The 72,089-nt window shown below is 40.9% G+C and overlaps 1 pseudogene; it reads right to left on the bottom strand.

The window, feature by feature from the left end:
• Positions 1 to 25,818: 25,818 nt before the first annotated feature.
• Positions 25,819 to 26,833, bottom strand: LOC120935298 (annotated as a pseudogene).
• Between the last annotated feature and the right edge of the window lie 45,256 nt (positions 26,834 to 72,089).

A 72,089-nucleotide genomic window follows, 5' to 3' on the forward strand; every position in this document is an offset into this window, starting at 1 on the left:
ACTCCACCTCTGACACTGACTGACTGACTGACTGACTGACTGACTGACTCAATTGGTGTATCAGATTTTTTCTGGCAGTGGATTTGGACCAAACTCTTTACATCAGATTTGAGTGTAAGATTTAGAAAGCACACTGGATGCAGGCAAGCCCAGCTGCTCAATCGCATACTGGGCAAGTTCTGGCAACTGGTCTATTCTCATGACCCAGTAAGCCAGTGGATCATTGACTGGAAAGCTCTCATCACTGTTTTCGCCCCTAGATAATCGTCCACCATGTGATGCAGTCGCTGCCATTGGGATGTGGAAGCTGACAGCCCTGGGCAGCGAGGACAAAATAAATTCAGAAATGCATCACTTAGGCAGCCGCCTTCTCCTCCGCTCCTCTCTTGACCAACAAAAGCCTCAAAACAATGTTTTCCATGACACTGTAACCTACCAGAGTCAGGAAAAGCGTTCAATAAACTCATCTTTAAAGTTGCCTCAAGAGATTTCATCTCCTGAACTCTCTGTGGGGACACAATGAGTTCTGAGACTTTCCCCTTATAAAGGAGGGTTGCCAACCAATAGTGATCCTTTCACTTTACGCTACATATTCTTGGGTCCTTTCACAGGCTTTGAAACATGAGGGAGCTCATGCACCGCAAATTTGCAGAGGTATGAGAAGCAGACTTCTCGGGTCACTGAGGATTAGAGTATCTGGAACTGCCTCCTCCCAGCCATGTACTACTCCCAAGGGATCAGGGGATGGAAAACCACCTCTTAAGCCCTGTATACACGATAGGTTTGTCTGATGAAAACAGAACGATGGACCATTTTCATCGGACAAACCGATCGTGTGTGGGCCCCATCGGTTTGTTTTCCATCGGTGGAAAAAAATAGAACATGTTTTAAAATCAAGAATCAAGTCGACGCATGCTCAGAAGCATTGAACTTCACTTTTTCTCAACACGTGGTAGTGTTTTACGTCACCGCGTTGGACACGGCCGGATTTTTGACTGATAGTGTGTAGGCAAGACTGATGAAAGTCAGCTTCATCGGATATCCGACGAAAAAATCCATCGAATTAGATTCCATCAGATATCCGATCGTGTGTACAGGGCTTAACTGTTTGACAGATGTCTTCCTCTGCTTCAGTGCCTCCGAAACTGCCAGAATCTTCCTCCTCCTCTACCTCCTCTTGTGTGTTCTGTGGCATAGGAACAATGGTGTCTGCATAAAGTGGGCCTTGAGAGGAAAGGAAGTCATTCTCTTTGTCCCGCTACTCTGCCTCGAGCGCCCTGTCCGTTATGCCATGCAGAGTCTGCTCCAGTAGGAACACAACAGGGATTATGTCACTGATGCATGCATTGTCACAGCTCACCATCCTTATGGCCCCCCAAATGGTGACAGTAAAGTGCATGCATCCTTTTTGAGCAGCTATTGGCATGGGAAAAAAAGCAGAGCCTGAGCTTGTCATTGTGGTATACTCACACAGGTACTCCTTGACAGCCCTTTGCTGCATATGCAGCCACTGCAACATTGCCAAAGTCGAGTTCCACCAGGTTGGCATATCACAAATCAGGCGGTTTATGGGCAGGTGGAAAACCTGATGAATTTCAGCTAACAGAGCACTGGCTGTGTATTGCTAAACTTCCACAAACTTGGATATGCAAAAACAGCTCTTGCTTGTGACACATAAGTTGAAGATAGACACTGTAAACTACATTGATACTAGTGCAAACAAAAGGTTAATACAATTAAATAATGTGAAACAAAGAAAGGAATTGTATAATTGAACAGTCCTTGGGACATATGTGAACATATGACCAAAAATAATCCAAATGTGACAAAGTCCCAAAATTCTTTCAAATACTACAATGAAAAGAAAATCTTCCTATATGGATCATAAGATGACAATTAAGTGTGGCTGTACACTTACCAGATGTTGTAGATCCCCCTGCCTTATGATGAGAGGGATCATATAGGGCTTGTGGGGTCTCCCCAACCTCCTCAGGTCTTTTAAGAAAATCCTCAGGTATCCCCCTCCTCAAGCTAGAATGTAACTTCAAGCCGGAATGTCATCAGTGACATAGTAAGGAAAAACAGAGGATGGAGTCTTCATAGTGTAAAACCATATAGGTCGTTTTATTAAAAGCTTTAAAGGGCTGCAGCATACAACAGGTAAAAACAGTTTATGACCCTCCAATGCGAACAACCGCAAACACAGTGGGGGTTGTGGAAAGCCGTATGACCCACACCAGAGTCAGCGTGCATTCCACAAAGACGTAAATGGCTGTGTATGATCGCCTAAAATGGATTAAGACTCTTCTGGCCTGCATTCGTAGATCTTCCAACCCTGGGCACCTATTTAGGAAATGACCACCAAATTAAGGACATGTGCCAGGCATGGCACATGTGTCAACTTTCCATGTCTATGGGCGAACAGGAGGTTTGTTCCATTATCACACACCATCTCTGGGCCTGTCCCTGCAGAGCTGCGAGAATCTCTGCTCCTAGACACACCAGATGAAGCACTGCATGGCACCTTTTTGCCTGACTCATTGAAAAGCCCTTTGAACGTTTGGGGGTACTTGAGGTTCACTGGACAATTCAGCAGAGGAGGACATAAAGGAGGAGAAGGAGGTATAGCTGACAAATCTTGCATCATCACCAGATGTATGGAGATATGGGGGCACAACAAGATGCAGCACTGAGCCCTGTCCTGCATCCTTCTGAGTTGCAAGCAGTTACCCAGTGTGCTGTGAACAAAATATATCGTCCCTGCCCATGCTTGCTGGACCATGTGTCAGCAGTAACGTGGACTTTGTGGCTGATTGCCTTGCCCAACAATGCCACAACATTGCCTTTCACATGATCGTAGAAAGCTGGAATGGCCTTACATGAAAAGAAATAGCGACTGGGAATCTGCCATTGTGTTTCAGCACATTCTTCAAATTCACGGAAGGGGGCAGAATCCACCAGGCGGAAAAGCAAAAGTTGTAGAGCCAGCAGCTTTGACAAGCTTTCATTTAGATGCTGGGCATGTACTGTCAAACAATTTTTCTGCAACTGTTTGGTGCATATCATTGCAATTTTTGACAGCAAGGCCAATTCTTGCTTTCATCAAGAGTACCTCTATAGGGTTACGGTGTGAAGGCACCACTGGCACCCAAAATAAAGAAAGCTTGCAGCGAAATTGTAATTTTTTGGGGCTTTTTAAATGCAATTATTGCTTCAGCAGCTTCTATACACAGTACAGATGTGCCACTTTACAGGTGGACTAAGGGCACCCACGCGGGCACTATATTTAAATTAATTTCTAATTTTTATAGTTTCACTTCAAGCATCAATAAATCTCTGCTAATTTTTACAAATTTTATTTTCATTGATACATGTCCCCCAGTACCCGGACCCCCCATAACCATTGTAGGCCCATCTAGTTGGATATAAGTCTTCAAAATGTGCACTTTTGCTTTTTTTACATTCGGGTCCCATAGACTTCAATGGGGTTCATAATTCGGTTATGAACTTTTTCGATGATCGAAAGTTCTGGTGTGAACCGAACAGGGGGTCGTTTGGTGCATGGTGGGAAGGTGTGAGCATGTGCCTGCACTTACGCATAATGAATATGATACTTGAACCTATCTAGCACATTGTACATTGAAGTTCTGTGTGAACAGTGCAAGTAGAATATCCGAATAATGCTGTTTTTGCTCCTTCTGTTCTAATAAGGTGTGCAATTGAAATGCATAGGTCAAAGCTTAGGAATAAAAATACAATGAAAACTACAAGAACAAAAAAAAAAAAAGTTCAAGCTCACTAACCAAAGACATGTGGATTGCAGCATGTAAAAAGCCCTGGGTATGTACAGAGATGTATCATTAAAACCTGTCCAGAGGCAGAGGGGGTATAGCTGCATGTGTGCGCTGTGTGCACTGAGATACCTTTATCACTAGGGATCAGTGGTGGCTGGTGCTCAAAATTCTTGGGGGGGGCGCAAACAAATGAAAAAAAAAAGACAATTGCAGCCTCACTGTGCCCATCAAAGGCAGCCACTGTGCCCATCAAATGCAGCCACTGTGCCATGCCATCAATTGTCGCCACTGTGCCATCAATTGTCGCAACTGTGCCATGCCAAACGCAGCCACTGTGCCATCAAACGCAGCCACTGTGCCATGCCATCAAACGCAGCCACTATGCCATCAACTGTCGCCACTGTGCCATCAATTGTCACCACTGTGCCATACCAAACGCAGCCACTGTGCCATCAAACACAGCCACTGTGCCATGCCATCAATTGTTACCACTGTGCCCACATCAATTGTCGCCACTGTGCCCACATCTATTGTCGCCACTGTACCCACATCAATTGTGCCCACTGTGCCCACATCAATTGTAGCCACTGTGCCCACATCAATTGTCTCCACTGTGCCCACATCAATTGTCCCCACTGTGCCCACATCAATTGTCCCCACTGTGCCCACATCAATTGTCCCCACTGTACCCACATCAATTGTAGCCACTGTTCCCGCATCAATTGTCGCCACTGTGCCCTGTAAAATGCTGCCAGTCAGATTGCCCCCCCCGCCTGGCACTTACCTTTCTGGGGTTAGCCAACCTCCTTCCACGGTCCCTCGATGTCTTCTACCGCCCTCGATGACGCTTCAGCAAATCAGGTTACCGATAACCAGAATCGGTGAACCTGATTGGCTGAGACGACCGTCAGTCTTATCCAAGGGACGCAGCCCCCGTATGTTCCGAGGATAAGACATCCGGGAGCCGAGGGGCTGTACTCGGAAAGCCTATCAGAGCCAGTGGCTCTGATAAGCACTTCCGCACAGCCAACCAGCTGCCGTTATTATTCAGTTAGCCGGCGCCCTATGTCCGGCCATCTGAATAGACCAGCGGCAGCTGGCCACAATAACATACATCCATGCAATGCATGAATGTATGTTATTTGCGCGGCGCTGCAGAACGACATTTTAAAAGCCTTAAAGGAGTTCTCTGACCTAAAACTTTTAGGCCCCGCTGTGCCCGGGCTGTAAAAAAATAGAAAATAAACTTTCACTTACCTGCCTACGATCCCCCGTTGTTCCGATATCGCCGTCCCGTTCTCCGGTCCCGGTCTCTTCCGCTTCCTGTGTGTCGGTGACTCATAGTGCGCTCAGCCTATCAGTGGCCGCGACGGGACATTGCTGCGGCCGCTGATAGGCTGAGCGCACTATGAGTCACCGACACACAGGAAGCGGAAGAGACCGGGACCGGAGAACGGGACGGCGATATCGGAACAACGGGGGATCGTAGGCAGGTAAGTGAAAGTTTATTTTCTATTTTTTTACAGCCCGGGCACAGCGGGGGTTAAAAGTTTTAGGTCAGAGAACTCCTTTAAAGGGCCCGTTTTTCTTTTTTTATTTTTTTTTTATTTTTTTATGACTACAGGAGGGGGGGGGGGGGGGGCGGCGCCTGGGACGGGCCGCCACTGCTAGGGATGGGTGCTTGCAAAGAAGAAAAAGATCAACTTTTTTATCTTAATTTATTGTGTGAATGTTTGGTTTTAGAGGGGGAGATATATTTAGGATAGTTGTGTTCATTTAATTTAAAGATCATCATTGGCCTATTGTTGTTTGAATTTTTTTGTTTCACTTTTTGAAAATTTCTGTTAAGAAACATAGAATGAAGAGATTACGTTTGTGCCACAAGAACATATCCATGACAGCTGAAAGACGCTTCTGTAGTCCTCAGGAGCCATTTAACCGATTTTTGACCGTATAAGTTACATATACGGCAGCAAAGTGGCACTTCTGCGGAGAATCACATACCTAGTATGTGTCTCTGCACTTCCAGGTAGAAGCTGGATTATACCCAGCGGAAGCTGATCTTTTGGTACTGATGGAGAACCGCTGTCTGCCTATATAAACAAGGCAGATTGATGTTCTATCAATAGGGAAGGCATGGATCCTGTGTTCCTGTAAAGCATACATTCCTCAAGTAAAAGCAACTCCCACAGTACACAAAATAACTAGTCAGGCACACATTTAACCCTTTGATCACCCCGATGCTAACTCCTTCCCAGCCAGTGTCATTAGTACAGTGATAGTGCAAATTTTTTAGCACTGATTACTGTCACTGGAAACAAAAAGTGTCAAAAGTGTCAGTAAGTGCCCGACTGGCCACTGTAATATCCCAGTCCCACTAAAGTTGCTGATCACCACCATTACTAGTAAAAATAAATAAATACATATATACAATAGTTTGTAGATGCTATAAACCAATCAATATATGCTTATTGGGATTTTGTTTACCAAAAATATGTAGCAGAATACATATTAGCCTAAAATGATGAAGAAATTCGATTTTTTTTTCAATATTTTTATTGGATGTTTTTTTTTTTTTTCTAAATGGTCGGTCTTTTTTTGTTTGTAGTGCAAAAAAATAATGTTCAAAAACCACCAAAAGAAAGCTCTATTTGTTTGAAAAAAGGACATAAGTTGTACTTGGGTACAGCATCGCACGACCACGCAATTGTCAGTTAAAGTAACACAGTGCCGTATCGTAAAAAAATCTCCTGGTCATGAACAGGGTAAATCTTCCGGAGGGCAAGGGGTTAAAGATCATTGTATCAAACTACCTAAAAGCTATTAGAAACTACTCCACCCCTTGACTCCAATGCATTTTGTCAAAACAGCGAAATGCCATTGAAATCTCCCAGTTTTCTCCCAAAATTTGGGGAAATAAAAACTCAAAAGATCTATTTCCTGCATCCCTGTTTAGAAAAAACATGTACTACAGCTTTTGCTTTTTTTACCCCACAATATAAGATGTGCATATAAAATCACTAACAGTAGTAACATATACCAAAAAACATCAGTGAAAAATCAAATTTCCAGATTTGAAAAAACATGTGTTAGTATGTTCACTGTTTGTACATTGGAACCTGTGCAAGCGTATCCACTTGCATCACCATCACATAGTAATTACTGTATGGATACAATTTGCTTTTTGAATCACTGATCTGGAACAAATATGCAGACAAGGACTTCTGGCTAATAATGATACACATAGAGTTTTAAGAAGGAACTCAGCAATAGCAATTCTTTTTTTTTCTCTGCTGAGAGGTTTACTTTAAAGCATAACTCCAGAAAATCTAAGAATTCTCTCTTGTAGTGGCTCTTTGCTCATTTATTGTAGGAGAGAGTAAAAACACTTTTACTGACCCGATCCCCCGCTCCTGTGGTTGACAGTGCTCCCTTATGCCATGGTGGTGGACTGTACCTTGCCGATATCATTTCCAATGATGTCAGGACCTTAGACCACTGGAGCATGAGGGAGACGATCTCTGGAGAATTTTCTAGCAACACAGGGGATTATGTAAATAAGTCTTCTTCCCCCTAGACCAAAACGATCATTTAAATTGGAATTCCAATCTTTCTCAAATTAGTACTAAAAGTGCTCACTCCCCCCTCCTAATACCTATTGTGACTAACCTGGTTTAAAAACGATCTGTCTACTTATCTATTTTCAGGCCACTCTGGTGCATTCATATGATCCAATGGGTCAGCTAGCGCCAGCTGCAGGGAGAGAAAAGAACACTCATTAAAGGCTAATTAGCCTGGGATTGGTGATGTGACCTATAGGCTTACTGTGGTCCATCCGTTGTGGGCACTTCCTCTTCTCCCCTGCAGTGACAGCTGTCTGACACAGGGGAGACGGATCACGTGAGTAGACTGCAGCAGGTCGAAAATAGTTAAGTATACAGATCTTTCTTACACACATTAGTCAGAATAGGTGTTAGGAGGTGAAAGGGAGCACGTTTAAGACTAGATAGGGAGGGCCCAGAATTCCACTTTAACACTTGAAGTGCAGGTGCAGCCCTACTGCAAGGGAGACTTTTGAAGTTTCCTGGAGTTGGGCTTTAAGCTGTTCTAATAGTGCAGGCTTACCTTTCAGGGATAGGAGTGTAATTTTAATTAGCTGTATTCCCTCCCTGATAGAGGCCCTCACAGAGGTTGGCCTATCTCCTGCCTGACTTCAAGTCTGACGTCTGGTGATCACTTTGCATTTCTGGATGAGGGAAAAACTCTCAGTTGTCCACACCTTTAGTACCTTTGTTACTTGACAGAAAGAAATAGGTAGGCCTTACAGCCTCGTAAACAGCCTGGCACTTTTGCTCTGACATTGATAAAATACCAGGAAATTATAAAAAATGAAGTACGTACTGTATATTCATAGGGGGTACAGTTCCACTATTAAAACAATTTAAGAGTGGAGATTACACCCTTATATTCTTTTCAAGCTGTCCTTGGTTTTTGAAGATATACTGTCCTTGCTGATAAAGATGTCTATCTCCAAACACTATACAGGCTTATACTGGACCATTATTCTGATGCCTAGTGACACATCTCCTATATGGCTTCACCATCATTGATGTCATCTCCCTTCCTATGTCAATGCCATTGAAACAGTGTGCCACCATAATTTTTTGTGGGCATTTATTCATAATGCACCCAGTGCCTCCCACCCTTTTGATTGACAGTAGGGGTTCTATGAAATCCTAAGAGCTGCTTAATTGGTTGAGAGGAGCGCAGCAAACATTTAGAAACATTCTGCACAGGTTAAAAAAAAATGTTATGCTTATATATAGCTTTGGCACTGGTCTACACTCCAAACCCACAAGTTTGTGGACCCCTAAACATTAGAACTATATGAGGTTGTTGGGCATACTATTTCAAAACCATGGGCATCTATATGGAATTGTTACACATACACATGCTCACACACATCTTTTGCATATAACAACCTCCTTTCATCTAGGAAGACTTTGCACAAGATCTTGGAGTGTGTCTGTAAGAATTTGTGCCCATTCAGCCAAAAGAGCACTTGTGAGGTCAGGTACTGATGTTGGATGCGAAGACCTGGCTCGCACTTGCAGTTCCAATTCATTCCAAAAATCTTCAGTAGGGTTGAGGTCAGAGCTATGTGCAGACCATATGAGTTCCTATAAATCAAACTCAACAAACCAAATATTTTTAGGCCTGATTTTGTGCTCCCGAACTCAATAAGGGGGTTTCACATAATTTAGGCAATATGGTGTAGGTGTTATGGGCAATTTTTCCTTTCAGATTCTTTTCCATACAAGGACCAAAATCTGAACAAAAATCTGAAAGGATTCACCGTGAATTACAGAGGTATTACATATAATAAGTGACAATAATCAAGAAAGAGCCTCCGCGCTACTATAGACTCCTAAACAGTAATAACCCAAAACAGATACGGTGCTGCAAAACCTAATAGTGTTTACAATACACAAATCAGAAATCATACATAAAAGGGGGTTCTGCGCGAACCAACACAGTGGTAAAAAAGTAGATACTTTAAATATAAATATATAAATATGGTGAATGTGAATAAGAAATACAAATAAAAAGTAAAAGGTGGAATAGTGAGTAATCACACTATGCAAAATAAGATATGTGTAAGTGTAACCGCAAAAAAATAATAATAATAAAATATATTAATTAAGTGGTTAAGTGGTTGAGCAAAAAGTCCAAAAAATTGAGGTGATAAAAAATATATAAATACAATAAAATATGGAAAATGGGGTGAAAAAGTGAGTAAAAAGTGTCCCAATGATGGTGTGCCAAGCTGTCAAATGGTGGTCGCAGTGTAGCTGAGTATCCACTAGGCAGGTTGTTGACAGATGTATAGTTCACTCCCTCACTAGGCTCCCAGAACTCTTACCTCAAACCATAAATAAATATGCATCCAATAGATACTGAATCACCATAGAGATCTTCTCTCCTATTAATATCAGCTGGGACGTCTCCTCGGCCACTTCCTAATACAGCTCCAATAGAGGGAGGGAGAAGAAAGGAACACAAGGGCTCCAATAGTGTAATATTGTAAGACTCAGGGGAAATTTATTAGAGAAATAACCTGTGCTTACATCAAAACTTAAAAACAAGTGCAGTGAATAAACATACGAACATAATGTATTTGTGCATTTTATCTTGTACATTTTTACATATGTTATATACATACCGATATATGGATTTGTATATACATATTTTTTATATTCTTAGATATATTATATACTTAATCTTGGATTTATGCGAGGAGCACTGGCCTGGAATAGATCTGCCCATTGCCTTTACATATTAGGGTGATGCCCTATACCGTCCCATAGTTAGTTACTTATCGCTTAATGGTTTTATTACAATGTTCTTTATTCAGTAGTTTGCCCTGCCGGGCTCTGTCATTTGACTGATGCTTTCATGTAACTGTGTTTGGATACATTAGTGTACATGCAGCCAATATGAATGACATCTGACGCCACTTTGCTGACAATATTAGCTTGGCTCATAACTTACAGCGGGCTACAATAAAATGGCGGTTCCGCTACTTCCGGTTTTGGATATATATAAACATTAGCCGTACTACCAATCAGGTTCCCCAGATGAAGACACGTGATCCCGTGTCGTAACGCGTAGGGATTGGTCAGAGCGTACACCTGGAGTGACGTAAGCCGGCGCTGAAGACGCCGCTCGTATGTTTATTCACTGCACTTGTTTTTAAGTTTTGATGTAAGCACAGGTTATTTCTCTAATAAATTTCCCCTGAGTCTTACAATATTACACTATTGGAGCCCTTGTGTTCCTTTCTTCTCCCTCTATTGGAGCTGTATTAGGAAGTGGCCGAGGAGACGTCCCAGCTGATATTAATAGGAGAGAAGATCTCTATGGTGATTCAGTATCTATTGGATGCATATTTATTTATGGTTTGAGGTAAGAGTTCTGGGAGCCTAGTGAGGGAGTGAACTATACATCTGTCAACAACCTGCCTAGTGGATACTCAGCTACACTGCGACCACCATTTGACAGCTTGGCACACCATCATTGGGACACTTTTTACTCACTTTTTCACCCCATTTTCCATATTTTATTGTATTTATATATTTTTTATCACCTCAATTTTTTGGACTTTTTGCTCAACCACTTAACCACTTAATTAATATATTTTATTATTATTATTTTTTTGCGGTTACACTTACACATATCTTATTTTGCATAGTGTGATTACTCACTATTCCACCTTTTACTTTTTATTTGTATTTCTTATTCACATTCACCATATTTATATATTTATATTTAAAGTATCTACTTTTTTACCACTGTGTTGGTTCACGCAGAACCCCCTTTTATGTATGATTTCTGATTTGTGTATTGTAAACACTATTAGGTTTTGCAGCACCGTATCTGTTTTGGGTTATTACTGTTTAGGAGTCTATAGTAGCGCGGAGGCTCTTTCTTGATTATTGTCACTATTTATTTACATATTCACCTGTGCTGCCACTATGGATGTCTTTTCATTTGTTGAGAATAGAAAAGTGAACCTTGATGATGTGTTTAACCCTCAGAATAGAACACGCAATATGGACCTTGAAAGCTTAGTTAGGAAGCTAGGTCACCATATGGAGAAAAAGGTCAGTCTTTGGTGGGATATTAACACCTTTGACAGATACATAAGAGAAAATATTGTCCCCCGGCGACTCCGATGGGAACTCCCCCCAAATGATGGTCTGATTGACAAAGAGTCTATGGACGAATGGTTTGAATTTTTTAATAGTAAAAGTGTGGAAGGCTTGAAGTTTCTGTTGAAACGTAAGCAACGGAAAGTACGGAGTCTAGATAAACAAATTGAGGAGCTGAAATCCAAAATAGAACCACAGAAAGAGGATTTCAAAAAACTAGCTACACAATTGAATAAAGACCTTATGGCTAAGGATCAAGAAGTGCAACAACGGAAGATGAAAAAATACCAACGTGATGTCGGTGATTATAAGTCAGACCTTGTGTTCAAGTGGCAACAGAAGGTCGAACAAATACAGCCTAACTCGACATACTCAACACCAGAGAGAGAAGTGAGGATACTTGATCCAACACTTATAGCTAGTCGTACTGAATCCAGAACAGAAGAGAGGGATGTTCAACCTGAGGTTAATAGACCGTACTATGAACCCCCCCATTATGGTAGACCCTATTATGATCAGCCATATAATGGGAATCAGGGACAACGTACACCAAAGAAAACAGGGAAGAAACCCTTCAAAAAACCATTTAAGAAACCCCAGAATAATGGGCAAAACAATCAAACCAATCAAAGAGATTATAGAGCACCACCACAACACTATGACTATCATGGAGGATATGATAGAACTCCCATACATACCCATAATAGATTTGAACCTATTAGGAACCATCAAGAGTCGTATTATGACCAACGACCTTACCAGAGCCAATATGACTATAATGCACAAAGGGCTTTTTTAGACAGGGAGAGGAGGGACTACTCTCCTCGAAGACAAGACCCATACTACTCTCCAAGAAGACCTCAAGAAAACAGGCTAAGTCCCGAACAAAGAGAGGCAATAGAGCGGGAAAGAGATTCCAAGCGCAAAAGAGAATAGTTGGAGAAAATGTTGTGAACCTTAGTGGGAAATCCATTACTGCAGAAGAACTGGCAGTTTTGGATAAAGGTTTGAAGCATGCCCCCACAAAAAACCTTAATAAATTCGAAACCTACATTGGAATACAGAAGTATGTGAGAAAACTCACTATCAAAAAAGCTATTCTGAATAATTCCTTCATTCCTCGGAATGCTCCACCCAGTGAGGAGAATGCACCCTTACATAGTACTTTGAGAAACAACTCAGTCTATAACCCACAGCTAACCAAGAACCAACATATTGAAGTCTTCAAACGGCTAGTTTTACAAGACCTGGAGTCTCTGAAACTGAAAAAGAGGAACGACCCGATACATATAAAGAAGGGTATTAAATTGCTAACACAAAGGAAAGATATTGTCATCCGTCCCGCGGATAAGGGAGGAGCAGTTGTGATACAATCAAAAGAACAGTATCATAATGAATTAAATAGACAGCTGCAGGATGGAAACACCTATGTTAAACTACTTGGTAACCCGACCGCGAAATATAAAAAAGAGTTGGGACTGCTTGTACATCTGGGAAGTAAGAAAGGAATCCTTAATAAAAAAGAATCAAAATACCTAATACCAGAAGCATGCAGAATACCAGTAATATACACTATCCCAAAGATCCATAAATCAAAAGACAATCCCCCAGGGAGGCCCATAGTTAATGGGATAGACTCCCTGTCCTCAAGGATGGGACAATATATTGATTATTTTATACAGCCTGTGGTTCAAACCACACCAGCCTACCTTAAAGATACCAAACACATTCTGCAACTCTTAGACACAGTGCCGGTATGCGAAGGGAGAACACTACTTGCAACGGCAGATGTATCTTCATTGTATACTATTGTGCAACATCACGATGCCTGCCTGGCCACAAAATGGCTTCTACGCAAATATAGCAACCTTATCTGTAAACAGAGGAAATTTCTCATCAAATGTCTCGATTTCTGCCTCAAATGTAATTATTTCTGGTACGATCAGACATATTTTAAACAGGCTATCGGTATAGCCATGGGGGCAAAATTTGCACCCAGTGTGGCAAATGCCTTTATGGCACTATGGGAGGAAACCGCCATTTATGAAAATACCCCCACGGAATTATCACTCTATAAGAGATATATAGATGATATTATCATTCTGTGGACTGGCACTCGAGAAAGCCTGGAAAACTTCCTAGAATCACTCAACAGGAACGATAAGAACATTACCCTGGTATGGAAGATTGATGAGAAATCTATTGACTTTTTAGATCTAACTATTAGTGTAGAAAAGGACAAGATAATAACCAAAACACACTTCAAAAATGTAGATACGAATAGTTATCTCTCGATGGACAGTTGCCATTTTAAACCATGGCTTTTTAATATCCCTAGGGGACAACTTGTAAGAATGAGGAGAAACTGTTCCAGAGAGAGTGACTATAGAGTGCAAGCAGAGATTATTGGTTCAAGGTTCAGAGAAAAAGGCTATGAGGAATCTTGGATAAAAAATCAAATAGACACTGTGGGAAGAATGGATAGAAAAATGATGCTAGAGGATAAAGAAAAATCCACCTATCAACAAGCAGCGCCGGGTCTAATTTTGAACTACAACTCTCAACATAAAGATGTCGCCAAGTTGATAAGGAGACACTGGCACATCTTGAAAAATGATAAAGACCTGAAACAAATCCTCCCTGACAAACCAAGAATTTTGTATAAGAGAGCACCTACCCTGAGAAATCTAGTTGTGAAAACAGTAGTCGAACCCCCACCGAAACCTGGATATACCTTCTTTTCTGGGAAAGGTTTTTATCCATGTAAGGGGTGCTATGCATGCCGCAAGTCACACAGATTTCAAAAGAAAAAAACAGAATTTGTAGCAACAAATACGGGCGAGACTCATGTCATTAAAGACTTTATTGGGTGCCATACCGAGGGTGTTGTATATGTGCTACAATGTAGCTGCAACCTCCAATATGTGGGAAGGACAAAGAGGGCTCTGAAAGTCAGAATTAAAGAGCACGTCGAAAATATAATAAAAGGTTTCCCGAAGCACAATGTCTCAAGGCACTTCGATCAGATACACAATAGAGACCCGACCCAATTGCAATTTTGGGGGATCGAAAAATACAATCCATCTTGGAGGGGTAGCCATAAGATCAGAATGATTAGTCAAAGTGAATCCAAATGGATTCACTGTTTGCGTACACTAGTACCAGGAGGAATGAATGTTGAATTCGACCTCAACTGCTTCCTCAGCAATTTCTGATCCTGACATCTTATAGTCATTTTAATTACCTTGGTCATATTATAAATTAGGTTTGTCTATTTTCATTTATATTTTTATTAATAATGGGATTGTATTTATTTACACTTTTATGCTATGTAAGCTATTGTTGTAATAACGTTAAACCAGGTGTTCGTTCACCATATACATTTTGGGTCTACCACCCTCTTATCTCTATATTTCAACATTTTATTTTTATATTTTAAATGTATTTGTGCATTTTATCTTGTACATTTTTACATATGTTATATACATACCGATATATGGATTTGTATATACATATTTTTTATATTCTTAGATATATTATATACTTAATCTTGGATTTATGCGAGGAGCACTGGCCTGGAATAGATCTGCCCATTGCCTTTACATATTAGGGTGATGCCCTATACCGTCCCATAGTTAGTTACTTATCGCTTAATGGTTTTATTACAATGTTCTTTATTCAGTAGTTTGCCCTGCCGGGCTCTGTCATTTGACTGATGCTTTCATGTAACTGTGTTTGGATACATTAGTGTACATGCAGCCAATATGAATGACATCTGACGCCACTTTGCTGACAATATTAGCTTGGCTCATAACTTACAGCGGGCTACAATAAAATGGCGGTTCCGCTACTTCCGGTTTTGGATATATATAAACATTAGCCGTACTACCAATCAGGTTCCCCAGATGAAGAAACGTGATCCCGTGTCGTAACGCGTAGGGATTGGTCAGAGCGTACACCTGGAGTGACGTAAGCCGGCGCTGAAGACGCCGCTCGTATGTTTATTCACTGCACTTGTTTTTAAGTTTTGATGTAAGCACAGGTTATTTCTCTAATAAATTTCCCCTGAGTCTTACAATATTACACTATTGGAGCCCTTGTGTTCCTTTCTTCTCCCTCCCTCTATTGGAGCTGTATTAGGAAGTGGCCGAGGAGACGTCCCAGCTGATATTAATAGGAGAGAAGATCTCTATGGTGATTCAGTATCTATTGGATGCATATTTATTTATGGTTTGAGGTAAGAGTTCTGGGAGCCTAGTGAGGGAGTGAACTATACATCTGTCAACAACCTGCCTAGTGGATACTCAGCTACACTGCGACCACCATTTGACAGCTTGGCACACCATCATTGGGACACTTTTTACTCACTTTTTCACCCCATTTTCCATATTTTATTGTATTTATATATTTTTTATCACCTCAATTTTTTGGACTTTTTGCTCAACCACTTAACCACTTAATTAATATATTTTATTATTATTATTTTTTTGCGGTTACACTTACACATATCTTATTTTGCATAGTGTGATTACTCACTATTCCACCTTTTACTTTTTATTTGTATTTCTTATTCACATTCACCATATTTATATATTTATATTTAAAGTATCTACTTTTTTACCACTGTGTTGGTTTGCGCAGAACCCCCTTTTATGTATGATTACATATAATAATATAAACTCACAAGAATAAATGAAACAAATGCATATTACCTCATTGCTCAAAATGTTTTAGTTTTTCATTATTTATTATTTTCCTAAGTAATACATAGTTACATAGTTACATAGTTACATAGTTACATAGTTAGTCAGGTTGAAAAAAGACACAAGTCCATCCAGTTCAACCACAAAAAAACAAAAAAACAAAATAAAAAACACAGTACAATCCTATACACCCAACTCCAGAGGAAGGCAAAAAACCCCAGCAGAGCATGATCCAATTTGCTACAGCAGGGGAAAAAATTCCTTCCTGATCCCCCGAGAGGCAATCGGATTTACCCTGGATCAACTTTACCTACAAATCTTAGTACTCAGTTATATTCTGTACATTTAGGAAAGAATCCAGGCCTTTCTTAAAGCAATCTACTGAGCTGGCCAGAACCACCTCTGGAGGGAGTCTGTTCCACATTTTCACAGCTCTTACTGTGAAAAAACCTTTCCGTATTTGGAGGTGAAATCTCTTTTCCTCTAGACGTAAAGAGTGCCCCCTTGTCCTCAGTGTTGACCGTAAAGTGAATAACTCAACACCAAGTTCACTGTATGGACCTCTTATATATTTGTACATGTTGATCATATCCCCCCTTATTCTCCTCTTCTCAAGAGTGAATAAATTCAGTTCCTCTAATCTTTCCTCATAGCTGAGCTCTTCCATGCCTCTTATCAGTTTGGTTGCCCTTCTCTGCACTTTCTCCAGTTCTCCGATATCCTTTTTGAGAACTGGTGCCCAAAACTGAACTGCATGTTCCAGATGAGGTCTTACTAATGATTTGTACAGGGGCAAAATTATATCTCTGTCTCTGGAGTCCATACCTCTCTTAATACAAGAAAGGACTTTGCTCGCTTTGGAAATCGCAGCTTGGCATTGCATGCCATTATTGAGCTTATGATCAACTAAAACCCCCAGATCCTTCTCCACTACAGATCCCCCCAGTTGTACTCCCCCTAGTATGTATGATGCATACATATTCTTAGCCCTCAAGTGCATAACTTTACATTTATCTACATTAAACCTCATCTGCCACTTAGTCGCCCAATTAGACAGAGCATTGAGGTTGGCTTGTAAATTGGAGACATCCTGCAAGGACGTTATTCCACTGCATAGCTTGGTGTCATCTGCAAAGACAGAAATGTTACTTTTGATCTCAGTGAAGACAAGTTTTTATTTTTTATTATTTGCTGCTTGGCATGATATTGCCGGTTGATATTATTTAAGCTTTAATAATATGCCCCCCTTCGAAGCACATTTTATGCACTAATTGTTCTGTGCTATTTGGTATTCGTTTGAAGAACGTGACCAAATATGTTCACGAAGATTTTCCTTATAAGGTTTAGCAACTATTTGTTTTTACTGATGGCATTTTTGAAGTTGTTGGTTACTTGTGCTCTTTTTTGTCTTTGTGTTGTGAAGCTGAATGACTGAAACAAGACACATCTAGAGAATTGGCTGAAGATCAACCGGAACATTTTGTTTTGCTTTTAAAAAATGTTAGATTAGAAGAAATCTTCTTTCCTCTTTTTTTTCGAACTGTATGCTTTTCATGTGGGATGTGTTGTACTTATGTTTTGCTTTTGGATACCAGGAGCGGAATGCTTCTTTGTCCTTTTGGCATGCAGACTGATACTAGACTGTGGACAGTACAAATTTAAAGAACTGGATGGACAAGAGAGGAATTCTAGACTGAATGTGTCTCCTAAATTCATTTTTAGTGAAGTATCTTTTTGGATCGGTTAAAAACAGAAGTTACAAATGATAAAAATGGGTGCTGTTTTTTGTTTTGAGGATGAGGAACAACTGGAAACAGCGTACAGCCAAAGGTCGGGTCGAGAGTAATAGAATCCTGGCACTAAACACCCGTTTATCTTCTGTAATGAAGCTCTGCCAAACCATATATATACAACGTAGTGAGGAGGAGAAAGTGTCTGATGCCTCTCCAGAGTATTCATGAGGGCTTCTGTTTAGGAGATAGTTTCTTAGGTAACATAATAACATATTAGCAGTATTTCTCATTTAACACAAGATTTGGCTGACTTATAGTGTGAAACCTCACACATGACATTTGAAAGAATTAGAATAACAACCCAAACTCCCAAGTGAATTTTAAAGCTTTTTTCCTTCTTAAAGGCCTATACCATGTTATGTTTAGGCAGGCTAAATCTGGTAAAGTAACACAATCCAATATATATGCAGATAAGTAAAACACATATAACTATGTAATGTGATTTGGTGAAATGGCCTTTCCCAAATAAACATGTAACCAGGTTCTTTGCTACAGTATGCTGGAAGGACATTATCCTTAGTTGTTTCACTTTATATTCAAGTCACCTAGTGGAGCAATTTCCTTTTTTTAGCCACAAGGGAAAGAACAGTGTGAGTGTAAAAATTTGGTCTATGAGCTTCAAGCCCCAATAAACTCTGGGAGCGGGAGAAGTTTTAAGAGGGGTATATATCGAAAAGCCTGGAAAGGAGCTGGTGTGGCTGCTCCGGGGCAAGCTGCGGGGAAGAACATTAAAAGGCCCAGGTGCTTAAGACAACTAATGAGCCCACTGACAGAACTGTGTGCCCTGCATGTCACAACAACACTACACCACTACTCTGCAAGCGAATAGCGGTGAGCCCACACTCTCTGCGCATCCTCCTGATATGGCTCCATGGCTCGGATGGTGGCCACAGAGGGACTGGCATAATAGCACAGCATACCGATCTGGGACCTCCATACGTCAAGTCACTACTGGGGTTCCAGTGCTTGTGCACTCTGGGCCACTCTGGCCACACTGGGTGCCAGGCTCATGTGAGGAGGTCAGTGTTCATTGCCACATTAGGGAGGTCCCTCCATTGCTACAAATTGCTACTACAATCCATGGAGTTGGTGAGCAGCTATCTGTAAAAAGGGAAAGACATACTGTAAGCAGAAGTAACTTTTATCCACTACTCCTCCAACACAGTTTGATACTTTCAGTTCTTTTAGCAGACCGGGTCTCACTGGTTTGTTGCTCTTAACAATAGCTCTTCAGTTTGCCCAGTCTGTTGCACTGCACACTGAACCACAATCTATAATTATGCATCTTACGGCATGCAGTTCTAATAAACATCTTCTATTGTACCAACATTACCAAAAGGCCCCAACATCAGCTGGCAGAAGAATTACTTTGAAGAACTGTAAATTGGTTCCTTTACTTATTCAGTTATTGAGTTGCTGGTTGTATTCAAATATTTAAAGTTTAGTGGTGGCCTAGACCTGGCTTTTCTGCCACCAGTGTTCACCAGCAGCATAATCTCTAATATTGTTAGTACTAACCTAAGGCTGCCTGTTGTCACACTATTAAGTGGGGAGGCTATCGTTTTTGTTGACCCAGGCAAAGTCTGACATGTCATGCCTGCATTTCTATTGTGGAATCAGGTTTACTTTAATTGGGTACTTCACACTGCTGTTGAGCTGAAAATTGTTATTTCTTTTTGTTGACTTTTCTAACCTGTTTCGTGTTTTAATGCTTGACCACTCAGTGCCAAAAAGTTGTAAGTTGCTACCTCTTTCTGTGGGTGTAACCTGGAGTGTCAGAGGGTCTGAGGCATTTAGCAAGGTGGAGGCAGGACACAATACAACCAGCGGCTCCTGAGATTAGAGAGAAAGAGAGACAAAGACAGAGACAGAGAGCATATTTTGGATAGCTTCTCCATAGAAATCCACACAATCTTTCTGTGCATGCTCAGAAGGTGGAGCTTCCTGATCAGGAGAAAATGTACAGTGGCAGTGACCTTGTGGCTTCCAGTGGGTTGCACCATGGGGATCTTTGGAGTTGGAGGCATCAGTTAAAGGATAACTGTAGAAAAGTATTTTTATCCTTTACAGTGTCTTTGAACTACTCACTGAACTATAAACAAAAAGCTTCTGTAAAATAAGAGACTTTTTACTTGCCTGTCCTTGTGATTATTTGTGGGATCTTCACTCTACTGCAGAGCAAGGTTGCCTAAAGAATCTTCACATCCAACATATTTTGGGTGTGCCAGATGCCTACATCCTCCACTGTGCTCTGTGCTTCCTCCCGCCAGTCCCTGTATCTTAACTCTAAATTAGGATTAGATACATGTTTACTGAGAACCAACCTTGGCTACACTGATATCAACTAGAGCCAAATATACATGGGCACAGAATCAAAATTTTAATGACGCAACCACAAGACCAACTAAATCAGAGATTCAGAGGTTTATATGAACCAAATTCTAGGTGGCAAATTTATAAACCAGCGAATGCGACTTTGACCAAACATTTATTGGTGGTAAATCAATCATTGTCATTTAAAACCACACATGCAAAAGATCTGAATGTTTGGTGAATGTCAGATTTACTGCTGCATAAATATACCCCCTAAGTGTAAGGGCTCAGAGTATAGGAACATTTGTTTTATTAAAAAATAGTACACAGGCAATGCAGGGGCAGGAATAATGAATACAAATTCTGCCCCTCTGACTCACTACGTGGGCCATGTTGTTATGTAAAAATGGTTATGTTACTCTAACCCTACATCACTGCCTTACTTCCAGAAGGCTCTTGAGAACAGGAGTTATAAACATCTACCTAGATACAATTGTATGCAAAAGTTTAGGAACCCCTGACAATTTCCATGATTGTCATTTATAAATGATTGTGTGTTTGGATCAGCAATTTAATTTTGATCTATCAAATAACTGAAGGCATAGTAATATTTCAGTAGTGAAATGAGGTTCCATCATGCTGTGGGGCTGCATGGCCAGTGCCGGTACTGGGAATCTGGTTAAAGTTGAGGGTCGCATGGATTCCACTCAAAATCAGCAGATTCTTGAGAATAATGTTGAGGAATCAGTCACAAAGTTGAAGTTACGCCGGGGCTGGATATTTCAACAAGACAACGACCCAAAACACTGCTCAAAATCTACTCGGGCATTTATGCAGAGGAACAAGTACAATGTTCTGGAATGGCCATCCCAATCCCCAGACCTGAATATCATTAAACATCTAAGGGGTGATTTAAAGCGGGCTGTTCATGCTCGGCAACCATCAAACCTAACTGAACTGGAGATGTTTTGTAAGGAGGAATGGTCCAAAATACATTCATCCAGAATCCAGACATTCATTACAGGCTATAGGAAGCGTCTAGAGGCTGTTATTTCTGCTAAAGGAGACTCTACTAAATATTGATGTGATTTTTCTGTTAGAGTGCCCAAATTTATGCACCTGTCTAATTTAGTTTTTGATGCATATTGCACATTTTCTGTTAATCCAATAAACCTAATTTCACTACTGAAATATTACTCTGTGCTTCAGTTATTTAATAGATCAAAATGAAATTGCTGATCCAAACACCCAAATATTTATAAATGACAATCATGGAAATTGTCAGGGGTTCCTAAACTTTTGCATACAACTGTATATGTTAAAGCACAATGCCTAACTTTTACCTATTTCTAGATATCACACTGCTCTTGGGAAATGTAAATGGTGACATTCCCTGTATATGCTGCATTCTTTTTTACATTTTAATACATAGCTATATTTAATTTAAACAGGACCTTTCAGTAACTTTATTAGTGTGCATGAACTTATTTCTAATATGTTATAATATACAGAATTAGTATCATTAAAAAAAACTTTACCTTTTATTACTTTTAGTATTAAAAAACAATCCTTGATCTCCAGTCATGTGACTTGACCTAGGCTGACATTGTCATTAGTCTGCTGCAGGAAGCATACCCTCAGTCTCCTCTTCCTGCAATGTTATAACTTTGTATAAAGTCAAAAAGTAAGAGAATAAAGCAGGGCACAGATACCAGGATTTACATTTTAATCCAGTACCCTAGTGCCTGAACTCTTGAGGAAAAGAAAGCAGATAAAGGCATTGATTGGGGGAGGAGCAGGGGATACTGTGACATCAGTGAGAGGTAATACATTCCTGTAAGAATCTTGTGACTCCCCTCTGCAACCACAGTTAGGCCCCGTACACACGATAGAATCCATCCGCTGAAAAATCCCAGCAAATGGGTTTCAGCGGATAGATCCTATGGTGTGTACACTCCAGCGGATCTGTTTCCGCGGATATTTCTCCCCTGGGATGGATTCCAGCAGATCGAATATTTGCTGACATGCCAAACAAATCCATCTGCTGGAATCCATCCCAACGGATGGATCCGCTGGTCTGTATAGACTCACCGGATCCATCCGTCCGAAGGGATCCCCCGCATGCGTCGTAATGATTCGACGCATGCGTGGAATTCCTTATATGACAGCGTCGCGCACGTCGCCGCGTCATAATCGCGGCGACGGCGCGACACGTCATCGCCAGAGGATTTCGGCGCGGATTTCAATGCGATGGTGAGTACACTCCATCGCATTAAAATCTGCTGAAATCCTTGAGAGGATTTATCCGCGGAAACGGTCCGCTGGACCGTATACGCCGATAAATCCTCCCGTGTGTATGGGGCCTAAGTGTAGTTCTTTCTATTATTCATTGCAAAGAACCTTTCAGCTTTTTCCTGAAAGGAAAAACAACATAACATGTATGCAATGAATATAGCAATGCCCAGTATATAAATACATGGCATAATATCTGCAAAGTAAATTGTATTGAAATTCCATTTATGAGTGCATTGGGAAAATAACTCAGGTTTGTGGTAGGCATGTTAAACTAAATATCTCATTAATTTTTTTAATTGTTGAGAGAGGTTTTAGATTAATACAGAGGTCATTGTAAAGAATTTTGCAATTCTATAAAGAAAAGCATACTCAGAGTTGGAATGTTTCACAATTCAATTAATTATAGAGAGGGAAATGTGACTTTTATTATAAAAATAAACAGTGCAGAAATATACATTTGTTTTATATATAATAAAGCATTCCCTTATAATGATGTTATTTATTAAGACAATATAACATCACAATCTTTAAATTGTAATCTTTTTTTTTTTTTTTTTTTTAATAGCAGAATTTAAATAGCTGAAGCACACAACAATTTTTATTGCAATAAATCACTACTATACTAAATCATATATATACAGTAAGTATACAAATAGCATAAGATTTTCAGACCTATATTAAACTACAAGGTATGGCGACCCCTAATAATACTTAAAAAATAACTCCACTTTCAAGGGAAAAAATATAGTATATATTTCAAGCCTTATTTCTGTATTATGATGGGCGCCAAGAAGCAGGTCTTTATTAAGGCCGGCTTCTGTGTGCTCTTCTTCCTTCCTGGTGGCACCCCTCCTAACCTGCCTGGGGCCAATTGCTTGACATTTCCACATAAAGCACTGCTGATTTTTTTCTGGCATAGCAGCCAGGGTTGCCACCTTTTCTTCAAGCCAATTTTTATTATTTTGTAATATACACTAGGATTGTAAAAGACCTGGGACACCTCTGGGTGCCCCACATAGCGCACCACAGGGAACAGTGGGTGTGGCCAAATTTCATTAACAGTTGGAGGAGCTTAAAAGAGCATGGTTATATAAAACAAAAGCATTCTTGTAAAATATACTAAGTTTTTTTTTAAACAAATGTCAGTGTAAAAATATGAACTTGGCCTACCTTATAAATTGTCATTAGAGCAGTGGATGGTGTCAATAGAGCAGTGGACAGTGTCAGTAGAGCAGTGGGCGGTGTCAGTAGAGCAGTGGGCGATGTCAGTAGGACAGAATTTGGTGTCAGTAGGGCAGTGGACTGTGTAAGCCTTCATACACACGATAGGTTAACCAGAGGACAACTGTCTGATGGACTGTTTTCATCAGTCAAAACCGATCGTGTGTGGGCCCCATAGGTTATTTAACCATTGGTTAAAAAAAATGCAAACTTGCTTTAAATTTAACCAATGGATTCCTAACCCATAGGTCAAAACTGATTGTTAGTAGGCACAACCATCGGTTAAAAATCCACACATGCTCAGAATCAAGTCGACGCATGCTTGGAAGCATTGAACTTCGTTTTTTTCAGCACGTCGTTGTGTTTTACATCACCCCGTTCTGACACGATCGTTTTTTTAACCAATGGTGTGTAGGCGCGACGGACCATCAGTCAGCTTCATCGGTTAACCGATGACAACGGTCCTCCAGACCGTTCTCATCGGATGGACTGATCGTGTGTGAGGCTTTAGTAAGGTAGAGGTTGGTATCAGTAGGGCAGTGGACAGTGTCAGTAGGGGAGAGGTTAGTGTCAGTAGGGCAATCACATGGGGGGGAATGAAAGGACAGGGGGGACCCAGTCGGCACAAATAGAGCAATGGAGGGGCGGAGAGGGCGGAAATTTACTAGAACCGATCACCATTGGCTGTATTTTACTCCTGCAGCCACTGAATCTGGCTTTCAGCAACTGCAGGAGGAAAATACAGCCGACTGGTTCTAGAAAATTCCACCCCTCCATCCCTTAAGTCCAGGTTTGACTTCAAGGCAGCAAGGTAGCAGGCTGAATCTCCGGGGCTCGGATCCTGGCTTCCCCTGCGATCAGCGACAGTGTGGACCCACAAAGCAGCAAGTGGTGTGTGAGCTCAGTCCAGCCAGATCCATCCAAATCCCAGCTAGTGTCAGCACTGCAGACATCAGACCCTCTTAATTTGGTGCCCCCCTCAATTTGGCGGCTGGGGCATGTGTCTCATCTGCCCTCCCCCTTCGTTTTGGCTGTGTCAACACTAACTTCTCACTGAGAGTGCAACAGGTGAATGAAATGAACACAGTGTCCCCTCTACTTCGTTTCTCCATTATCTGCTCCCTCCAGCTTCGGGCTTTCTTATGCCTCCTGATGGGCTGGGAAGGCTTCCCAGGGTCTGCTGAGATCAAACTTTCGGAATTCCTGTACCAGCTGAAGAGGATCTGCTACCATGTCTTTACCAGATCCAGAGAGGGAAATCATTTTGGAAAGGATGACATTCAAAGCCATAATCTGTGAGGATTCTCGTCAGATCGGGATCATTGGCAAAAAACATGCCAAACATGTCTGTCCCAAACCTCTCCTTCATTCCAGTTGTATGCTTTGTGTACTGACACAATGGACTCCACAGGAGTAAGTGCATCTGCGTATGTCTTAACACAGATCCTGGAGTTAAAGGGGTTGTAAACCCTCTTGGAGACGCGTTCTACCTCTCTGCCCGTTGTCTCGGCTCTTGATTGGATAGATTGATAGCAGCACAGCCATTGGCTCCCGCTGCTGTCAATCAAATCCAAAGACACGGTTGCTTAGGGGCGGGGACGAGTCCGTCATTCTTTGTCTATAGACGCAATAGATGGACTCAAGAGGAGCTTATAGCGGGAGACCCCAGAAGAAAAGGATCGGGGCCACTCTTTGAAAAACTAACTGCACAGTGGAAGTAAGTATGACATGTTTGTTATTTTAAAAAACAAAACAAAAGCAGCAAGTGGTGTGTGAGCAAGTGGTGTGTGAGCTCAGTCCAGCCAGATCCATCCAAATCCCAGCTAGTGTCAGCACTGCAGACATCAGACCCTCTTAATTTGGTGCCCCCCTCAATTTGGCGGCTGGGGCATGTGTCTCATCTGCCCTCCCCCTTCGTTTTGGCTGTGTCAACACTAACTTCTCACTGAGAGTGCAACAGGTGAATGAAATGAACACAGTGTCCCCTCTACTTCGTTTCTCCATTATCTGCTCCCTCCAGCTTCGGGCTTTCTTATGCCTCCTGATGGGCTGGGAAGGCTTCCCAGGGTCTGCTGAGATCAAACTTTCGGAATTCCTGTACCAGCTGAAGAGGATCTGCTACCATGTCTTTACCAGATCCAGAGAGGGAAATCATTTTGGAAAGGATGACATTCAAAGCCATAATCTGTGAGGATTCTCGTCAGATCGGGATCATTGGCAAAAAACATGCCAAACATGTCTGTCCCAAACCTCTCCTTCATTCCAGTTGTATGCTTTGTGTACTGACACAATGGACTCCACAGGAGTAAGTGCATCTGCGTATGTCTTAACACAGATCCTGGAGTTAAAGGGGTTGTAAACCCTCTTGGAGACGCGTTCTACCTCTCTGCCCGTTGTCTCGGCTCTTGATTGGATAGATTGATAGCAGCACAGCCATTGGCTCCCGCTGCTGTCAATCAAATCCAAAGACACGGTTGCTTAGGGGCGGGGACGAGTCCGTCATTCTTTGTCTATAGACGCAATAGATGGACTCAAGAGGAGCTTATAGCGGGAGACCCCAGAAGAAAAGGATCGGGGCCACTCTTTGAAAAACTAACTGCACAGTGGAAGTAAGTATGACATGTTTGTTATTTTAAAAAACAAAACAAAAAAAACAAAGGTTTACAACCCCTTTAAAGCACAACTAAACCAATTCTCTCTTTTTGAGACAACCACAGCCGTAAAATCAGCCAAGTTTTTGAACTGAGCATTTGTGTGGTCATGAAGAAACATTAAGACTGGTATAGTCTTATAGTTCACCTGTACTTGCTGAACATACTTTGGCAGAATTTCAGCCACATATTCCCCAAACGCTAAAAGCTGATTCTGTAACAATATATTTTGACGGGCCAAATCATTGGCTTTGTCTCTAAAGTTGTGGCATCACAGCGTATTTGGGGTAGAACATGGAGGGCAGAAGCTTCCCAGAGCAGGCCCTGTACCGCCCACACTCCAGCCATCATGATCAACACAGACCCTCCCATTCAGGAATCAGTCTTGAAAGGACAAGGTAGACCAAACAGCTGTTTCTTCAGAACAAAAAAAGTGAGAATCTGCAACAAAGTTTGTTAACGGGGTTGTAAAGGTTTGTTTTTTATTTTCTACATAGGTTTCTTTAAGCTAGTGTATTGTTGGTTCACTTACCTTTTCCTTAGATTTCCCTTCTAAAAGTTTTTTTCTTTGTCTGAATTTCTCACTTCCTGTTTCTCCTCACTAAGCTTGCCACCATCATCCATAGGGGTTAGTCAGTCCGAACAGCTTACTGAGGAGGAGCAGGAAGTGAGAAATTCAGACAAAGAAAACAAAGAAAAAAAACATTTAGAAGGGAAAATGAAGGAAGATAAAGAAAAAATAATACTAGTGTGGTGGTCCTCTTCTGATGCCGAGACTGTTGACGTGATCAGTATGCTATAAGTAAATGGTGCTGTGGTGACACGTCTTAGGGGGCATGGGAATTATGGCCTGCATCCATAGTATCTTCTCTGTCTTTTCAGGGTTGAATGTCAATTAGGGATGAGCTTTGAGTTCGAGTTGAACACTGGCGTTTCCCCTTACGTCAGAGGAAGACGGGGTCACGTGATGGGTGGCCCCACCCTCAGCTATATAAGAGCTGACAGGCTGGCACTGTGTCATTCCCGGGGTGTCTCCAGTATAGTCAGCATTGTGTGCGTGTTCCTCGCTGGACATCATTGCTGGAGCGTGGAGATCACCCATCGCTGGATACCGAGAATGGATTCAATCGCTGGAGTGGAGATCGAGACTGGAATTTTTTTTTCTTTTTAATAAAGGACTTATAAAGCTGTGTCTGTGTGTTTTTTTAAAATCGGACTATTTTTTTCGTGAAATAATAGGGGTACAATGTACCCCTTATCAATTCACATAGGGGGGGCTTCCAGATTCCGATAAGCCCCCTGCCCGCAGACATCCACAACCACCGGGCAAGGGTTGTGGGGATGAGGCCCTTGTCCCCATTAACATGGGGACAAGGTGCTTTCGGGGACCCCCAAAGCATCCTCCCCATGTTGAGGGTATGTGGCCTGGTAAGGTTCAGGAGGGGGGGTGCTGTCTCATCCCCCCTCTTTTCCATGCGGCCTGTCAGGTTGCGTACTTGGATAAAGGGTCTGATATGGATTTTTGGGGGGACCCCACGCCTTTTTTTTTATTTTGGCACCGAGTTCCCCTTTAAATCCATACCAAACCTGAAGGGTCTGGTATGGATTTTTTGGGGGAACACCACGTCATTTTTTTTTATTACGCAGGGTTCCCCTTAACCACTTCAGCCCCGGACCATATTGCTGGCCAATGACCCGGCCACTTTTTGCGATTTGGAGACAATTCTTTCACCGCTCCAGGTGAGCCTCGTAGATCATCAAGGGTTGTTGAACAACCAGGGTGCTGGCAATGCTAATTGTAGCACATGAACGAAAAAACTCTGGATAGCCGCACTCCAAGATAACTTAAAATTAAGTTGGTCTTTTTATTTTCAAATGCACATGCAGTCACCGCAAACAACAGGTACAGAAATGGCCGACACGTTTCGCGCTGCAATTCAGCGCTTAGTCATGGCTAACACAGGTTCACACTAAAATAACATATATACCAAAACCACCATCATGTGAAAAAACGTCCGCCAATGGCGGTGCTCGATCAATCAAATAATTAAACAATTAATTACATACACATTCAATCTAAATCATATAGAGGAGGTGATGAGGCCTCCCTCAGAATTAGCAAATTAAAATGAAAACATGTATAAAACACGTTTTTGCGATTTGGCACTGCGTCGCTTCAACTGACAATTGCGCAGTCGTGCGACGTGGCTCCCAAACAAAATTGGCATCCTTTTTTCCCCACAAATAGAGCTTTCTTTTGGTGGTATTTGATCACCTCTGCAGCTTTTAGTTTTTGCGCTATAATCAAAAATAGAGCGACAATTTTGAAAAAAAATTATATTTTTTACTTTTTCTATAATAAATATCCCCCAAAAATATATATATAAAAAAAAATTCCTCAGTTCCTCAGTTTAGGCCATAACGTATTCTTCTACATATTTTTCGTTAAAAAAATCGCAATAAGCATTTATTGATTGGTTTGCGCAAAAGTTAAAGCGTTTACAAAATAGGGCATAGTTTTATGGCATTTTTATTAATATTGTTTTTTACTAGTAATGGCGGCGATCAGCGATTTTTATCAATACTGCACCATTATGGCGGACACTTCGGACACTTTTGACACATTTTTGGGACCATTGGATTTTCTATAGCGATCAGTGCTATAAAAATGCATTGATTACTATAAAAATGCCACTGGCAGTGAAGGGGTTAACCACTAGGGGGCGAGGAAGGGGTTAATCATGTTCCCTGGGTGTATTCTAATTGAAGGGGGGATGGACTGACATGGGAAAATGAAAAATCGCTGTTCATACATTGTATGAAAAGACGATAGGTAATTTCCTCCCCTGACAGGACCGGGAGCTGTGTGTTTGCACACACAGCTCCCGGTTCTCGCTCTGTAACGAGCGATCGCAGGTGCCCGGCGGTGATCGCACCCACTGGGCACGCGTGTTGGCGTCAGGGGCGAGCGGGGGCGTGCGCATGCGCCCCTATTGGCTGCTTGGCAAGATGACGTATAGCTACGTGATCTCGCCCAGCAGAGCCGACCTGCCGCCGTTATGGTGGCTGGTCGGCAAGCAGTTACTGTAATATCCATACCAGACCTGAAGGGCCATTTTTTTTTTAAATTTTAGTTCCCTGCACAAAATGTCATTTTTGAAGGATAAAAAAAGTTATTTAAAACTACTTGCGCTATTAATTAATTGTCGGGTCCCTCTGTCCCTCATACCTCCTCATTTGTCCCTCATTTTGGTCCGATCTATTAAGTTGTATATAAAACGTACTTTTTATCTATCAAAAAGTGTTTCGCATTACTAAACCTTTCCTCTGATTTCTAAATTGCTGCATTTGTAATTTTCAAATGCCAATATAAATTAATAGTAGTGGTAAAAGAAGCCCTTGTGGGTTTAACCAATCTTGTTTTTTGTACAATTCACCTATAAGGGGGCATGTCAAAAGGTGTATCCTATGCCTGCATACTTTTGCTGATAGGTGTCCCGCATTCCCATCTCAGGATGTTGGGAGGTATGCATTTTCAGTGTTGTATTTGATCACTTGCCCCATATGGACTTACCTGTACGTTCTCTGGTTTAACCCTGGTTCTAGCTGCAGTCATGACCCTGGTATCTTTTTTTTTCAGCAGGTGATTCTGAATAATGTAATGCCACGTACACACGATCGGTCAAACCGATGAGAACGGTCTGATGGACCGTTTTCATCGGTCCAAACCGATCGTGTGTGGGCCCCATCGGTTTTTTATCCATAGGTTAAAAAAAGCCAACTTGTTTTAAATTTAACCGATGGATTCCTAGTAGGCTTGACCATCGGTTAAAAATCCACGCATGTTCAGAATCAAGTCGACGCATGCTTGGAAGCATTGAACTTTGTTTTTTTCAGCACGTCGTTGTGTTTTACGTCACTGCGTTCTGACACGATCGTTTTTTTTAACCGATTGTGTGTAGGCACGACTGACCATCAGTCAGCTTCATCGGTTAACCGATGAAAACGGTCCATCAGCCCGTTCTCATCGGATGGACCGATCGTGTGTACGCGCCATAAAAGGAAACTGAGCAGCTAAATAGCTGCTGGATTGTTTTTACATGTAAAGAAAAGTAATTTGATCAGATGCTTTTGATGGCAGAGGAGAGACCTGGGAATCTAATAGATCCCAGATCTCACTACAAAAAGGACTTGTCATGCTTATTTATATCACAAGGGATGTTATACTTAAGATAGCAATAAAGTTGATTACAATTTTTTTTTTTAAAGGGCTTTTGTAAAGCACATCTTACCAAAAAAAATAAAAAACTTTTTGCAGGAGATGCCTTTTAGGCCCCGTACACACGACCAAACATGTATGCTGAAACTGGTCCGCGGGCCAGTTTCAGCATACATGTTCGGTCGTGTGTGGGCGCGAGCGGGCCGAATTCCAGCAAACATTTGCCCGCCGGGCCTTTTCCCAGCAGACAAATATTCCTGGACGTGTTTTAAAACCGTCCGCTGGAATCCTGCCCGCTCGGACATGTACGGTCGTCAGTACAGACCTACCGTACATGTCCAGGCGCCCGCCGTCCCTCGCATGCGTCGAATGACTTCGACGCATGCGTGGAAGCCTTTAAATGGCAGGCCCGCCCACGTCTCCACGTCATCGCTGCGTCATCGTCGCGGCGACGACGCGGACACGCCCCGCGTATTGTTTACGCGCGGACTTCTGTACGATGGTGTGTACAACCATCGTACAGAAGCCCTCTGGCAGACATGTACGGTGAAAACGGTCCGACGGACCGCTTTCACCGTACATGTTTGTTCGTGTGTACCCGGCCTTAGTTTGGCTTGTAGTCCTGTGTAGTCCTCTGGGAAAAGCCATAAGGGGCAGATCCACAGACATCTGCGCCGGGCGCAGCGTATCTAAGATACGCTACGCCGCCGTAACTTATCTTTTTTAAATTTAATCCACAACGAATCCGCGCCATAAGTTACGGTGGCCTAGTGTATCTGTCGCAGCGTAAGGGCGCGGAATTCAAATGGCTGTGATGGGGGCGTGTTTTATGTTAATACATCGTGACCCGACGTAAACAACGTTTTTTTGGAACTGCGCATGCGCCGTCCCTGGGGTATCCCAGTGCGCATGCTCGAAATTAAACTTTAACCCGCCAATGCTTACGACGGTGACGTCATTCTACGCAAATTCCTATTTGCGAACGACTTACGCAAACAACATAAATAATTAAAAATTGTACAGCTGGTAAGATAGCGCAGGGGGCTAATGCTCCTTTGCAGCAGTCTGTGATTGCCTGTGTCCCAAGGGTTGCAGGTTTGATCCCGGCGGGGTCCACTCAGCCTTTCATCCTTCCGAGGTTGGTAAAATGAGTACCATTGAGTTGGGTAATAATGACAACCATTATCAGTGCTTAGACACAGTGGCATTGCTGTAATTGGCGCTATATAAGTGTAATTATTATTACTGGAAGGACGGCCATACTTAACATTGAGTACGCCTCAGTATAGCAGCTTTAACTATACGCCGGAAAAAGCCGAACACAAACGACGGAAAAAAATGCGCCGGGCCGACGTACGTTTGTGGATCGCCGTAAATAGCTAATTTGCATACTCAACGCAGGAACGCGGGAACGCCACCTAGCGGCCGCCGAAAAATTGCAGCTTAGATCTGGCATATTTTCAAAATTCCCGCGTTGTATCTTTGTGGATCTGCCCCATAAGCCTTTAGACTGCCTGCCATATTGAAGGGCAACATTTTATTTTATTTTACATTTTTAGAAAATATAAATGGTTGCATGGCAAAGAAATGAAGGAAATATGTTATTACACAGAGATAGATAGATAGATAGATAGATAGATAGATAGATAGATAGATAGATAGATAGATAGATAGATAGATAGATAGATAGATAGATAGATAGATAGATAGGTAGGTGGGTAGATAGATAGCAGACAGACAGACAGATAGATAGATAGATAGATAGATAGATAGATAGATAGATAGATAGATAGATAGATAGATAGATAGATAGATTTATACTATTTTCATAGAGTTATGCTGTTTGTACATTGGCATAAAGAAAGAAAATAAGAAAGGGAATGGAATAATCTCTCATTATAGATACACAGGGATAATTAAATACGATAGATAGATAAATAGATAGATAGATTTACCGGTATACTGTTTTTTTAGAATTATGTTGATGGAAAGAAAGAACGAAAGAATGAGCGAAAGAAAGAAAGAAAAAAAAAGAAAGAGAGATAATAGATAGATAGATTTAGCAACATTTTCCTCCTGGTTTGCTGTGACTGGTTCATATAGCAGTAGGTATACACATCTCTCTTGACTTGATGATAAATCTTTTCCTTTCCAGCCTCAGAGGAAGGAGTGGAGATGTGTTAATAAATGGTAAGTGGCAGTAAGAGAACACACGGCCGGGCTGGCTGATTCTCCTGGGTAGGGAGAATAATGTAGCTGGCCTCTTTTATGTCATTCTCTGGAAGCTATTATATTGTCCAGAAATGGTGGTGAATGTTTCAAGGGCTCCTGGTTCTCTGTGGCACATCACCTTGCAGTTCCCCTGAAATTGTTCGTGAATCAGGTTTCCTGTGGTAAGGAGCACTAGCCCTCATGTTACATTAGTGCTTACAATGTACAGTGCTCTGAACTCTCTCTAGAAGGACTCCGGTGTCACAATGAAAAATGATAACATGCTCATAAAATAACAACCACATGTTCTCTGTGATGTGTCTTTCTGCTTCTGATAGTTCTGCTTGGCTGAAGATTTATTCCTAGCATCCCTTCATGGCCCTCATTGTAGGCCAGTTACTTCTGTCCATGGAGCGATCACTGTGACCAGTGGCTTGGCATTTTCAGTTCCCTGTTTGCAGTAAGGGCCCATGCCTTTTCAGGACCACCAGGAGCATAATGTGCATGTCCATTGAGGTGGGGTGTCCAGGTGAAAAAGCATTAAAAGTAGACAGTAGTAGGGCTGCTGTTTGTAAAACTATGTATGATATTGCAAGTAAAAATAATGCACGCATGCTTATGTGTAAACAGGGATTACATTCCCTTTTAGTAGTTGGCCCCTCCAGTGAATGGAGTCAGCAGACCTTTTATAAACTGTAGCAGGTGGAGCCCTGGTCAGATGGGAGCATGGGAACAGGTCACCCCTTATTTACATTATATAGGCCTGTGAATTGGCCGTAGAGAGAGTGGCCTTTGGTACTGGACTCTGGATGAGGAGACATGGTAGGGGGCTTACAGAGGAGAGAGGGTGGGAGAATTTGCTGAATATCATTCTGAGTTATTTACAGTTGATCTGTACTGCATGTCTGAAAAGTGACATAAAGAAATGGCTGTACAGAATGTTAACCTGCCATTCAAAGTAAAGTGTTGGAAAAGCATCCTGTTTGGACGATATGGCAGAGTTTCTCCTAAAGACAGGTGTGCTCATACTCTATCTCATTAAGATGCAGGGCTGAGTCTTCGACCCGCTTGGTGGGAAGCAGCAGTGCATCCAGGTTGCTTACATGTATACTATACATGTAATTATGTATGTATGTTGTAAAGTTTGTGGGCTATAGCTCAGTGGGGTGCTCCTCTCCATTGATTTCCTGAGACAGGACCGCTCCCAACCCTTCACTTGAAGCATCTGTCTGCACTACAAAATCTTTTGTAAAATCTGGAGCTACAAGCACCGGATCTTGGCACAATCTTTATCATGCCCTACTTTCTGCCTTTGGTCAAGTCAGTCAGCGGTGCAGCAATAGTGGCGAAGTTGGGGACAAACCTCCTATAATAGCCAACTATGCCCGCATTCTCCACCAGTTGTAAAGTTTGGGGGCTATAGCTCAGCGGGATTAAGTGCATAAACCGCTTGGGGGGGGGGGGGAAGGCTTTTATTCACAGACAAACCAAAATAAGGCTTTTGCTCAGCACACAGGGAAAAACTATAACACAAAAGTCCGCTTAGCTTCGGCATCAAATAAAAGTCTGCTTTTCTTCAGCACAAAATAAGTCAAAGCAAAAACACATACAGTTTCTTGAATGAATGAATGACTTGTATAGCGCAATGCATGCGAACTGAATCGCCTCTGGGCGCTTTTTCCAGCCAGTATCTGCTTGGCTGGTGCGGTCATTTTTACCCTGGAGGATCATGACACGCTAGGGACACACAGTCATACACACATATACCCCCCGAATTTCAAAAGTCCTCACTGCTCCCAGCAGACTCCCAGCTCATCTTCACAGGTGCAATCCCCATACTCCTCTACACACCTCTAGCACCACTTCCTGTATTATGGGCTGTTCTCTGGAAGTGTTAACTCCCTGTGGTCAGGGGTGGAGGCTCTTTCCCACCAAAATAGCACTTTAGAGCCTCCAAAATTCCAGGCCCCAAATGACTCTACCAAGACAGAGAGAACTGCGAGCCAGTCCTCTCTGGATTAACTCTTACGCCTGGAACCCCTCACCCATTTTGGGTGACCCCCTGAAGACTCTCACAGCTATTTAAATTGACCATAGCCCAAATAGTGGTGCTGTATAGCACCCGTCCAGGACCCAACCCTGGCGTCCTGTACAATGTATACATACTGTATATGTGTATGGGAGCAATTTATTAAGGCATTTACACCAATTGTCTGGCAGTTTGTATGTAGGTAGCCTTGTGCCAAACTCATAACAAAACTAGGATGCTTTCATTATTAGTACCCACGTGTGCAACAAATTTAAGTGGTTCCTATTTAGGGTACCTCCAGGGCTGGATTTCTTTTTAGGCTAGGTTATCCACTATGACACTAGAGGGGTGACACCATCAAGCAGGGCTGCCGACAGGGGGGGTAGCACTGGTCCTCTTGTAGGGGGCCGGAACAGTAGGCAAAACCAGTTGTAAGGAAGACAGGGAGGGGGATTGGAGCGTGGAAAGCAATCACGGGAACAATGCCCTATGTCTGTGTCTTTCCCTGCAGCATCTGAAAGCTGGCGGGAGGGAGTGGGAGAGAAACCAACTTTCAGCTGCATCAGGGAGCTACACAGACAAAGTTCATTGTTCCTGTGATTGCACTCCCCACTGATTACCACAATATTAGCTTGGACTGAGGAGTTGTGGGGAGGTCTTTGTGGGGGAGGTTGCACAGGTACCTCACTACCCCGCACTGACTGGTGCTGCTATCTCCGGTGCTCTCTCTGGTCTCCCCGGTGACCTGCACTCCCCACTCTCCTCTTCCCAGACAGCAGTTGGCTGGGAACCCTGATGGCCACGCCTTGTTCCCTGGAACATGTTTCTCTTCTGAACACCGACGTCACTCTGCTGTTCAGAGCCAGAGTAAAGGTGTCCCTGTTGGAGACAGATGTGCTGAAGAAGACCGGGCCCTGGGGGACCTTCAGTACCAGAGCCCAGGATGTGGTGAGTGGAAGCTGGGGGCTTGCTGTGAGCTGCAAAGGGGACTTGCCTTCCGCCAGTTGTTGTAGAACCAGAATTCCCAGTGTGCTCTGACAGCTTCTGGTGGACTTCAACTTCTACAAGAGCTGGAGCGACCTGTCTAGGATTCACCTGGACAATCCAGGTTTTGAATCACATATCCAGGTTCCAATCTACATGAAACCTGGACACATTATTCAGACCAAACCAGAGGCATAGCTTCAGGGGGCCAGCGCAGCTTACCTGTCACACGTGGACAGGAGAGGTGGCAGGCATCTACTATACCATTCACCTGTATTTTCCTCCTGCAAGGACTGGGGTTTTTTTTATCTTCCTCTACCTCTCACTGGCATTCAGCCACTGCAGGAGGAAAATACAGGTGAATGGTTCTAGAAAACGCAGCCCCCGCTATCCAGTTCCTCTTACTTCTGCTGCTCCAGGCCCCTGTGTGCTCCCCTGGTCCCCCCACAGCACTGCCGTCTCCCCTCCTCGCTTCTCCTCTCCCATCTGATGCCGTGGGGGATTTTTCAGAATAGAGGGTGGGGGAAGGGGCTGGTAAATATGTAATTTACCAGTCCCTTCCTTTTCAGAATGGGCACAGTGAGTGATCGGTGCCAATCCCTCATTGTGTTCATTTAAAGCTGAAGTATAGTAACTTATGCTATATTTGTGCCCGGTAATAATGATTTTAGTGTATTTTTTGTAAAAATACAGGGGTGGTGGGGGGTGCTGCTTCAGAATTCTCTGCCTCTAGGCTCCTGAGATGTAAATCTGGCCTTGGATACCTTTACTGTATGGCCCTATTGTTGCAACAAGTTCATAAAGAAATAAAGCCATATCAGTAATAAGGTGAAGGTAAGTAGAACCTCTTCCATGTTGGAGTAAATTGTTGACATGTTGCATGTGTAATTATTGTTTTACTCTTTGAAACTATTTTGCAACAAAATTCATCCAAAGCAGAATTAAACCTATTGATTTAACAACTTTCCAAATCTTCCTGAAAACTTCCAGAAAACTGTCTTTGACACTCCAAATGGCCAGATGGAAGAAGTTCCAGGACCTGCTTCACAGGCAAGTGGCATGCAGGGTCCCTGGTCTGGCCGCCTGATTGGTTGTTTATAGGGCAACATCCCTTTTAGAAGCTCAGTACCCTGAGTGAGTGAGTGAGTGAATAACTTGTATAGCGCTACAAATGCGAACTAAATCACCTCAAGGCGCTTTGCATCCAGTGACGTTCTAATCCTTCAGAAGAGGTGGGTCTTAAGTTTTTTCCTGAAGGCCCGATGGTTTTCCTCGATGCGGATGTCCGTGGGTAGAGCGTTCCATAGCCGTGGTCCTTGGACTGCAAATCTACGTTCTTCCTTCGATTTGTAGTGGGACTTGGGGATGTGGAGGAGGTTTTGGTTGATTGATCGGAGAGTGCGTTTGGGGGTGTAGTGTTTTATTTTCTCGCATAAGTATTGAGGAGCGTTTCCTTGTGTGCACTTGTGGGTGAGACAGAGGATCTTGAATGTGATCCAATCCTTTATGGTTAGCCAATGAAGGGTCCTCGGTGAAGGGGTGATGGATTCCCAGGGTTTTTCCCCGTTACCAGTCTTGCTGCCGTGTTCTGGACGACTTGTAGGTGCAAAATCTGGTATTTAGGTAGTCCTATGTAGAGGGTGTTTGCATAGTCGAGTCAGGAATTGATGATAGTTCCAACTACTACTGCTATTTCCTCTTTTGGGATGAAGGGGACGAGTCTACACAGTAGGCGGAGGAGATAGTGCGATCCGCTGACTACTGATGTGTGGAGGTAGATGTTAAAGAGCATGGGTGACAGGGGTGATCCTTGAAGATAGTTGAAGAAAATTAAGAGGAAATATGTTTTTGTGTAAACGGAACAGGCTGTCTCTAATATCCCTTCTACCACTGTGCCAGTGACAGCCAAAAAAAATTGAATTTCCCTTCCTTGTCTGTCTTGGTAACAATGGTTGCTATGACACATAGTGAGGATTGATTTCCACATTTGGGGCACAGGCAGCAATAACCCCATCCCACCCCCTACTTGTGGCCCTTTAACTGGGTCTTAATGCAGGCAGGCAGAAAGGACTTCCTGATCACGGAATTGCTGTGATTGGTTGTTACAGTGGTCACTTGATCAGAAGCCTGCCCCACTGGCACTTGATCATCAACAGAAAATGTGAGCTCAGTTATGCAATCACTGTGCAGGTAGCTTGCAGTGAACTCACTCTTAGCACAGAAGCCTCTGTCACCATGGATGCATCTGTGCAGTGTGTGCGTTTTAAGTCCCATTCTCACTGTCACCAAACCAATTATGTGGTCAGAAAGGGGTAAGGGTATACCCCAGTTAAACTAAAATTTACTTGCAAACATTTACAAGTGACACTCGACTAACTGTGTGGTCTTCATTTCCATTTTGACATTCACATTAAGTTGAAGGAACGTGTTAAGCATAAAAAAATACTTACCTCTATGGTGGGCAGTCTGTTAAATCTTCTCTCACTTTAGCCTCAACATCCTTCCTGTCTCCTGTATACATGTAGAGGCCAGGGGGAAAAACCATTGTGCCCAGCAGGAAACACACTATCTGGATAGCAGCAGCATCTGGAGCTCTTTAAGGCCCCGTACACACGACCAAACATGTCTGCTGAAACTGGTCCGCGGGCCAGTTTCAGCAGACATGTTCGGTCGTGTGTAGGACCGAGCGGTAAGAATTCCAGCAAACATTCGCCCGCTGGGCCTTTTCCCAGCGGACAAATATTCCTGGACTTGTTTTAAAACAGTCCGCTGGAATCCTGCCTGCTCGGACATGTTCGGTCGTCTGTACAGACCTACCGTACATGTCCAAGCGCCCGCCATCCCTCGCATGCGTCGAATGACTTCGACGCATGCGTGGAAGCATTTAACTGGCAGGCCCGCCCACGTCGCCGCGTCATCGTTGCGGCGACACCGCTGACACGCCCTGCGTATTGTTTACGCGTGGATTTCTGTACGATGGTTAGTACAGCCATCGTACAGAAATCCCCGGGCAGACATGTACAGTGAAAACGGTCCGGCGGACCGGTTTCATCATACATGTTTGCCCGTGTGTACACGGCCTAAGAGAGCACAGATTTGACAAACTCGCTGCCAAAGAGTTTTTTTTTTTTTACCTGCTGGTTTATGTTAAATATGAATATTGGCCCAGATTCACTTAGCTCGGCGCAAATTAAGTTACTCCAAACGTATGTCATTTAAGTTACGGCGCCTTAATTTTGTGTCGTAAGTGCCGTATCCACAGCGCATTCGCGCTCAAAATTGCGCAAGCGTAACTTAAATCCCGAGGCGTAAGGCGGGGTTATTGCAAGTGGGAAGGAAGTGGGCGTGCTCCATTGTAATGAGCCGTGACCCCATGCAAATGAAGGGCCGGCCATACTGCGCATGCGCGCACAAATCTGCACCTCACTGGGCATGTGCAGAACTCGACTCGGCGCAATCAGTGAGATAGGTAAAAGGCCAAGCGTACTTAGTTTGAGAATCGAATCACCCTGTGTATAAATAGCCCCAGACAAACACACTTCCCTTGCAAAAGTACATCCCTGTGTTCCCCTTTCCTAGAGCAAGTTGCTTTTGCTCTGTCGTCTGTTGGTGTGTGTTGGTGAGTTTAGTGTTAGATAAAAGATTTGGAGGAGTAGTAGAGTGTAGTAGCTGTGTTTTTTTTCTGAGTGCATTTTATGTTTGTTTTCTCTGATTGTTTTTTTTCTGAGTGCATTTTCTGTTTGTTTTTTCTGTGTTTGTTTTTGAATTTGTATTAGCTGTCTGCTTGTGTGGTTTGATTTTTGTGTGTGTTTGTTCTGTGAGTATTTGTGTTTGTTTGTTGTGTGAGTATTTGTGTTTGTTTGTTGTGTTTGTTTTTTGTTGGTGCTGAGTGTTGGGTGTTATGGCACCGAAGCACTGGAAGCTTAAAGTGGTTTTGAGTGAAATATGTAGGCTGCCATTGCTAAATGTCGTCCTGACTTAAAGCCACCCATCAAGCAAGTTCCCACCCCCTCCCATCACTGCCTACCTTAAACCTCCCTCCCAACCATTTTCTATTTTTATATTTAGAAATACAAAATAAAAACATTTCACCTTAGTCTGCTGTCACGTGTCCTACGCCTGTGCTTTCTCATGCAATTGGAGACCAGTCATTCAGCCGTGCAGTTTGTGCTGACCAACAATGTTATCATACCAATGCAATTCTGGAGCCTGAGAGGACCCTGCCACTGTCCAGCCAATAGGAAATGTCCACATCTGCGTATCAGTGCTGTGGACATCTGAAGGATGACCCTCCCACTCTGCTGTAAGAAGAGAAAACCCATAAAACCCAATATTTGAGTATTGCAGTCTTTTAGCTTACTTTTGTTTTAAAATAGAGCTATCCTTGAAATCGGCGTAACTAGTCATTTGCATATTCTACGCCGACCGCAATGGAATCGCCACCTAGCGGCCAGCCTAGAATTGCAGCCTAAGATCCGACGGTGTAAGTCAATTTCACCTGTCGGATCTTTGTGAGATCTATGCGTAACCTGATTCTATGAATCAGGCGCATAGTTACGACGGACGGATCTCAGTGATACAACGGCGTATCAGGAGATACGACGGCGTATCTCTTTTGTGAATCTGGCCCGTAGTGTCCAATATTATGACAATTGCAAAACAATAGCAGAAGTGCTGATAAGGTAACTCTTCTTAGGAGTGCTTTAGTAATCTCTCACCACCAGCAAGTAAATTGTAAACTCACCAAAGTGAGTAGCTGCCATCATAGCAGCATTAATGCCCAAAACAGTGTGATGATCAAACAGGAAACACTGCAGCATAGGCACTCCAACTACTTCTTTTTTATAAAGACTTCAACTATGAATGAACAAAGCTCACCACGAGCCAGAGACAGATTCCAATAGTGTAGTATGTTTTAATGTTAAAAGGAACATGTAACAAGTAAAGGACAGTGAATCCATAAACTCACATCTAGAAGCCTTTGCCGACCCAGAATCGTGCATCGGCGTGACGTCAGCACCAAAAACTCCACCCAACGAGTTTTGTCTAATGGGACCTTACCCATTGGACGAAACGCGTCAGTACTGAGATTTTGGGGCTGCCATCACGTGGTTTGAGATGTGGGTTTATCGATTCACTGTCCTTTGCTTGCTACATGTTCCTTTTAACCACTTAAGCCCCGGACCAATATGCTGGCTAAAGACCAAAGGTGTTTTTACAGTTCGGGACTGCGTCGCTTTAACAGACAATTGCGCGGTCGTGCGACGTGGCTCCCAAACAAAATTGGCGTCCTTTTTTCCCCACAAATAGAGCTTTCTTTTGGTGGTATTTGATCACCTCGGCGGTTTTTATTTTTTGCGCTATAAACAAAAATAGAGCGACAATTTTGAAAAAAATTCAATATTTTTTACTTTTTGCTATAATAAATATCCCCCAAAAACATATATAATATTTTTTTTTTCCTCAGTTTAGGCCGATACGTATTCTTCTACCTATTTTTGGTAAAAAAAATCGCAATAATCGTTTATCGGTTGGTTTGCGCAAAATTTATAGCGTTTACAAAATAGGGGATAGTTTTATTGCATTTTTTTTTTTTACTACTAATGGCGGCGATCAGCGATTTTTTTCGTGACTGCGACATTATGGCGGACACTTCGGACAATTTTGACACATTTTTGGGACCATTGTCATTTTCACAGCAAAAAATGCATTTAAATTGCATTCTTTATTGTGAAAATTACAGTTGCAGTTTGGGAGTTAACCACAGGGGGCGCTGTAGGAGTTAGGGTTCACTGTGTTAGTGTTTACAACTGTAGGGGGGTGTGGCTGTAGGTGTGACGTCATCGATCGTGTCTTCCCTATAAAGGGAATGACGCGATCGATACGCCGCCACAGTGAAGCACGGGGAAGCCGTGTTTACACACGGCTCTCCCCGTTCTTCAGCTCCGGGGACCGATCGCCGCACTCGAGCGGCGATCGGGTCCGCGGGACCCGCGGTCCCGGTCCCGGAGCTTCGGACCGGGTGGCGGGAGCGCGCCGCGGGCGCGCGCCCGCGACCCACGGCTGGGTGCAAGTACAGGACGTATATATACGTACATGTGCCCAGCCGTGCCATTCTGCCGACGTATATGTGCAGGAGGCGGTCCTTAAGTGGTTAAAGTGATACTAAAGGTTCAGTTTTTTAAATAACAAACATGTCATACTTACCTCCACTGTACAGTTCGTTTTGCACACAGTGGCACCGATCTTCCTCTTCTGGGGTCCCGTGGCAGCTCTTGCGGCTCCTCCCCGCAATAGATAACCACCTTTGGGAAGTTCTCTCCCGAGGGTGTTACCTTGCGGGCATAGGATGCATTAAGGTGAAAAAACACGAGGGTTTACAACCCTTTTAACATTAAAATTGAATATTTCTCTGGCTTGTGGTGAGCTTTGTTCATTCATAGTTGAAGGCTTTCTAAAGGAGAAGTCTTTGGAGTCGCTATGCTGCAGTATTTCCTGTTAGATCATCATGCTGTTTTCATCGTTTATGCTCCTATGATGGCAGCTACTCACTATGGTGAGTTTGCAATTTACTTGCTGGTGGTGGGAGATCACTGAAGCACTCCTAAGAGTGTTTTGCAATTGTCATAATATTGAATACCACATTAGGATTTCAGCTTTACATTACGGACTTTAATTTAAACTTTGACTTTACCTGCCATTATTCTGAATCAAAGGGTTTCATTTACCAAAGTCAAATATACTGTTCACTTTGCATGGGAAGTTACACTTTGCAAAGGAAATTTGCCCCAGAGCTTAGCAAATGAGGCGAGGCTCTGACTTAAATCATCCAATCATGTGAAAGTAAAATTCATATTTTTTTTTACTTTCTTTGCACATGATTGGGTATTCTTTAAAAAGTGAAAATTCACATTTCCTAAGCTTTGAGGAAAATGTACTTTTCAAATTGCAACTTTTTTTTACAATGCACTGCCTATTTGCCTTTAGTAAAATAACCCCAATGACTTACATGGCTCACATTTTAGAAGTGATCAGCCAAAACTCAAGCTGCGGTTGCCCCGTTGGGGCAATTGTGGAATAATTGCTGGCTGAACAATGACTGTATCCATCGAGATGACCTCACTCTTGGAGTATTCAGGCAGCCGCAGGAGCTGTGGCTGTCTAAATACAACAGCTTGCAGCGTAGATTAGACAAATCTAAACATGTATGGTTAGCCTTACACAGCATTGGAGCCAGTAGATTAGCACGACAGATAAACAAATAACATTTCAAGAGGAATGATTTTTTTAAATTACATAGCTGTAGACTTTTCCATTTACAGTATTATAGCATCTTAAAATGTGTTCAGTATTTTCAGATAAACCACTCTTTCCTTAAAATAAAGATATCAAGTTGTTATGAGCTACTGTGTATATTTATTTAGCTACGCTGAACATCTGGTTCTGTTATTGTGTCTATGGGATTAGAAGTGGATACGAATGTCATGACCAGCCGTGTCATATCAATAACTCCACGTTAAGCAAAGCTGAGCATGTGGGAAAATCCCAGGTACTGGTATTAAGGAGAACACAAAGTTATCGTCTTCTTCAGCCAGATCCTATGTGTTTAAGATATATGACCTCTAATGTAGGATTGGGTTACCTTCTTCAGCCTCCAGTTACTGGCTAGAAAAGGAAAAGAGGGATTTGTTACTCAGAAATTATTGTGTGGTAGACAAATGGCTTATCGGCACCTGAGTATGGACTGCGATCTGTCTTAAACATAAAAACGTTATTTTATGGAATAAGCTCTGTGTTTGTAAGGTAAGGTGAGGTAAGTCATTAAACATTATATGTAAAACTAGCCATGATTAAGTTTATACAAAAAAAAAAAAATCAATGTTCAATCTTAATCTATTATAACTGAAAAGGCTTATTTGAAATGAAGGATTAATATTTTTCCTATTATTTAGTTTGGATAGAGAAGGGAAAAGTTGTATCGGATTTTATGTCTCCTTGTTGAGGACATCCCACACTATTTGTCACTGGGAAACTAAGTGAGGGCAAATTTTCCCAATGGGGCCACAGAGAACAGTAAAATCAAGAAAAAGGCTGTATTATGATTGTGATAATAATTATTATTATTATAATACAGTACTTTACAATATAAGGAAGACAGTTATGATTCAACACAAGAGGGTTAGGAGGGGCATGCTCTTAAGAACTTAGGGCCAGATTTACAGAAAAAGTACGCCGGAGTATCTGCTGATACTCCGGCGTACTTTCAAATTTGCCGCGTCGTATCTTTATTTTGAATTCTCAAACAAAGATACGACGGCATATGGCTAAGATCCGACAGGCGTACGGCTTCGTATGCCTTCGGATCTTAGGATGCAAAACTTCGGCGCCCGCTGGGTGGAGTTCGCGTCGTTTTCCGCGTCGGGTATGCTAATTAGCTGTTTAGGCGATCCACGAAGGTACGCACGGTCGTCGCATTCTCTTACGTTGTCGCTAGTCGGCTTTTCCCGTCGTAAAGTTGCGAATGCTATTTAGGTGGTGTAAAAATTGACAGGCCATGTTAAAGTATGGCCGTCTTTCCCGCATCGAATTTTAAGTAATTTTTTTTGCGTAAGACGTCCGGGAATAGGAAAGGACGTAACGCACGTCGCCGTTCAAAAAATTACGACGGTGTCGACATCATTTCGTGTAAAGCACGGCGGGAAATTTCAAAACAGAGCATGCGCAGTACGTTTGGCGTGGGAACGCGCCTAATTTAAATGATACACGCCCCATTTGAATTAGGCGGGCTTGCGCCGGACGGCTTTACGCTATGCCGCCGCAAGTTTACAGGCAAGTGCTTTGTGAATCAACCACTTGCGCTAAAAACTTGCGGCGGTGTAACGTAAATGACATACGTTACGCCGCCGCAAATGTATGTGAATCTGGCCCTTACAATCTAATAGGGAGGGGCAAGTGATACAAAAGGTAATAACTGTGAGGGGATGCGCTGATGATTTTTTTTTAAGTTCAGTACTTAGTTAGAGGTGGGATAGTTGTCAGGGATTACCTAAAGGTGATCAGAGTAGGAGACAGCTTGGCAAATTGGGATAGGGAGTTCTAGAGCAATGTTTCTCAACTCCAGTAATTAAGTACTCCCAACAAGTCATGTTTTCAGGATTCCCCTCAGTTGAAACGGCTGTGGTAATTACTAAGGCAATGAAACTGATCAAATCACCCATACAAAATATTGGGAAGCCTGAAAACATGACTTGTTGGGGTACATGAGGACTGGAGTTGAGAACCATTGTTCTAGCGGATGTAAGAGGCTCTTGAGAAATCCTGGAGGATTGTCTTTAGTAATTCAACCCCAATGACTTCCATGGCTAAAATTTTTGCAATAATCAGCCAAAATGTAAGTTGCAGCGGGCCTTTTTTGCAATGAACATGGGAGGATGAGACAAAATAACTAGAGAGAAGGAGGTTTATGTAGAAGCAGAGACGACAGTTTGGGAGATATTTTGAGATAAGATTGGTGATGTACCTTGGGGTAGAGTTGTGAATGGTGCTTTGGGCTATAGATACGCTTTTTTTTAAAAATGTAGTCTATTTTTGACACTTCAGCTTGGGAGTAAAGGGTCAGAGGTCATCTGAAGGTTTGCCTTGCCAGTTGCCTGACCTCACACCCTTCTTACCTTCTCTTAAGAATGTCGAGAGAATAGTTTGAGAATGTAAACAGCTACAAGATGCACTGGTGTTTACTAAGTAAGTGTCATCTCAAATGAGATTACAATATATCTATAACTAACCTCTATGCACATGCATGGTCCACAGTGCTGGTGTTTATTAAGTAAATGTCATTTTAAATTTGATAATAACATATTTATAACTAGCCTCTAAGCACCTTCTATAACTGGGGGGTAGCACCAAGGAACATAAACATAGCGCTGCTTCATATAGTGTTCCCCACTAAAATGTAATGTAGAAACTTAGGGGGCATTATGTATGATATCTGCAATGTTCTGTTTTTTGAATCAGTGTTTAAATGTGCAGTCATAATTTCTTTTTATAGGAATAACGGATATGTAATGAAAGGCAATGATCCATGTTCATTGCCGCTATCTTTCTCTGTGCCGGCAACATGTAAGAAGCTTGCACAGGAATAACTTTATATGTAGCATTGGATCATCTGTTAAGGGAATGTGACAACCATTACATAAGGGAGAAATCTATTTGTTACAACTCCTTGATAATTTGTAAAATCCACTATAACGAGGAGTAGGCGTGCACCGATGGGATATAAGGGAGCGATGCACGCCCCCTCCTCACCGTCCAGGCGAAGCTACGCGATTACGCGTTGACGTCACGCAGCTCCAGGATGCTGCTAACTATTCCCCGAACCAGTGGGAGATACATAGTGGCTTGGTTTTAAGGCGAAACTTCACGGCAATACGTGCCCGACATATGGGAGAGAGGACAGCGTCTATCCACCCACCACCCAGTAGGAGCATATCAAGATAAAGTGTACCTTGGTGCACGGGGCACGTCCCACTTCGGAAGTAGAGGATGAGTCAGTACAGCATATCAGCATATCCCGCGTGTCAGTGCACTGCGCTGTGTACTGCTACAAGGATTCTTTATAGACATCTAAGTCTAATAGGCAAGTGGACTAACCTGCAGGGTCTTTGCCGCTAGTAGCAACACTCCATAGCAGTCAGCACACAGCGGACCTACTGAGTTACATCACTCACTCCTATACAGGAGAATTGCTGGTTATTCAGTGTCTGCAACATCTGCAATTATCCATATACAGAGGGAAACTCTATTATTGAATAGCATCTCTGTACATAACTGTCTAATTACTGCTACCATCTGCAGCATTTACGAACTAGGACTGCTAGGAAGTTTGTTGCCCTTATTATACCTGTACAGTGTCACAACTACCAGCCATTGGTCATCAGCATCCAAGCCCTTTCATTACATAGTCGTTATTTCCTTACTATCCCCCGCGGGGACGCACTTGTTGGTTGTTCCCTATATTTATATTATTGTCATTATTTAATGAAGGTATACAGTGTTTTTCCATTTGGGAACCCAACAAGTGCGGACATTTAGGCGTCCGGACTGCTTTTGTATATTTTTTTTATGTTAGTCCATGTCTTTATGTGTTGTTTGTCTGCACGTACACAATAAACCTTGTTTATTGGTGCAACACTGGCCAGCATTAAGAAGCTAGTTTTTGTGATTGGCTATTTGTAGCATTATGCTGTCATTTTATCTACCTAGGAATTTTCTATATACTAAATTTAACATATTTTCTATTAATACCCTGATTATTGTCCGTTACTACCTATAGTAGCCCCTTATATCTCCGGGGTCTCTCTACTTCTTGGAGTTTCCCTGTGTGATATTACCCAATTTCTTGCAAACAGCTACAAGACTCTGTTATTTAATTCTGTTATGTACTCTAAGGCCTTGTACACACGAGCAGATATGTCCGATGAACATGGTCCGCAGACCGTTTTCATCGGACATGTCTGCTGGGAGCTTTTGGTCTAATGTGTGTACACACCATCAGACCAAAATCCCCGCGGACAGAGAACGCGGTGACGTAGAAGACACCGACGTTATCTAACACCGAAGTACAATGCTTCCACGCATGCGTCGAATCAATTTGACGCATGTGCGAGATTTCGGTCTGCTGGTTAGACGTACTAACCAGCGGACATGTCCGACGGACAGGTTTCCAGCGGACACGTTTCTTAGCATGCTAAGAAACTTTTGTCCGCTGGAAACCTGTCTGCTAGGCCGGAAAAATTTCCGCTAGGCCGTACACACGGTCAGACATGTCCGCGGAAATTGGTCCGCGGACCAGTTTCAGCGGACATGTTCGGTCGTGTGTACAAGGCCTAAGCCCTCGTTCACAATGATATGAAGCACTTTTCTATAAGGGCTTTAACGCTCAACATGATGATTCACTTTGTATGTTATGGTAACCATTCACACCTGAGCACCTTGTTGCTTGAAGCTTGTTGAAAAGTACATGAGAGTCATGTTTGGCCTCTATAGACTTCAACCAAGAAATTGTATTTCTATTTTACTAAAGTATATAGGGCAGGCATGCTCAACCTCGTGGCCCACACAGCCGTCTGATGTGGACTGCGACTCACATAAAGTGCACACAGCGATCATTAAAAAGGCAGCAAAAGAAGTAACAGAGAAAAAAGGCCTGTATCGATATAAAGAACTATTGTGCTGTGCATGCACATATTTTTGTCCAAGTGCTAGCCAGCATATGAGATTTCATAAGATATTGCCTGGAATAGAGATGTCAATGATAAATACCTCTACTTGCAATGCCTTCTTACTTAAACAGCAGAACACTGAGTTTCTGAAACATTGTTTAGACTATTGTAGTCTAGTGTATTTCATTGATTAGCTGGCCAGCCCCCCCCCCCTTTTTTTTTTTAGTAAAGCATTGATGCTGAAATGCAACTTAGACCTCATTCAGATGGGCACTGGCACCTATACTTGTGTGAAGGAGGCAATTGTTTTGGCCTCTGCATCCCACAATCTGCATTCGGGGCCATGCACCCGCTCCTGCACGGCTGTCATGCAGGAGGTGTTTCTTTTGGTGTCTTTGCTGCTGCAGACAGTCTCTGAAGATTGATGTGGATGCAGCGGCTGCACTGACATAGCCGCATTTTAAATTTTTAAATTTGGGAATTTTTATTACTTTCCCTTTTTAGATAATGGTAAACGGGACAAATTGAGAGGTTGATTTGTCATAATAAGGACACAAAAAAACAATAAAATCTTGACAGGTATTCCAATCCTTCTGCATCCTGTCCAACACTGAAAAAATGTTTTGCCTATAATTGTACTTTAATCTGAGGTTTATGTAACCCATAAAGATGTAACCTAGCCAGGCTTTTCACAGTATACCTTGAGGTACTGCAGCTTATTATTATTAAGATCTTTATCTGTACTGTGCTACTTCCAACCTATCCTTTTCTAGGCAAAGTTGAGGAAAGTTGCCCTAGATTGGTATGCTCAGAATACCAGCTGGCCAACAACAATGAGATTATAAGGAGTGCCTGGGTAAAAACTCAGAATCCATTGTAGACATTTTAAGCTGTAGCTCGAGTTACCTCTTTTTTATTTTTGGCTATATTGAAGAGGAAATAGGTCTACTGTATGTTTTTTTTTTTTTGCGTTCACGGTCCCCACTAGGGAGACGTCCTTTAACTTCCTGTCTTATCACTGGGACAGGAAATCGGGAGATATCTCTCTTACAAAGAAGCAGGTACAAAAATAAAACACTTTTTACATAGAACATGGAATTGGGGGTAAGTGTTAGGATATCTGTCAGATTTTAACTCCTCTTCAGATAGTGGTCATGAGGCCAAGAAGTAAAGTGCAATCTCCCCAACAAGGAAAGCTCAAAGTTCCAAACCTTTTTATAATTCTATCCAAAACATCACAATTGTTTTGGCTTAGAGTTCCAGTTTCATTTTCAATTTTACATGGGGTGTACCTTTCAAGATTTATTTTTAGGTTAATCTAACATGCCATGGTATTTATTTTACTTTTCTGCTTTTTGTTTTTTTAAAAAAAGGTCTTGTATTCCGATTGTACATATAAGTTTAGTTTATTCCCAAGCATGGTAAATAAACTAAAAAAATCCCACATATACTTTTTTTTTTAATGCAGTTTATGATATAGACCATTAATTTTCCATGTAGTCAGCAAAATGCTAACTCCCTTTTAATTTATTTACTTTACAGACATCATAAAAGTTAGTGGAGTTGTTTTCATCCATAGCTGCTGTTTGATCTTCCGAGGGTAACAGTCCTTTAAGGACAGCAATGAGTCTAGAACATGGCAGTTTTATGTTGAAAGATTTACCTTGTACTTAATTGACAGTTAAGTTTCAAATTCAGCCAACAATGATATAAATCAGAAAGGTTTAAAAGGCCTTTTAGGTTAAATTCTCTAGAAAAAAAACTTAGGTGGTCACATAATTCAAGGTTTTATGTTAAGTTTATTTTAATGAACTTTTACACCGCATGGTCTCTGGAATACGTTACAAAACATTTTGTTCTACAAGACAAATTAGCTAAAACAAGCAATAAAACATGACACTAAACATAATTGAACATTAAAAGTTTTTTCCTGGAGCTGAGGGTTATAAGACAATGACCTGTGTTGGTTGTTTTCCTTTCCGTATTGCTATTTAATTTTTATCTTATCGTACAAATTAAGGATTTTTTTTTTCACATTTAACCTTAAAAATAAGTTATAGCTCATTTAAGAACAGAAGTTGTTTACATGTCTTATTCCATCACATATCCCAAAAATAAAATAATTATTTCGGATTACGTTATGTCCCCACAGCCAGATGCCTGTTGTTTTTGACAAACTTCTGTAACATGCATGCAGACTCTGACTATCTTCTGTAGAATGCCTGCGGTCACTGACCATCTACTTTAGTAGTTCTGCAGTTTAAAATGAACATTTTGTGACACTACATACACTGAAAATTATGTGCAGCCTTTTGTGTTGTTAAATAAAGCCACAATTATCAAGTTTTACCCCCATCCCAGCTCTACTATCTCAAATAAAAAAGAAAAAAGAAAAGAAAAAATATACCAAGCTTATGCTAAAATATACTTTAATATACAATATACCAGAATTATCAAATCAAGTCCTCCAAAAAATAATTATTATTATTATTTTTTTGGTAGACACTGGCAGTGCCTCTCTTTTATGGTATCATATTTATAGCTATAGCCTTTTCTCCCTTCATTATAAAATATATAGCTTAGAAAGCCTGTCATACTCCCACTGGTAGATTTTCCATCATGTAAAATAAATGTATACAGTAATTGTTGAAATCATTGTGGGCAATAAGGGAAGTGTATTGGTGGTTTATTTTATATGGATATACAAGGATGAGTTGCAATGAATTATTATTATATAGGATTTATATAGCGCCAACAGTTTGCATAGCACTTTACAACATAGGGGCACAGTACAATTTCAGTACAATTTAATACAGGAGGAATCAGTGAGATCCCTGCTCGTTAGAGCCTACAATCTAGAAGGGAGGGTCAAAGTGATATAAAAGGTAATAGCTGTGGGGGGATTAGCTGATGGAGAAAATAAAAGTATAGTTGTTAGGTGGAGGCAGAATAACCTTCTCTGAAGAGAAGGGTTTTCAGGGATCGTCTAAAATTAGACAGAGTAGGAGATAGTGGGACAGATTGGGGTAGGGAGTTTCATAGGATGTGGGAGGCTCGGGAAAAATCCTGGAGATAAGCATGGAAGGAGGTGATGAGGGAGCTAAAGAGCAGGAGGTCCTGGGTGTAATGAAGATCACGATTAGGTTGGTATTTTGAGACTAGGTTAGTGATATAGCTGGGGGCAGAGTTGTTGATGGCTTTGTAAGTTATTGTTTGTATTTTGAATGTAATTCATTGGGAAAGAAGAAACCAATGGAGGGATTCAAAGGGAGGAGTTGCAAACACGGAGCGATTGGTAGCAGAATTCATGATGGACTGATGGGGGAATAGCCTATGTAAAAGCAATCCAGTGAGGAGGGAGTAATCAAGGCCAGGGGCTTTGTGGTGTAATTAGTTAGGAAGGGGCGTATTTTGGAGATGTTGTGTAGGTTGGGGAACCAATATTTGGATAGTGATTGGATGTGGGTACAAAAGGCTAGTTCAGAGTCCAGAGAAATCAGGGGAAGAGGCATGTGGGGAAGTAAATATTATGGCACGTGGGGAAGGAAAAATGATGAGCTTAGTTTTGAATAGATTGAGTTTGAGAAAGTGGTGTGACATCCAGGCTGATACTGTATGTCTGTTAGTATATTAGTGAAATCAAGTGAGCCAAAAACAATCAGTGCAATTAGTGATTACCATAAAAAATATCTTAAATAAAAAATATACCTATAACATGTGTTGCTAGCTGAAACACTAAAAGGTGATTTTACCCCACCAGTACAGATAAATAAAAAAGGAAAAATAGTGTAGTGCAAAACTCATATGCAGGTGAAACTCGAAAAAAATTAGAATTTTGGCAAAAGTTCATTTATTTCGCTAATGCAACTTAACCACTTAAACCCCGGACCATTTTGCAGCTAAATGCCCAGGCCAGGTTTTGTGATTCGGCACTGCGTCGATTTAACAGACAATTGCGCGGTCGTGCGACATAACTCCCAAACAAAATTGGCGTCCTTTTTTTCCCACAAATAGAGCTTTCTTTTGGTGGTATTTGATCACCTCTGCGGTTATTATTTTTTGCGCTATAAACAAAAATAGAGCGACAATTTTGAAAAAAATGCAATATTTTTTACTTTTTGCTATAATAAATATCCCCCAATAACATTTTTTTACCCTCAGTTTAGGCTGATACGTATTCTTCTACCTATTTTTGGTAAAAAAAATTGCAATAAGCGTTTATCGATTGGTTTGCGCAAAATTTATAGCGTTTACAAAATAGGGGATAGTTTTCTTGCATTTTTATAAAAAAAAATTTTTACTACTAATGGCGGCGATCAGTGATTATTTTCGTGACTGCGACATTATAGCGGACACTTCGGACAATTTTGACACATTTTTGGGACCATTGTCATTTTCACAGCAAAAAATGCATTTAAATTGCATTGTTTATTGTGAAAATTACAGTTGCAGTTTGGGAGTTAACCACAGGGGGCGCTGTAGGAGTTAGTGTTCACCTAGTGTGTGTTTACAACTGTAGGGGGTGTGGCTGTAGGTCTGACGTCATCGATCGAGTCTCCCTAAAAAAAGGATCACTCGATCGATGCAGCCGCCACAGTGAAGCACGGGGAAGCCGTGTTTACACATGGCTCTCCCCGTTGTTCAGCTCCGGGGAGCGATCGCGAGGGGGCGGCTAGCCGCGCCCTCGTCCCAGATCGCTCCCCGCGGGTTACCGACCGCTGCATGTACTGGGGGGGGTCCCGAGCGGAAAGCGGGGACGTACATGTACACCCATATGCCTGTACGTGCCATTCTGTGGACGTATATGTACATGCGGCGGGCGTTAACCGGTTAAAAGGTGAAACTAACATACAAGATAAACTCATTACATGCAAAGCAAGATAGTTCAAGTCGTGATTTGTCTTAATTGTGATGATTATGGCTTACAGCTCATGAAAATGAGAATATCACATGCAATCAATAAAACAAGGATTGTACATAGAACAATATTGAACCTCTGAAAAGTATAAGCATGCATATGTACTCAGTACTTGGTTTGGGCCCCTTTTGCAGCAATTACTGCCTCAATGCGGCGTGGCATGGAAGCCATCAGCCTGTGGCACTGCTGAAGTGTTATGGAAGACCAGGATGCTTCAATAGCGGCCTTCAGCTCTTCTGCATTGTTCGGTCTCATGTCTCTCATCTTTCTCTTGGTAATGTGAGGGGTTCAGTCAGGTGAGTTTGCTGGCCAATCAAACACAGTAATCCCACGGTCATTGAACCAGGTTTTGGTGCTTTGGGCAGTGTGGGCGGGTGCCAAGTTCTGCTGGAAAATGAAGTCAGCATCCCCATAGAGCTCATATGTGGTAAATGGCTGCGTGGACCCTGGACTTAATGAAGCACAGTGGACCAACACCAGCAGATGACATGGCTCCCCAAATCAACACAGACTGTGGAAACTTCTGGACTTCAAGCATCTTGCAGCGTGTGCCTCTCCATTCTTCCTCCATACTCTGGGTTCTTGGTTTCCAAATGAGATGCAAAATTTGCTCTCATCAGAAAAGAGGACTTTGGACCAGGTCTGTTTTTCTTTATCCCAGGTAAGACGCTTCTGACGTTGTTTGTTGTTCAAGAGTGGCTTGACAAGAGGAATATGACATTTCAAGCCCATGTCCAGGATCCATCTGTGTGTGGTGGCTCTTGATGCAGGCTCAGTCCACTCCTTGTGAAAGTCCCCAACACTTCTGAATGGCCTTTTCCTGACAATTCTCTCGAGGTTGCGGTCATCCCTGCTGCTTGTGCACCCTTTTCTTCCACACTTTTCCCTTAGGTATAACTTTCTATTTATGTGCTTTGATACAGCACTTTGGGAACATCCAACTTCTTTTGCAATTACCTTTCGAGGCTTTCCCTCCTTATGGAGGGTGTCAATGATGGTTTTCTGCACAACTGTCAGGTCAGCAGTCTTTCCCACGATTGTGATTCCTACTGAACCAGACTGAGAGACCATTTAAAAGCTCAGGAACCCATTGCAAGTGTTATGTCTTAATTAGCTGATTAGAGTGGAACACTTTGAGCCTAGAAAATTGCACCTTTTCACAATATTCTAATTTTCTGAGATTGTGGATTTGGGGTTTTCATGAGCTGTAAGCCATAATCATCACAATTATGACAAATCACGGCTTGAACTATCTTGCTTTGCATGTAATGTGTCTATCTCATATATTAGTTTCACCTTATAAGTTGCATTAGTGAAATAAATTTACTTTTGCACGATATTAAAATTTTCACCTGTATCTTAAAAAAACAATCCACCTATAAGCTCTAAAATTAAAGTGAAAAGTTAAATTATGAATAATATACTATATAAATATACTTAAAATAATAAATAAACCTCAATTTTACTATTTTTATATAGGAGTTTGGATAAATAGGAGTTTGAACTAGACAATGCATTTCCTGAGGAAAATGCGAGTGGGAATGCTGAATTGCTGAGCCCGCACCAAAGCCATTCACCATAACCACTACAGTATATTTAGGACATACAAGCAGTGTTCCTTCAGTACTTATAAAGCCTAATATCACACAGCTCCTTTCTCTATCTGCAATATAGAGAGTGTCCTGACTTGCCTGGTCGCCCCTCCCCCCTCCCCCCTCAAGAGGCTTTCTCCACATGAGGTGGGGGAGGAGGACTGCACTGAGGTAAGGAAAGCTATTTAGGGAATCAAAATACCATTAGAAACGCTTTCATCCACACGCAAAATCAGTTATCGTAGCCTTCAAACAAAACGTAATAAATCCACAACCGTACATGCGATCGATACAGCGACTACACCATTTGAAACACAAGGCTTTTGTGAACGCATCGATATGAAATTTATGTTGATAAACTTAAAAATGTGGCCATGTCAGCGATTTAGAAAAGAGCGTCTTTGTGTGTTTTGCAGGAATTTTTTTTAGACTTTTTAACATGACGGTCAATGGGAGGGCGTTTGAGGCACTTGTCCTTTAGAAGCTCCTGGAACTAAAAGTCAAATGCCTATCGCAAAACTGATCACATTGCCTGAAACCAGACAAGCATACCTACGTTTTGATATATAAATTGTGTATGACAAGTAGATCTTGTGGGCGTGAGAGCAATTTGTTCACCCTTTTTTTAAAGATAATTTTTGTTTTCAAAGATCTCCACTCTAAAGGTCACATGACACACTCTAAACCTGCTCCATAGGATTACATTATAACTGATAAAAAAATCACTAAACGTAAATTGCGTTTTCACAAAAACCGTATAAGATATCAATCTAAAAAGTCATGTTTGGATAGCTGAATATTTTGTGACCGCTTTAAAGTTTGTTTGGTGTCTGTAAGTGAAAGTATGAAGGAACTGAAACTTTTGGCAGAACGTGTGTTTTGAAGCAGGAAAAAGGATGTTCTCATTGACTTCAATGTTAAAAAAAAGTGTCTAAAAGCTTAATATTTTAAAAAGTATAAATAGTACAAAAAAACTTGAAGAAGTCCCATCGTTAGCTGAACGAGATGAACATTTTAAAAGTTGAATGGTCTCAATAGCTGAAAGTATGCAGAAGTTACGCAGAGCCAAAAAACGTACGGAATAATAAAATTAGAATTAAAATTAAGAAGAAGAACTAGAAAATGCATTTCCTGAGGAAAATGCGAGTGGGAATGCTGAATTGCTGAGCCCGCACCAAAGCCATTCACCATAACCACTACACTATCTTTAGGACACACCGCTCCTTTCTCTATCTCCAAAGTAGAGAGTATGCTGACTTCCTGGTCGCCCCTCCCCCCTCAGGAGGTTTCCCCTCCCCCAGGTCAGTGAGGAGGAATATTGCACTGAGGTAGAAAGCTATTTATGGAAAGAAATTCCATTACAAACGCCTTTTAATTCACAGACCAATACATGAATTACGCCTTCAAACAAAACGTAATAAATCCACAACCGTACATGCGATCGATACAGCGACTTCACCGTTTGAAAGACACGGCCCTTATGAACGCATCGATATGAAATTTATGTTGATAAACTTAAAATTGTGGCCATGCCAGCGATTTAGAAAAGAGCGTCTTTGTGTGTTTTGCAGGAACAGTTTTAACATTTTTAACATGACGGTCAATGAGAGTGGTTTTGTCGCTCTTGTCCTTTAGAAGCTCCTGGAACTAAAACTAAAATACATATCACAAAACTGATCACATTGCCTGAAACCAGACAAGCATACCTACGTTTTGATATATAAATTGTGTATGACAAGTAGATCTTGTGGGCGTGAGAGCAATTTGTTCGCCCTTTTTTTAAAGATAATTTTTGTTTTCAAAGATCTCCACTGTAAAGGTCACATGACACACTCTAAATCCCTTCCATAGGGTTACATTATAACCGATTCCATTTTCTGAAAAAATCGCTAAACGTAAATTGCGTTTTCACAAAAACCGTAAAAGATATCAATCTGAAAAGTCATGTTTGGATAGCTGAATATTTTGTGACCGCTTTAAAGTTTGTTTGGTGTCTGTAAGTGAAAGTATGAAGGAGCTGAAACTTTTGGCAGAACGTGTGTTTTGAAGCAGGAAAAAGGATGTTCTCATTGACTTCAATGTTAAAAAAAAGTGTCTAAAAGCTTAATATTTTAAAAAGTATAAATAGTACAAAAAAACTTGAAGAAGTCCCATCGTTAGCTGAATGAGACGAACATTTTAAAAGTTAAATGGTCTCAATAGCTGAAAGTATGCAGAAGTTACGCAGAGCCAAAAAACGTACAGAATAAAATTAAAATTAAGAATAATAAAAAACAAATATCAATACTGGGAATGCTTATTAAAGCATTCCCACTAACTAGAAAATGCATTCCCTGAGGAAAATGCGAGTGGGAATGCTGAATTGCTGAGCCCGCGCCAAAGCCATTCACCATAACCACTACACTATCTTTAGGACACACAGCTCCTTTCTCTACCTGCAAAGTAGAGAGTATCCTGACTTCCTGGTCGCCCCTCCCCCTCAAGAGGTTTCCCCTCCCCCCAGGTCAGTGAGGAGGAATATTGCACTGATGTAAGGAAAGCTATTTATGGAAAGAAATTCCATTACAAACGCCTTTTAATTCACAGACCAATACATGAATTACGCCTCCAAACAAAACGTAATAAATCCACAACCGTACATGCGATCGATACAGCGACTTCACCGTTTGAAAGACACGGCCCTTGTGAACGCATCGATATGAAATTTATGTTGATAAACTTAAAATTGTGGCCATGCCAGCGATTTAGAAAAGAGCGTCTTTGTGTGTTTTGCAGGAACATTTTTAAAATTTTTAACATGACGGTCAATGAGAGTGGTTTTGTCGCTCTTGTCCTTTAGAAGCTCCTGGAACTAAAACTAAAATACGTATCACAAAACTGATCACATTGCCTGAAACCAGACAAGCATACCTACGTTTTGATATATAAATTGTGTATGACAAGTAGATCTTGTGGGCGTGAGAGCAATTTGTTCGCCCTTTTTTTAAAGATAATTTTTGTTTTCAAAGATCTCCACTGTAAAGGTCACATGACACACTCTAAATCCCTTCCATAGGGTTACATTATAACCGATTCCATTTTCTGAAAAAAATCGCTAAACGTAAATTGCGTTTTCACAAAAACCGTAAAAGATATCAATCTGAAAAGTCATGTTTGGATAGCTGAATATTTTGTGACCGCTTTAAAGTTTGTTTGGTGTCTGTAAGTGAAAGTATGAAGGAGCTGAAACTTTTGGCAGAACGTGTGTTTTGAAGCAGGAAAAAGGATGTTCTCATTGACTTCAATGTTAAAAAAAAGTGTCTAAAAGCTTAATATTTTAAAAAGTATAAATAGTACAAAAAAACTTGAAGAAGTCCCATCGTTAGCTGAATGAGACGAACATTTTAAAAGTTAAATGGTCTCAATAGCTGAAAGTATGCAGAAGTTACGCAGAGCCAAAAAACGTACGGAATAAAATTAAAATTAAGAACTAGAAAATGCATTCCCTGAGGAAAATGCGAGTGGGAATGCTGAATTGCTGAGCCCGCACCAAAGCCATTCACCATAACCACTACACTATCTTTAGGACACACAGCTCCTTTCTCTATCTGCAAAGTAGAGAGTATGCTGACTTCCTGGTCGCCCCTCCCCCCTCAAGAGGTTTCCCCTCCCCCCAGGTCAGTGAGGAGGAATATTGCACTGAGGTAGAAAGCTATTTATGGAAAGAAATTCCATTACAAACGCCTTTTAATTCACAGACCAATACATTAATTACGCCTCCAAACAAAACGTAATAAATCCACAACCGTACATGCGATCGATACAGCGACTTCACCGTTTGAAAGACACGGCCCTTGTGAACGCATCGATATGAAATTTATGTTGATAAACTTAAAATTGTGGCCATGCCAGCGATTTAGAAAAGAGCGTCTTTGTGTGTTTGCAGGAATTTTTTTTAGACTTTTTAACATGACGGTCAATGGGAGGGCGTTTGAGGCACTTGTCCTTTAGAAGCTCCTGGAACTAAAAGTCAAATGCCTATCGCAAAACTGATCACATTGCCTGAAACCAGACAAGCATACCTACGTTTTGATATATAAATTGTGTATGACAAGTAGATCTTGTGGGCGTGAGAGCAATTTGTTCGCCCTTTTTTTAAAGATAATTTTTGTTTTCAAAGATCTCCACTCTAAAGGTCACATGACACACTCTAAACCTGCTCCATAGGATTACATTATAACCGATAAAAAAATCACTAAACGTAAATTGCGTTTTCACAAAAACCGTATAAGATATCAATCTAAAAAGTCATGTTTGGATAGCTGAATATTTTGTGACCGCTTTAAAGTTTGTTTGGTGTCTGTAAGTGAAAGTATGAAGGAGCTGAAACTTTTGGCAGAACGTGTGTTTTGAAGCAGGAAAAAGGATGTTCTCATTGACTTCAATGTTAAAAAAAAGTGTCTAAAAGCTTAATATTTTAAAAAGTATAAATAGTACAAAAAAACTTGAATAAGTCCCATCGTTAGCTGAACGAGATGAACATTTTAAAAGTTGAATGGTCTCAATAGCTGAAAGTATGCAGAAGTTACGCAGAGCCAAAAAACGTACGGAATAATAAAATTAGAATTAAAACTAGAAAATGCATTCCCTGAGGAAAATGCGAGTGGGAATGCTGAATAGCTGAGCCCCCACCAAAGCCATTCACCATAACCACTACACTATCTTTAGGACACACAGCTCCTTTCTCTATCTGCAAAGTAGAGAGTATGCTGACTTCCTGGTCGCCCCTCCCCCCTCAAGAGGTTTCCCCTCCCCCCAGGTCAGTGAGGAGGAATATTGCACTGAGGTAGAAAGCTATTTATGGAAAGAAATTCCATTACAAACGCCTTTTAATTCACAGACCAATACATTAATTACGCCTCCAAACAAAACGTAATAAATCCACAACCGTACATGCGATCGATACAGCGACTTCACCGTTTGAAAGACGCGGCCCTTGTGAACGCATCGATATGAAATTTATGTTGATAAACTTAAAATTGTGGCCATGCCAGCGATTTAGAAAAGAGCGTCTTTGTGTGTTTTGCATGAAAATTTTTAAAATTTTTAACATGGACGGTCAATGAGAGTGGTTTTGTCACTCTTGTCCTTTAGAAGCTCCTGGAACTAAAACTAAAATACGTATCACAAAACTGATCACATTGCCTGAAACCAGACAAGCATACCTACGTTTTGATATATAAATTGTGTATGACAAGTAGATCTTGTGGGCGTGAGAGCAATTTGTTCGCCCTTTTTTTAAAGATAATTTTTGTTTTCAAAGATCTCCACTCTAAAGGTCACATGACACACTCTAAACCTGCTCCATAGGATTACATTATAACCGATAAAAAAATCACTAAACGTAAATTGCGTTTTCACAAAAACCGTATAAGATATCAATCTAAAAAGTCATGTTTGGATAGCTGAATATTTTGTGACCGCTTTAAAGTTTGTTTGGTGTCTGTAAGTGAAAGTATGAAGGAGCTGAAACTTTTGGCAGAACGTGTGTTTTGAAGCAGGAAAAAGGATGTTCTCATTGACTTCAATGTTAAAAAAAGTGTCTAAAAGCTTAATATTTTAAAAAGTATAAATAGTACAAAAAAACTTGAAGAAGTCCCATCGTTAGCTGAACGAGATGAACATTTTAAAAGTTGAATGGTCTCAATAGCTCAAAGTATGCAGAAGTTACGCAGAGCCAAAAAACGTACGGAATAATAAAATTAAAATTAAAATTAAAATTAAAACTAGAAAATGCATTCCCTGAGGAAAATGCGAGTGGGAATGCTGAATTGCTGAGCCCGCACCAAAGCCATTCACCATAACCACTACACTATCTTTAGGACACACAGCTCCTTTCTCTATCTGCAAAGTAGAGAGTATGCTGACTTCCTGGTCGCCCCTCCCCCCTCAAGAGGTTTCCCCTCCCCCCAGGTCAGTGAGGAGGAATATTTCACTGAGGTAGAAAGCTATTTATGGAAAGAAATTCCATTACAAACGCCTTTTAATTCACAGACCAATACATTAATTACGCCTCCAAACAAAACGTAATAAATCCACAACCGTACATGCGATCGATACAGCGACTTCACCGTTTGAAAGACGCGGCCCTTGTGAACGCATCGATATGAAATTTATGTTGATAAACTTAAAATTGCGGCCATGCCAGCGATTTAGAAAAGAGCGTCTTTGTGTGTTTTGCAGGAAAATTTTTAAAATTTTTAACATGGACGGTCAATGAGAGTGGTTTTGTCACTCTTGTCCTTTAGAAGCTCCTGGAACTAAAACTAAAATACGTATCACAAAACTGATCACATTGCCTGAAACCAGACAAGCATACCTACGTTTTGATATATAAATTGTGTATGACAAGTAGATCTTGTGGGCGTGAGAGCAATTTGTTCGCCCTTTTTTTAAAGATAATTTTTGTTTTCAAAGATCTCCACTCTAAAGGTCACATGACACACTCTAAACCTGCTCCATAGGATTACATTATAACCGATAAAAAAATCACTAAACGTAAATTGCGTTTTCACAAAAACCGTATAAGATATCAATCTAAAAAGTCATGTTTGGATAGCTGAATATTTTGTGACCGCTTTAAAGTTTGTTTGGTGTCTGTAAGTGAAAGTATGAAGGAGCTGAAACTTTTGGCAGAACGTGTGTTTTGAAGCAGGAAAAAGGATGTTCTCATTGACTTCAATGTTAAAAAAAAGTGTCTAAAAGCTTAATATTTTAAAAAGTATAAATAGTACAAAAAAACTTGAAGAAGTCCCATCGTTAGCTGAACGAGATGAACATTTTAAAAGTTGAATGGTCTCAATAGCTCAAAGTATGCAGAAGTTACGCAGAGCCAAAAAACGTACGGAATAAAATTAAAATTAAAATTAAGAATAATAAAAAACGAATATCAATACTGGGAATGCTTATTAAAGCATTCCCACTAATTAAGAAGAAGAATAATAAAAAACGAATATCAATACTGGGAATGCTTATTAAAGCATTCCCACTAACTAGAAAATGCATTCCCTGAGGAAAATGCGAGTGGGAATGCTGAATTGCTGAGCCCGCACCAAAGCCATTCACCATAACCACTACACTATCTTTAGGACACACAGCTCCTTTCTCTATCTGCAAAGTAGAGAGTATGCTGACTTCCTGGTCGCCCCTCCCCCCTCAAGAGGTTTCCCCTCCCCCCAGGTCAGTGAGGAGGAATATTGCACTGAGGTAGAAAGCTATTCATGGAAAGAATTACCATTACAAACGCCTTTTAATTCACAGACCAATACATTAATTACGCCTCCAAACAAAACGTAATAAATCCACAACCGTACATGCGATCGATACAGCGACTTCACCGTTTGAAAGACACGGCCCTTGTGAACGCATCGATATGAAATTTATGTTGATAAACTTAAAATTGTGGCCATGCCAGCGATTTAGAAAAGAGCGTCTTTGTGTGTTTGCAGGATTTTTTTTTAGACTTTTTAACATGACGGTCAATGGGAGGGCGTTTGAGGCACTTGTCCTTTAGAAGCTCCTGGAACTAAAAGTCAAATGCCTATCGCAAAACTGATCACATTGCCTGAAACCAGACAAGCATACCTACGTTTTGATATATAAATTGTGTATGACAAGTAGATCTTGTGGGCGTGAGAGCAATTTGTTCGCCCTTTTTTTAAAGATAATTTTTGTTTTCAAAGATCTCCACTCTAAAGGTCACATGACACACTCTAAACCTGCTCCATAGGATTACATTATAACCGATAAAAAAATCACTAAACGTAAATTGCGTTTTCACAAAAACCGTATAAGATATCAATCTAAAAAGTCATGTTTGGATAGCTGAATATTTTGTGACCGCTTTAAAGTTTGTTTGGTGTCTGTAAGTGAAAGTATGAAGGAGCTGAAACTTTTGGCAGAACGTGTGTTTTGAAGCAGGAAAAAGGATGTTCTCATTGACTTCAATGTTAAAAAAAAGTGTCTAAAAGCTTAATATTTTAAAAAGTATAAATAGTACAAAAAAACTTGAATAAGTCCCATCGTTAGCTGAACGAGATGAACATTTTAAAAGTTGAATGGTCTCAATAGCTGAAAGTATGCAGAAGTTACGCAGAGCCAAAAAACGTACGGAATAATAAAATTAGAATTAAAACTAGAAAATGCATTCCCTGAGGAAAATGCGAGTGGGAATGCTGAATTGCTGAGCCCGCACCAAAGCCATTCACCATAACCACTACACTATCTTTAGGACACACAGCTCCTTTCTCTATCTGCAAAGTAGAGAGTATGCTGACTTCCTGGTCGCCCCTCCCCCCTCAAGAGGTTTCCCCTCCCCCCAGGTCAGTGAGGAGGAATATTGCACTGAGGTAGAAAGCTATTCATGGAAAGAATTACCATTACAAACGCCTTTTAATTCACAGACCAATACATTAATTACGCCTCCAAACAAAACGTAATAAATCCACAACCGTACATGCGATCGATACAGCGACTTCACCGTTTGAAAGACACGGCCCTTGTGAACGCATCGATATGAAATTTATGTTGATAAACTTAAAATTGTGGCCATGCCAGCGATTTAGAAAAGAGCGTCTTTGTGTGTTTGCAGGATTTTTTTTTTAGACTTTTTAACATGACGGTCAATGGGAGGGCGTTTGAGGCACTTGTCCTTTAGAAGCTCCTGGAACTAAAAGTCAAATGCCTATCGCAAAACTGATCACATTGCCTGAAACCAGACAAGCATACCTACGTTTTGATATATAAATTGTGTATGACAAGTAGATCTTGTGGGCGTGAGAGCAATTTGTTCGCCCTTTTTTTAAAGATAATTTTTGTTTTCAAAGATCTCCACTCTAAAGGTCACATGACACACTCTAAACCTGCTCCATAGGATTACATTATAACCGATAAAAAAATCACTAAACGTAAATTGCGTTTTCACAAAAACCGTATAAGATATCAATCTAAAAAGTCATGTTTGGATAGCTGAATATTTTGTGACCGCTTTAAAGTGTGTTTGGTGTCTGTAAGTGAAAGTATGAAGGAGCTGAAACTTTTGGCAGAACGTGTGTTTTGAAGCAGGAAAAAGGATGTTCTCATTGACTTCAATGTTAAAAAAAAGTGTCTAAAAGCTTAATATTTTAAAAAGTATAAATAGTACAAAAAAACTTGAATAAGTCCCATCGTTAGCTGAACGAGATGAACATTTTAAAAGTTGAATGGTCTCAATAGCTGAAAGTATGCAGAAGTTACGCAGAGCCAAAAAACGTACGGAATAATAAAATTAGAATTAAAGCTAGAAAATGCATTCCCTGAGGAAAATGCGAGTGGGAATGCTGAATTGCTGAGCCCGCACCAAAGCCATTCACCATAACCACTACACTATCTTTAGGACACACAGCTCCTTTCTCTATCTGCAAAGTAGAGAGTATGCTGACTTCCTGGTCGCCCCTCCCCCCTCAAGAGGTTTCCCCTCCCCCCAGGTCAGTGAGGAGGAATATTGCACTGAGGTAGAAAGCTATTCATGGAAAGAATTACCATTACAAACGCCTTTTAATTCACAGACCAATACATTAATTACGCCTCCAAACAAAACGTAATAAATCCACAACCGTACATGCGATCGATACAGCGACTTCACCGTTTGAAAGACACGGCCCTTGTGAACGCATCGATATGAAATTTATGTTGATAAACTTAAAATTGTGGCCATGCCAGCGATTTAGAAAAGAGCGTCTTTGTGTGTTTGCAGGATTTTTTTTTAGACTTTTTAACATGACGGTCAATGGGAGGGCGTTTGAGGCACTTGTCCTTTAGAAGCTCCTGGAACTAAAAGTCAAATGCCTATCGCAAAACTGATCACATTGCCTGAAACCAGACAAGCATACCTACGTTTTGATATATAAATTGTGTATGACAAGTAGATCTTGTGGGCGTGAGAGCAATTTGTTCGCCCTTTTTTTAAAGATAATTTTTGTTTTCAAAGATCTCCACTCTAAAGGTCACATGACACACTCTAAACCTGCTCCATAGGATTACATTATAACCGATAAAAAAATCACTAAACGTAAATTGCGTTTTCACAAAAACCGTATAAGATATCAATCTAAAAAGTCATGTTTGGATAGCTGAATATTTTGTGACCGCTTTAAAGTTTGTTTGGTGTCTGTAAGTGAAAGTATGAAGGAGCTGAAACTTTTGGCAGAACGTGTGTTTTGAAGCAGAAAAAGGATGTTCTCATTGACTTCAATGTTAAAAAAAAGTGTCTAAAAGCTTAATATTTTAAAAAGTATAAATAGTACAAAAAAACTTGAATAAGTCCCATCGTTAGCTGAACGAGATGAACATTTTAAAAGTTGAATGGTCTCAATAGCTGAAAGTATGCAGAAGTTACGCAGAGCCAAAAAACGTACGGAATAATAAAATTAGAATTAAAACTAGAAAATGCATTCCCTGAGGAAAATGCGAGTGGGAATGCTGAATTGCTGAGCCCGCACCAAAGCCATTCACCATAACCACTACACTATCTTTAGGACACACAGCTCCTTTCTCTATCTGCAAAGTAGAGAGTATGCTGACTTCCTGGTCGCCCCTCCCCCCTCAAGAGGTTTCCCCTCCCCCAGGTCAGTGAGGAGGAATATTGCACTGAGGTAGAAAGCTATTCATGGAAAGAATTACCATTACAAACGCCTTTTAATTCACAGACCAATACATTAATTACGCCTCCAAACAAAACGTAATAAATCCACAACCGTACATGCGATCGATACAGCGACTTCACCGTTTGAAAGACACGGCCCTTGTGAACGCATCGATATGAAATTTATGTTGATAAACTTAAAATTGTGGCCATGCCAGCGATTTAGAAAAGAGCGTCTTTGTGTGTTTGCAGGATTTTTTTTTTAGACTTTTTAACATGACGGTCAATGGGAGGGCGTTTGAGGCACTTGTCCTTTAGAAGCTCCTGGAACTAAAAGTCAAATGCCTATCGCAAAACTGATCACATTGCCTGAAACCAGACAAGCATACCTACGTTTTGATATATAAATTGTGTATGACAAGTAGATCTTGTGGGCGTGAGAGCAATTTGTTCGCCCTTTTTTTAAAGATAATTTTTGTTTTCAAAGATCTCCACTCTAAAGGTCACATGACACACTCTAAACCTGCTCCATAGGATTACATTATAACCGATAAAAAAATCACTAAACGTAAATTGCGTTTTCACAAAAACCGTATAAGATATCAATCTAAAAAGTCATGTTTGGATAGCTGAATATTTTGTGACCGCTTTAAAGTTTGTTTGGTGTCTGTAAGTGAAAGTATGAAGGAGCTGAAACTTTTGGCAGAACGTGTGTTTTGAAGCAGGAAAAAGGATGTTCTCATTGACTTCAATGTTAAAAAAAAGTGTCTAAAAGCTTAATATTTTAAAAAGTATAAATAGTACAAAAAAACTTGAAGAAGTCCCATCGTTAGCTGAATGAGACGAACATTTTAAAAGTTAAATGGTCTCAATAGCTGAAAGTATGCAGAAGTTACGCAGAGCCAAAAAACGTACGGAATAATAAAATTAAAATTAAAATTAAGAAGAAGAATAATAAAAAACGAATATCAATACTGGGAATGCTTATTAAAGCATTCCCACTAATTAAGAAGAAGAACTAGAAAATGCATTTCCTGAGGAAAATGCGAGTGGGAATGCTGAATTGCTGAGCCCGCACCAAAGCCATTCACCATAACCACTACACTATCTTTAGGACACACAGCTCCTTTCTCTATCTCCAAAGTAGAGAGTATGCTGACTTCCTGGTCGCCCCTCCCCCCTCAGAGGTTTCCCCTCCCCCAGGTCAGTGAGGAGGAATATTGCACTGAGGTAGAAAGCTATTTATGGAAAGAAATTCCATTACAAACGCCTTTTAATTCACAGACCAATACATGAATTACGCCTTCAAACAAAACGTAATAAATCCACAACCGTACATGCGATCGATACAGCGACTTCACCGTTTGAAAGACACGGCCCTTGTGAACGCATCGATATGAAATTTATGTTGATAAACTTAAAATTGTGGCCATGCCAGCGATTTAGAAAAGAGCGTCTTTGTGTGTTTTGCAGGAACAGTTTTAACATTTTTAACATGACGGTCAATGAGAGTGGTTTTGTCGCTCTTGTCCTTTAGAAGCTCCTGGAACTAAAACTAAAATACGTATCACAAAACTGATCACATTGCCTGAAACCAGACAAGCATACCTACGTTTTGATATATAAATTGTGTATGACAAGTAGATCTTGTGGGCGTGAGAGCAATTTGTTCGCCCTTTTTTTAAAGATAATTTTTGTTTTCAAAGATCTCCACTGTAAAGGTCACATGACACACTCTAAATCCCTTCCATAGGGTTACATTATAACCGATCCATTTTCTGAAAAAATCGCTAAACGTAAATTGCGTTTTCACAAAAACCGTATAAGATATCAATCTGAAAAGTCATGTTTGGATAGCTGAATATTTTGTGACCGCTTTAAAGTTTGTTTGGTGTCTGTAAGTGAAAGTATGAAGGAGCTGAAACTTTTGGCAGAACGTGTGTTTTGAAGCAGGAAAAAGGATGTTCTCATTGACTTCAATGTTAAAAAAAAGTGTCTAAAAGCTTAATATTTTAAAAAGTATAAATAGTACAAAAAAACTTGAAGAAGTCCCATCGTTAGCTGAATGAGACGAACATTTTAAAAGTTAAATGGTCTCAATAGCTGAAAGTATGCAGAAGTTACGCAGAGCCAAAAAACGTACGGAATAAAATTAAAATTAAGAATAACTAGAAAATGCATTTCCTGAGGAAAATGCGAGTGGGAATGCTGAATAGCTGAATTGCTGAGCCCGCACAAAAGCCATTCACCATAACCACTACACTATCATTAGGACATACAAGCAGTGTTCCTTCAGTACTTATAAAGCCTAATATCACACAGCTCCTTTCTCTATCTGCAATATAGAGAGTGTCCTGACTTGACTGGTCGCCCCTCCCCCCTCAAGAGGCTTTCTCCACATGAGGTGGGGGAGGAGGACTGCACTGAGGTAAGGAAAGCTATTTAGGGAATCAAAATACCATTAGAAACGCTTTCATCCACACACAAAATCAGTCATCGAAGCCTTCAAACAAAACTTAATAAATCCACAACCGTACATGCGATCGATACAGCGACTTCACCATTTGAAAGACACGGCCCTTGTGAACGCATCGATATGAAATTTATGTTGATAAACTTAAAAATGTGGCCATGTCAGCGATTTAGAAAAGAGCGTCTTTGTGTGTTTTGCAGGAAAATTTTAAAATTTTTTAACATGACGGTCAATGAGAGTGGTTTTGTCGCTCTTGTCCTTTAGAAGCTCCTGGAACTAAAACTAAAATACATATCACAAAACTGATCACATTGCCTGAAACCAGACAAGCATACCTACGTTTTGATATATAAATTGTGTATGACAAGTAGATCTTGTGGGCGTGAGAGCAATTTGTTCGCCCTTTTTTTAAAGATAATTTTTGTTTTCAAAGATCTCCACTCTAAAGGTCACATGACACACTCTAAATCCCTTCCATAGGGTTACATTATAACCGATTCCATTTTCTGAAAAAATCGCTAAACGTAAATTGCGTTTTCACAAAAACCGTAAAAGATATCAATCTGAAAAGTCATGTTTGGATAGCTGAATATTTTGTGACCGCTTTAAAGTTTGTTTGGTGTCTGTAAGTGAAAGTATGAAGGAGCTGAAACTTTTGGCAGAACGTGTGTTTTGAAGCAGGAAAAAGGATGTTCTCATTGACTTCAATGTTAAAAAAAAGTGTCTAAAAGCTTAATATTTTAAAAAGTATAAATAGTACAAAAAAACTTGAAGAAGTCCCATCGTTAGCTGAATGAGACGAACATTTTAAAAGTTAAATGGTCTCAATAGCTGAAAGTATGCAGAAGTTACGCAGAGCCAAAAAACGTACGGAATAAAATTAAAATTAAGAAGAAGAACTAGAAAAAGCATTCCCTGAGGAAAATGCGAGTGGGAATGCTGAATTGCTGAGCCTGCACCAAAGCCATTCACCATAACCACTACACTATCTTTAGGACACACAGCTCCTTTCTCTATCTGCAAAGTAGAGAGTATGCTGACTTCCTGGTCGCCCCTCCCCCCTCAAGAGGTTTCCCCTCCCCCCAGGTCAGTGAGGAGGAATATTGCACTGAGGTAGAAAGCTATTTATGGAATACAAACGCCTTTTAATTCACAGACCAATACATTAATTACGCCTCCAAACAAAACTTAATAAATCCACAACCGTACATGCGATCGATACAGCGACTTCACCGTTTGAAAGACACGGCCCTTGTGAACGCATCGATATGAAATTTATGTTGATAAACTTAAAATTGTGGCCATGCCAGCGATTTAGAAAAGAGCGTCTTTGTGTGTTTTGCAGGAAATTTTTTAAAATTTTTAACATGGACGGTCAATGAGAGTGGTTTTGTCGCTCTTGTCCTTTAGAAGCTCCTGGAACTAAAACTAAAATACGTATCACAAAACTGATCACATTGCCTGAAACCAGACAAGCATACCTACGTTTTGATATATAAATTGTGTATGACAAGTAGATCTTGTGGGCGTCAGAGCAATTTGTTCGCCCTTTTTTTAAAGATCATTTTCTTTTTCAAAGATCTCCACTGTAAAGGTCACATGACACACTCTAAAGCTGCTCCATAGGGTTACATTATAACCGATTGCATTTTCTGAAAAAATCGCTAAACTTAAATTGCGTTTTCACAAAAACCGTAAAAGATATCAATCTGAAAAGTCATGTTTGGATAGCTGAATATTTTGTGACCGCTTTAAAGTTTGTTTGGTGTCTGTAAGTGAAAGTATGAAGGAGCTGAAACTTTTGGCAGAACGTGTGTTTTGAAGCAGGAAAAAGGATGTTCTCATTGACTTCAATGTTAAAAAAAAGTGTCTAAAAGCTTAATATTTTAAAAAGTATAAATAGTACAAAAAAACTTGAAGAAGTCCCATCGTAAGCTGAATGAGACGAACATTTTAAAAGTTAAATGGTCTCAATAGCTGAAAGTATGCAGAAGTTACGCAGAGCCAAAAAACGTACGGAATAAAATTAAAATTAAAATTAAGAATAATAAAAAACGAATATCAATACTGGGAATGCTTATTAAAGCATTCCCACTAATAATAAAAAACGAATATCAATACTGGGAATGCTTATTAAAGCATTCCCACTAATTAAAATTAAGAAGAAGAAGAATAATAAAAAACGAATATCAATACTGGGAATGCTTATTAAAGCATTCCCACTAATTAAGAAGAAGAACTAGAAAATGCATTTCCTGAGGAAAATGCGAGTGGGAATGCTGAATTGCTGAGCCCGCACCAAAGCCATTCACCATAACCACTACACTATCTTTAGGACACACAGCTCCTTTCTCTATCTCCAAAGTAGAGAGTATGCTGACTTCCTGGTCGCCCCTCCCCCCTCAGGAGGTTTCCCCTCCCCCAGGTCAGTGAGGAGGAATATTGCACTGAGGTAGAAAGCTATTTATGGAAAGAAATTCCATTACAAACGCCTTTTAATTCACAGACCAATACATGAATTACGCCTTCAAACAAAACGTAATAAATCCACAACCGTACATGCGATCGATACAGCGACTTCACCGTTTGAAAGACACGGCCCTTGTGAACGCATCGATATGAAATTTATGTTGATAAACTTAAAATTGTGGCCATGCCAGCGATTTAGAAAAGAGCGTCTTTGTGTGTTTTGCAGGAACAGTTTTAACATTTTTAACATGACGGTCAATGAGAGTGGTTTTGTCGCTCTTGTCCTTTAGAAGCTCCTGGAACTAAAACTAAAATACATATCACAAAACTGATCACATTGCCTGAAACCAGACAAGCATACCTACGTTTTGATATATAAATTGTGTATGACAAGTAGATCTTGTGGGCGTGAGAGCAATTTGTTCGCCCTTTTTTTAAAGATAATTTTTGTTTTCAAAGATCTCCACTGTAAAGGTCACATGACACACTCTAAATCCCTTCCATAGGGTTACATTATAACCGATTCCATTTTCTGAAAAAATCGCTAAACGTAAATTGCGTTTTCACAAAAACCGTAAAAGATATCAATCTGAAAAGTCATGTTTGGATAGCTGAATATTTTGTGACCGCTTTAAAGTTTGTTTGGTGTCTGTAAGTGAAAGTATGAAGGAGCTGAAACTTTTGGCAGAACGTGTGTTTTGAAGCAGGAAAAAGGATGTTCTCATTGACTTCAATGTTAAAAAAAAGTGTCTAAAAGCTTAATATTTTAAAAAGTATAAATAGTACAAAAAAACTTGAAGAAGTCCCATCGTTAGCTGAATGAGACGAACATTTTAAAAGTTAAATGGTCTCAATAGCTGAAAGTATGCAGAAGTTACGCAGAGCCAAAAAACGTACGGAATAAAATTAAAATTAAGAATAATAAAAAACGACTAGAAAATGCATTCCCTGAGGAAAATGCGAGTGGGAATGCTGAATTGCTGAGCCCGCACCAAAGCCATTCACCATAACCACTACACTATCTTTAGGACACACAGCTCCTTTCTCTATCTGCAAAGTAGAGAGTATGCTGACTTCCTGGTCGCCCCTCCCCCCTCAAGAGGTTTCCCCTCCCCCCAGGTCAGTGAGGAGGAATATTGCACTGAGGTAGAAAGCTATTTATGGAAAGAAATTCCATTACAAACGCCTTTTAATTCACAGACCAATACATTAATTACGCCTCCAAACAAAACGTAATAAATCCACAACCGTACATGCGATCGATACAGCGACTTCACCGTTTGAAAGACACGGCCCTTGTGAACGCATCGATATGAAATTTATGTTGATAAACTTAAAATTGTGGCCATGCCAGCGATTTAGAAAAGAGCGTCTTTGTGTGTTTTGCAGGAAAATTTTTTAAATTTTTAACATGGACGGTCAATGAGAGTGGTTTTGTCACTCTTGTCCTTTAGAAGCTCCTGGAACTAAAACTAAAATACGTATCACAAAACTGATCACATTGCCTGAAACCAGACAAGCATACCTACGTTTTGATATATAAATTGTGTATGACAAGTAGATCTTGTGGGCGTGAGAGCAATTTGTTCGCCCTTTTTTTAAAGATAATTTTTGTTTTCAAAGATCTCCACTCTAAAGGTCACATGACACACTCTAAACCTGCTCCATAGGATTACATTATAACCGATAAAAAAATCACTAAACGTAAATTGCGTTTTCACAAAAACCGTAAAAGATATCAATCTGAAAAGTCATGTTTGGATAGCTGAATATTTTGTGACCGCTTTAAAGTTTGTTTGGTGTCTGTAAGTGAAAGTATGAAGGAGCTGAA

Source organism: Rana temporaria, chromosome 4, assembly GCF_905171775.1.
Source record: "Rana temporaria chromosome 4, aRanTem1.1, whole genome shotgun sequence".
NCBI lineage: Eukaryota > Metazoa > Chordata > Amphibia > Anura > Ranidae > Rana > Rana temporaria.